Source organism: Equus asinus, chromosome 27 (assembly GCF_041296235.1).
Source record: "Equus asinus isolate D_3611 breed Donkey chromosome 27, EquAss-T2T_v2, whole genome shotgun sequence".
In the NCBI taxonomy this organism is placed as follows: domain Eukaryota; kingdom Metazoa; phylum Chordata; class Mammalia; order Perissodactyla; family Equidae; genus Equus; species Equus asinus.
The window spans coordinates 30,679,895-30,751,983 of NC_091816.1; the positions used below are offsets into that span (position 1 = coordinate 30,679,895).

Sequence of the window (72,089 nt, forward strand, 5' to 3'; positions counted from 1 at the left end):
AGTTGTGTATTTCATTCAAACCTTATCTTAACACAATACTGTCTTATTACTATAGACATATAAGTCCTGATATCAAAATCCTCCAACTTCGCTCATCTTCAAGGGTGACTTACTCATTCTTGGCTCTTTGACTTACCATATAAATTTAAAAATCAACTTATCAAAGAATACTACGTATCAGGATTTTGATTGGGAATACATAGAAGATTAGGAGAGAGCTGATATTTTAAAGTATTGAATCTTCTTAATCATTAAGTTGATCTGGTCCTCCATTTATCTAGATCTTTAAAAATTTCCCTCAGTAATTTTCATAGTTTTCTGTCTAGAGGTCTTCCATATATTTTGTTAGGTTGGTTTTTATGTATTTGGCTTTTTTGATGCTATTGTTAATGGCGTTATTTTATATATTTCATTTTGCTATTATACGTTGCTAATATATAGAAAGAATTGATTTTTATATGTACCTGGTAATAAGCAAACTTGCTAAACTCATTTATTAATTCTTAAGGTTGATTTGTAGATTCATTTGGATTTTTTTTACACAATCATGTCATCTGTGAGTGATGACAATTTTACTTTGCTTCATTATACTCTTTATGCTTTTTAAATTTTCGTTTTGCTTTATTACATTTGATATGTCCTTCAGCAAAATGCTAAATGGAAGGAGGGTAGAGCCCGACCATGTCTTAGTCTGGCTCTCAAGGGGAAGGATTTCAATTTTGTCCCTTTAAGAATCATATTGACTAGGGTTATTTTAAAAGACACTCTTTAATCAGATTAAGGAAGAGTATCTCTATTTCTAGTTTTCTAGAAATTTTTATCATGAATGGGTGTTGAATTTCATTAAATTCTTTTTTTCTGTATCTATTGAAAGAACTGTGTTTTTCTTTTTTATTCTTTTAGTGTGATGTATTATATTGACTTATTTTCAGATGTGAAACCAAATGCATTCCTGGAATTGATTCCATTTTGTCATGATGTGTCATTGTTTTTCTGTATTCCTGGATTTGATTTGCTTATATTGTGTTTAGTTTTGTTTTTATTAAACCAACGTCCATGAATGAGATTGCCTTATACCTTTGTTTCCCTGTAATTGTCAGGTTAGTACAAAGGGGGAGTTTACACACATCTTCTATTTTATGACGAATTTTTGAAGATCAGTGCTGTTCTATCTTTTTGTAAAGATTGGTGTTATTGTTTCCTTTTCTTGAAGCCATTTGAGCCTGACTTGTTCTTTAATTATGGTTTCAATGATTATAGTAAATATAGAACTAGTGAGATGTAATATTTTTTCTTGTCGCAAGTTTTGGTAAAAGTTTCTCAAGAAATTTGACTATGTAATCTAAATTTTCATGATTTTTTATCTTTGTATTTTTTAATAGACTTTATTTTTTTAGAGCAGTTTTTGGTTCATGGCAAAATGGAGCAGAAAGTAAAGAGATTTCCCATGTACCCCTGTCCACACAAATGCACACTTCCCCCACAAGTGACATCCTGCACCACAATGGTACCTTTAGATGATCGATAAACCTACCTTAACACATCATCACCCAAAGTTTGTAGTTTACATTATGGTTCACCCTTGGTGTTGTCATTCTGTAGGTTTCAACAAATGTATAATAACCTCTATTCACCACTCCTCTATCACGCAGAATAGTTTCACTGCCTTGACATCCCCTGTGCTCTGCCTATTCACTCCTCCCTCACCCCTCCAATCTCTGACAATCGCTGACCTTTTTATTGCCTCCACAGTTTTGCCTTTTCCGGAATGTCATATAGTTAGAACCATACAGTATGTAGCCTTTTCAGATTGGCTTCTTTCATTTGGCACCATGCCTTCAAGGCTCCTGCTACTCCTTCATGTATTTTAAACTCTGTTATTAGATGCATCTATGGTTATGCAATGTCTCTTTTTATCTCTGGCTATAATCTTGCCTTAAAGTCTATTTTATCTTATATTAAAATTGCCATTCCGGCTTATTTTTCATGATATATTTTTCTTCCATACATTTATTGTCAATTGATCACTGCCTGTGACTAGCATCACTTCCTTGTTTCCGCTCCCTTCTGCATATAAAAGTCTTTCATTTTGTACAGCCCCTTGGAGCCCTTTTCTATCTGCTAGACTGGATGCTGATTTGAATCAATTTTTGCTCCAACAAATTCTCAGAACTTTTAATATGCCTCAGTTTATCTTTTAGTACCAGATTTGTGGAGGATATGGATGGCAGAAAGTAGGTTGGTACTGCATAAGGAGTTTCTAGTCAGACACTATTTTCAAACAGAAAATAGAATTTTTTTTCATGAGGAGCATGAATTTTGAAGGGAGAATACTAGATTTGTCGGAGGAGGAAATCTAGAGATGCTACTATTTGACAACTCAAAACTCAGAGTGAGGTATATCATTTTCCTATTTGGCATAGAAATTGAAGAGACTAATATAGAAGGGAAGATGTATTTAATATGTCGCATACTTTAGAAAGGAGACTTTTGTTGATATTCTGTTGATATTTTCTATAAACTTAATGACTGGTGGCAAATTAACCAGGATAATGAGACAGGTTTAAGAAATATTTAACAGTTCGTGTCAGTAATTTCTGCTGAAGATAAATTTCTTGGCTAGGCTGCAGCTTTTCTTTCGTCCTATTTTGAAAGGAAAGGAAAATTAACCTAGTGCAAAAAAATAAGGCAATTAACATCAGGACATTTATTCTAAAGGAGATTTAGGAAACAAATCTGCAGTCTTCTTAATTAATGGCAGTTATTACAGATCAATGACCTATTGTCTGTGGACAAGAGGTCACAGAAGGTACCTGGAGAGCAACAGTGCAAGAAAGCAGAGGTGATGGTAATGTTACTATTTATGCCACTATAATTAGATATTAGCCAGCCAGCTCTTCTTCCATTAAACTCATTTATAACAGTGAAAGTAGAGTGGGCTGTTTGCATTTAAAAAAATTATTATGGAGAAGATTGGGGAGTGTTCCCTGTATCTCCCATTATATGGAGGTACAAATTCAGGGATTAGAATGACATTTAAATTGGAAACATAGAAAAGAAGGCAATATGGATGTTAAGATAATAAAACAGTTTCTCAGGCCAGCTCTGGTGGCCTAGTGGTTAAGTTCGGATCATTCCACTTCAGTGGCCCGTGTTCAATTCCTGGACATGGACCCACACCACTCATCTGTCAATGGCCATGCTGTGGCAGCGGCTCACATAACAAAAAAAATAGGAAGATTGGCAGTGGATGTTAGCTCAGTGTGAATCTTCCTCAGCAAATAAATAAATAAAAATGAAACTGTTTATTAGTAAACACATGGTCCAGTCAGTATTTTTTAATTTAGAAAATTGAGTAGAAAAATAGAAGGAAAGCATGCAGAAAAGGAAACACACAATTCATTTCTTCATCTTTAGCAAAAGGTCAAGGGATGTTGTAAGCATAGTAGTAACACTTCCCAATCTCTATTCTCATCAGAACCAAGAAATTTAATTCTCTCCCTTCTAACCAATGCCTTGTTTTCTTCTTGGCCCCTGGAAATGCTTCTGCTTTCCTCATAGATAGGCTGAGGTCAGCCACCAGGCTGGTTACACAATATTCACTATTAAATATGATCCTTTTGTTACATTTGCTCTTGCAAATAATGCCATCAAGAGATACCCACAATCATTTTCCTGAATTTTATCCAAATAAATGAGTTCCAGTTAGTGACCTTTTAAAAATTGAGTACAAAAATAATTATTTAAAGGTATTTTGAGAAAACTCTTGTTTACTAAGCATTTACTATTAGAGAGGTACAACGCGCAGTACTTTGTATCTGATTAGCTGCTCATGGGTCTATTTATAGTAATTGTATGACTTTGCACAAGACTCTCCAAACTCAATTTTCTTATAGATAAAATGGATATAATAAAAATTTGCCTATTTCATACATTCGTTGAAATGATTCATGAAGATAATGAATTTCAATCATTTGCCAAAGTGCCTAGGATATATTATGTACTCAATATTATTTAATAATTGTTAACAATTATATGCTGAAGATGACATGATTCTTTTAATTATTTTAAATATTAAAAAACTCCTAGAATTTTTTCTTTAACTAATATACACTCCATCTAGAAGTATACGAGATGTGTATATTTTCTGCACAATATACCAGTACAGGGTATTAGAACTGAAAAAAATTATTTGTTAAGATCTAAACCAAGTTAGACTTTGAGAATGAATTCACCCTAGCAAAAATGTTCTGTATACCCAAATAGTGGAAATATTTGGAAATTATTAGAATTCTCAGGCTTTAGATTTCCTATACGCTGTGTTATATTAAGTATACATTTTCTTAGTCACTAGCATAGAGAAAAGTGCAATTTACCTTATTTGCTACTCTATCTTTATTTTGGAGATGGCAATAATATATCAGCAACAAACATATAAAAATAGGGGAAAGCACAATGATATAATATTTCACGTATTTTCATTTTAGAACTTTGACTACACTCTAAGATATTCCTGTTATTTCTATCTTTTTTACAACATAAAGTGAAAGGAAAGTTGTAAATATTTTATTGTAAGACTTTGAGCTTCTGGTATTTTGATATTTTGTTTTTCTAGCATTTAAATAGTTTAGCCAACTGAACACTATTTCATTTTTGAGGACCCATCGCAGCTCTTATTTTGGTTAATCATTGTGACAAAAGATGTTGAGCATCTTTCCATATACTAACTAGACATTCATATATCTTTTGTGAAGTGTCTGTCAAATCATTTGCCTGGTTTTAAAAATTAGGTCGTTTGTTTTCTTATTACTGAGTTTTGAAAGTTATTTATATATTCCGGATGCAAATCTTTTCTTAGGTATGCGATTTGCAATTATTTTCTCTCAGACTGCCACTTGGCTTTTCATCCCCTAAACAACGTCTTTTGCAGAGCCAAAGTTTTTTATTTTAATGAAGTCCAATTTAAAAATATTTTCTATATTCCTGCTGAATCTCTGCCAGCCTTTTGTATCAATTACTGAGAAGGAAGTGTTAAAGTCTCCAACTGTAATTGCGGCTATGTCTATTTTTCCTTTAAGTTGGGACAGATTTTGCTTTATGTATTTAGAAGTTCCATTTTTAGATGAAGACACATTTAAAATTGTTACATATTATTGATGGATTGAGCTTTTAATCATTTTAAAAATTCTGGTAATTTTCCTTGTTCTGAAGTCAACATAATTTCATATTACTATAACTATTTTCATTTTCTTTTGGTCAGCGTTTGCGTGGAATGTGATTTTCTATCCTTTTATTTTTTACTTATTTATTTATGTATTTTGAGGAAGATTAGCCCTGAGCTAACACCTGTTGCCAATCCTCCTCTTTTTCCTGAGGAAGACTGGTCCTGAGCTAACATCCGTGCCCATCTTCCTCTACGTTCTATGTGGGACACTGCCACAGCGTGGCTTGACAAGAGGTGCCATGTCTGCACCAGGGATCTGAACTGGTGAACCCTGGGCCCCCAAAGCAGAATGTGCAAAGCTAACCGCTGCACCACTGGGAGGGCCCCTCTATCCTTTTATTTTTAATCTACCATTAAAGAAAACCAGAGCTGGACAGTAGCTAAAGTGGTAAAAACAGATTTTATTGAGGAACTATCACAATAGGGGAAAAGATACCTCAGTCTAGAACTGGGCTAAATTCCAAATACAGCATGGACAAGTGGGGATTTATGGCCAAGGAGCAGGTTAGGGGTCAGTGCATGGAAAATTACTAAGGGGAAACATTGGTGATAAGGGGGATTTTGGCTAAACAGTTGAGATTCTCGCATAAGGCAGGCCAGGGTGATCAGATGTCACCTGAGGGATGGTGGGGGATAAAGAATTTGATCAGATGCTGGGGGTGATCAGATATCAAGGGTGGGGTCCAAAGTCATTTTTCTTCATGTGGTTATCCAGTTTTCCCCAAAATCATTTATTGAGGAGACTATCCTTTCCCCATTGTATATTCTTGGCTCCCATGTCAAACACTAGTTATTCATATACGGGAGGGTTTATTTCTGGGCTCTCTCTTCTGTTCCATTAGTCTATGTGTTTATTTTTGTGCCAGTACCAAACTGTTTTCATTATCATAGCTTTGTAGTATAGTTTGAAATCAGGAGATGTGCTGCCTCCAGCTTTGTTCTTCTTTCTCAGGATTGCTGGGGCTATTCGGGATCTTTTGTGGTTCCAGACAAGCTTTAGGATCCTTTTTCGAGTTCCATGAAAAATGACATTGCAATTTTGATAGGGATTGCATTGAATCAATAGCTGGCTTGGGTAGTATGGTCATTTTAACAATTTTTCTTAGTCTACCTAAAGGTTTGTATATTTTGCTTATCTTTTCAAAAAATTATATCTTAGTTTTGTTGATCTTTCCTATTTTTTTTAGAGTAATTATTGACATGTAAGGACTACATAATTGTTTGCTGGCTGTTTTGAGGTTCCCTTGTTCTCTTCTTCCTCTTTTGCTCTCTTCCTTTGTGAACTGATGATTTTCTGTAGTGGTATGCTTTGATTTCCTTCTCATTATCTTTTGTGAATCTGCTGTGGGCTTTTGTTTTGTGATTACCAAGAGGCTTACATAAACATCCTGTAGATGTAACAGTCTATTTTTTGCTGATAACCACTTAACTTCATTTGCATACAAAAACTCAAGCCTTTTACTCCTCTCCCATTCATGATTTTGATCTTACAATTATCCTTTAAGCTTTAGTACTCTACCATTTTACAGTATAGAGTATATACTTGCCATTACCAGTGTGTTGAGTATTTTCATGTTACTAATTAGCACCCTTTCATTTCAGCTTAAAAAACCCCTTTCAGCATTTCTTGTAAGGCAGCTCTAGTGGTGATGAAAACCCCCAGATTTTGTTTGTCCGGGAAAGTCTTTATCTCTCCTTCTTTTCTGAAGGACAGATTTGTTGGGTAAACCATTTTCGGTTGGCAAGCTTTTTCTTTCAGCACTTTGAATATATCCTCCCACTCTTCCCTGGCCTATAAGGTTTTAGTTACAAGCTTTTTATCTCTTGTTGATTTTAAGATTCTCTCTTTGTCTTTGATTTTTGACAGTTTTATTATGATGTGTCTTGGAGAGGGTCTCTTTTTGTGGATTTTGTTTGGTGATCTATGAGCTTCATGAACTAAGATATCTGAAATGTTCCAGATTTCAGAAGCTCTGAGACATTATTTCTTTAAATAAGCTTTCTGCTCTCTTCTCTCTCTCATATCCTTCCAGAACTCCAAAAATTCATCATGCAATTCTTTTGCTGATATCTCATAGATCATGTATGCTTTCTTCTCTCTTTTCATTCTTTTTTATTTCTAATTCTCTGACTGGATAATTTCAGTGTTGCTGTTTTCAATCTCACAGATTCTTTCTTCTGCTAGTTCAAGTCTGCTGTTTATGTTCTTTATTGAATTTTTCACCTCATTCATTGTATCTTCAGCTCCATAATTTCTGTTTGGTTCTTTTCGATAATTTCTAAGTTTTTATTAAACTTCTCATTTTGTTCATGTATTGTTTTCCTGGTTTTGTTGAACTGTCTTTCTGTGTTTTCTTGAGGCTCATTGGATTTCCTTAAAACAACGTTTTTCATTTCTTTAACTGGGAAATCACAGATCTCCATGTCTTTGTGTTTGGTTACAGGAAGATTATTGTGATAGTTTTCTGGTGTCAAAAATATGGTGATGCTTTTATGGTGTCTTGATTGTTCATGTCCTTTGAAGTTTTGTGTTGGTGTCTTTTCATTTGAAGTAACAATCACTTCCTCAAGTTTTTACTAACTACCATGATGTATCCAAACTCATATTTTTTACTCCAATGAAATGCTGGAACTTCTTTGGGAACCTGCACTTCCACAAGGTCTCTGTCATCCGTGGGTGATTGTCTAAGTCAGGGGCTCCTGGACCACTGCTGAGAAAGCCTGGAGCTGGTTCACAGGACACTGCAGGGTCTGTAGCAAGGACTGAGGTCTGTCTGCCTATTACCTGATACATGGGGCGATGAGACTCCTCCCAGGTTCCTTGGTGCATGGTGCTGGACCCCATAGCTACCTCAAAGGCACTTTTGTCCATGGATGGATGCTGAATTTTTGTTGTTGGGGAAAGGGACAAAATGAGGAATATCTTATGCCTTCATGATGCTAACATAATTCTGCTTTCCTCTCTCTGACAGGAAATATTGAAAGATACCATTGGCCCTCAAATATACAGAAGATAATTGGCCTTCTCACACAACCCCTGTCATCTGTTGACCCCCAAATTTCACTGCCTACCACCAAGCCAACTTTGATTAAATTATTTTAAATATTTTTCAAACTTGAATTTATTTTTATTTTTATTTTAATAAAAGTACTACTAATCAGGGGCCAACCCCTTGGCCTAGTGGTTAAGTTTGGCATGCTCTGCTTTCGTGGCCTGGGTTTGTGGGTTCGGATCCTGGGCACAGACCTATACCACCCATCAGCCATGCTGTGGTGGTGGCCCACATATAAAATGAGGAAGATTGGCATAGATGTTAGCTCAGCGCTAATCTTCATCAGCCAAGAGAAAACAAAAAGTACTGTTATTCAGAATAACAAATCTGGCAGAATCGTTGATATATTGCTAATAATGACATCTGACCTTTCAGTGTCTCTCAATGTCATTTTTCCTCTGGCCTCATATTATCCCCCTGACAGAGTTAATTTCTCCCCCATCTTTCCTCTCAGTAAGCACTGTTCATTGACTTGAAAATACATCTCAATTTATAGTGATTGATTTCATACAAATCTATTTTTTCTGTAATGATTTGGAGACTTCTTTAGGTGACAGCTTTGTCTTATTAAGCTTTGGATATGTAGTAGTACTTAGCCATAGTTATTGTCAAATGGTGTTTATTTACTTATTTATTTCAGGTATTTTTGGATTAGAGCAAAGAAGTAATAAATACACACAGATCATTTTGGAAGACTTAAATGAATCTGAAGAAAGATGTTAACTAATGAAAGCAGAGATGGAGGAAATATTTTGAGATTTAGAACAGAAGTAAAACTGTTAGAAGTTGGCAACCAAACACGGACGGTAAGATGAGGGGAGGAGTTAAATCTGTTCAATGTCCCAACTGCAGGAGAATCAAGTGAAAGATCTAGGACATTGTTTTCCTGGGGAAAAAAATGTGAAGAGTTTGGTACTTGTTTGTGGAAGTAGGTAGAAAAAAACACATTGATTTAAGTGATTCGTCATATCAGTACGTTTTGTTAGGATCTCTCAGATTTCAAGGAACAGAAGTAAACTTGGGTCAGCTTGGACGGTAGGAGTTTATTCTAAGGATGTGATGGGAATTAGGAAAATAGACATGAGAATGTTTTTGTGTAGGTAGTGCCACATTAGCAAGCAGTCTCTCATTTTCTCAACAGCAAGTCTATGCCCTTCCCATCAATGCTGTTCCGCTGTTGTTCCGCTTTTGTGATGACTCAGTTGTTCTCTCTCTGCTTTTACTGCTCTTGCCACTACTGAATTCCTTTCTCCTCTCATATTCATTGTTTCTGCTTAATTTCATGGCGTATGGATACTTGTGGCTTCTGCTATTGATTCTACAATCTCCAGGCACCTTCTTACAGCCTCCACTCTGTGGGTCTTTTGGGTCGGCTCTGGAGCCAATTACGGATTCATTCCTTGATGCTCCATACAACTCTCTAGCCTGCTTTTATTCTGCTGCTATTAAGCCCCAGTAATTTGCTACTGAATTTTATACAAACACATTTTCATGAATAAATATTTTTTATAAATACCTTTAATTATATGGGAGAATATAATATACAATGAATGGCATAAAATGGTGTTACTGAGGAAAAAAGTCACTGCTTTAGCAAATATCCTTTGAGAATCTGCTGCTATGCTAGTGTATAAAATACTGAGACACAAGGAAGAAGAAAATGTGAATTTACAATTGGTTAGACAAGTCAGAAATTTAGGAATTATAATACACTAATCTAAATGATAAATCAACGTGCAAACGAACTTCTCAGGGAGTACAAAAGAAGGACTGATTATGTGTAAAGAGGGAAAAAGAGTGATTACAAAAGTGGTGGTATTTGAATCTCTGAGAGTGAAGAGAAGGGAAGAGGGACATTATAGGCAGAGGCAACATCTGTTCCCATAGATTCAGAGCCATTCTCTTTTGTTACTGGTTTTGCTGATATAAATCCTTACTTCTTTCTGAAACCAATTATCCTTTCACATGATGTGAAAAAGTGAATTATCATGAGGATACGTAATACGAGGACATGACAGGTAGGTGTCAGAACCTTGCATGACGCTATTTAAAATATTCACCCTTAGTTTCCCGAAGAGGCTATAGTTATTTTGGGTGACAAAAATACACAATGTCTCTAGATAGAGGTGTGAATTAAGAATATCATTTTAACGTTCCCTCTAGCAGCGGATAATTTAAGCTGCTTGACCATTTCCTAGTTTTACACCAGCAAATACAAATGAAATAATTGTGTTTCACAGATGTTTCTATTCTAGGATATGTGAATTTATGACTCCGAAAAAGATTCCTATGTTAAAACTCTTTTGAAGCTCCAGATGATCCAGATTTATAAATGTATTATTTTTGGAGTCTACTATTTTCGAAATCTCCTTTTACTAAATTGAAGACTTGTTAGTGATTTGTCTTGTTAAAACTTATTCTAACTGAAAAAAATAGTTAATGAGGGCTTCTTTATGGAGTGGATTTATGTAATGATTAGAATCTTAAGTTCTAGTGGCCGAGCTTAGGTAAGCAATTGTCTGCTAAAAACCAAACCTGATTCAAGAAGGAATTTTCCAAAAAACCTAGAGCCTATTAAAAATAGTCCCATGATGGTACGATGAAGACCTTCACAATTCACCCACGAGCTTCCTGTCTCATCCCTTTCTGAGGCAAGTTTTTCAAACAATCCAGCTGTTCTCCCTACTTTCACAAAAATATCATAAAGATGAGTTCTATTGATGAGAGGAGGCTTATTAGAAACATTTATTGAAGCCTTCACCATATGTGATGTTGCATTGCAAGGAAAAACATCTTTCCTATCTTCTGGGTTCTCAGACTTCCATCTAGATCCTGCATGTTTACCTCTGCTAGAATTTTAGTCTCTGAAAGAAAATTTTTCCTAATTAACGTAGTGGGAACATTCCTGTATTTCTTAAAGTGATGCTAGCTACCCTAATACATGAACTGCAAATTCTCAGTAATTTAAAACAAGAGAAGTATACTTCATGTTGATGGAAAGTCCGGATGGGTATTCATGATGGCAGGCAACTGTCTCCAAGCAGTGATTCTTGGACCCAGACTTCCTTCATCTTGTAGCTCTACAATGCTCAACAGGTGGCTTCCTGGGTGACCAGGCTTGCCTACATCAAGCCAGTGAAGGAGAATGGGCATGGAGAATTGCAAGGAAGCAGTTTTTAAAGGACTAGTTCTGGCAGCAATGCATATCAGTTTCTCCCACGTTCTGTTGGCTGGGACTCAGTAATGTGGTGTCAGTAACAACTATATCCTCAGATAAAAGAGGAAATGGATGTGGTGAGCAGTTTCCCACTATCTTCCATAATTTCCTCCTGGATTCTTTCCTTGGCCAGTGGTCTTAAATATTTTTTCTCATGTACAACCTAAAATTATTTGGGAAATCTCTATATTGTCATGCACTTCTTTCGGCCGTCCTCTAAAGATTTTTTTTTAAATGTCCTTTAGTTTCATTGGAAATAATGATTGGAAGAACTTGAATTTCAGCAGATGTTTTTCTCATTGAGAGTCATTCCACTTCTCAACACCTACCAATATTTAGAGTAAGATTCAGGATGAATGAAAGAGTCACTCATTCACTGATTCAGCAAATCTTTGTTGATCACGATCACGAGTGCCTACTCTGCACCAGGAATTTCCGGGGAATTGAGATACTTTAGTGAATAAAAGAAATACAGACTCCTTCCACGTGGAGCTTACACTTAGCTGGAGGAGATGAAAAATAGATCTAATGAATGAGATAATTATAAGTTATGTAAGTAAAAGATAAGTGAAACGGAAAAAGGAAAAAAAAGTAGAGAAGTGTAAGAGAGAGTCAAGAATGTGATGTTTCAGGGAGGATGGCTGCACTTTTAAAGAGGGTGATTAACTTTATTGAGTATGTGACATTTGAACAGGTACTTAAAGGAGACACTTTCTGGGGAAGAGAGTTCTGAACAGAGAGAACAGCCTATGCAAAGACCCTGAGGTGTGATCATGTCTGACACGTTGGAGAAACAAGAGGGAAAATGTGATGGCTGGAATGAGAAAAACAGGGATAGTAAGAGAAGAGGTCAGAGTCAGTGGTGCAGAGTTCAGAGCATAAACACTTGGAAAGAGGCTGAGAAACTGAAATGCAAGTTGATTTCTTTAAAACTGTGCCTTTCATACTAGTGGAAAAAACTTTATGTACTACAGAGATAATTTGAATGAAATTGAATAGTATTTTTCAACTATATCATCTATATATTCAGGAGGTTTCCCAATATTTTAGTGCATTTTTCAGTTTCTTCTTTTGATAGTTATATGACAGTTACAGGGAAAATGACTAGCATTTACAATCTCTTTGTCCTATTGAGATGAACAGAACTTGGAATCCAAGGTCTCATTCTCCTGTCCTACCATAGACTTCACCGGGGCCCCAGTGTTTTGACCTCAGGGGGGTCTATGAGCTCTCCTGCCCTTCCCTCAGCGGTAGACACCCTCTGCCTAGAACTTAAAGGACTCTAAGTGCCTGTGGAGTTTCTTGATGAGGAGAGTGAATCTCAGAGATTATCCCTATTCATGCTTGTGAGTCACATGCTCATGAATTCACACGCTTATGAATTTGAAGGTATTATCTTCAGAGATCCTCCTCTTGACTCAGATTTGTTTCAATGCTGTCCCTCTCACTGTCAACCACCCTCACTCCTAAATGGAGAAAGAGAGAGGGAGAGAGAGAGAAAGAGAGAGAAGAGGGAAAAGCAAGGTTCAAAAAATGAACTACCTCTCACTCCTCTTGTCTCTCCTGTGCTCACGGCAGTGGTGTTTGCATACAGATGTTTCCAGAATTCTTACAAAGCCCTGCACAGACCAGTAAAAACCTGAACATGGAAGAGCTTGAACCAGAAAATTCTGAAGCTGTATAGTCCTTTAGAAATGACAATTTTGGTTTGGCATGAAGAACCAAAATAGAATTCCTTGTAGATATATTTTGAACCTTAGAATATTTTCCATATGAATAAATAAATTTTTAACACTTGCCTACAAGATGCATGAAAGAGAGTGAACTTGGAATTTGGTCACATGACTCAATATATAGAGAAAAACTATTAATTTGGTGGGGATGGGTGATATAAAGGTCAGGGAAATTATATTAGTTCTTTAATTCCATGTGTTTTTTTCTTCATTAATGAGGTAAGTAGGAACTTGGCAGTTTGAATGTAGAAGCCGATTCCTACTCATCCTCATATTTCCAATATTTGCCTTGAACATAGCAAACTGTTTATGTGAATTTAAATTTCCGGTTAATATCATGCTGTTTAGATTCCAGCTTATTTTGTTTTCTTTGCATTGGGGAGTTTGTAATAGGAAGAATTGATGTGTTTTTATGCAATGAAGCATCATTTTTTTCTTCCATATTGTGTAGATAATTTTTCTCCTGTTTAATTCACCTCTCTTTTTTTGACAGAGGTATATCCATTTTCATAGTAATGATTAACCAAATACATTTCCATGAGGTATTGTGGTCCAATCTGTCTTCATTTATTTTTATTAAGATGGTGTTTGGTTTCCCATTCTTCTGCATTTTTCCTGCATGACTATCTGTTTTTATAGTTCAGTTAACTCTATTCTCATTGTTGAAAGATTTGTACGCATTCAAGTAAGAAATATTTTCAAGGTTTTTTTTTCTTGAATGTAATAATATTTCAGATTAGCCAAATTACTTCCAATTAGCTTCAATTTTTAGGGGCAAAGAAATTTCCAAAGCAATCCTACAGACAATATCTCATTGCAAAAATTTAACATTAATCTCATTTATCTTTACTGACAGGACAGTGGAAAACACTTAAAAGAAATAAACAGCGTTTTGAGATGACTGTTAGAACCTCTCTCTCCAGACCAATGTTGTAGACGTGGTAACGTATGGATACCTGTTCAGTGCACCTGGGCTCGTCCCCCAACAAAGTAGCATTTCAGTGGACTTCTGACTATTAAAAAAAATGATACCATATGAGAAAGGTTAGGGAGCTTTAATTTTTAGGGAATTTGACTTTATCTTTAGTAGAGAATTAAATATAGAACTAACTGGATTTTCTTTCACTAAAGTATAATTGACACACAATATTATATTAGTTTCAGGCATAGAACATAGAATGTTCAAGTAGGTCTATGTAAGTACACTCTATGATGTTCACACAATGACGAAAATCGCCTAACGCTGCATTTCTCAGGATGTATTCCTGCAGTTAAGTGACGCATGACTACACACGCACAACCTGTCCCATGCCCCAGAGCAAAAAGCAGGAGAGACACAAGGAGATCAAGGTAAAGTGCTAAACGCTGTTTGCTGCAGTAATGATTGCGGCCTTAGAACATGTGTGGTCCGGCACAAGATACCCTCAGCCTAGACCGTCTATTCATATAAGGGAAGCTACGGTTTCCAGTTCTTCCATGCAAACTTGGCCACTAGGAATTTTTCCAAGGATTGTATTACTGTGGTCATTATTCCTCAGATCTCAGACATTATCGCTGCCTCATGCTTTGAAGGATGTTTTGTCTTCTGATCGTGGCCTGCAAGAGGGCAGCTGAGTTCAGGCACCCTTGGATCCTGCAGCCCTCCTCGCTTTGTCTCTGAGGATTCACTGCCCTTCGGGACCAGGCCTCTTCCACATTCTTCACAAGGCAAAGACCTCATGCCATTCCCTTGCTGGACAATTTCAGCTTCCTTCTTGCATGGATTCTTTTTGGTGAAAGACTGAAAAATCATTGTTGTATCCCTCCAAGTTTCTATAGCAGCGAGACCAAATTCCAAATTAATAACCCAATCCTTTTGAAAGATTGCTCAGGATTAATTGTTCCCTTGGAATACTGAGTTTTAACAGGTCTTCCACTGTGTGGAGATAGTGCTTCCCTTTAGATTGTGTAGAGTTCATGCTGTAGGAATTATACTTGTGTTTACACATTTGGCAAGGGTTTGGTTCTACCACATCAAGCAGAATCCAAATAAATCTACTGGCAAGGGATTTTCTCTTGAGGCCGTTTTCAGATTTGGAAAATTGGTCAAAATTTATGATAGATAAATTATTAGATCATAGCTAGGGCGAACCTTGGGATGTGTTATTTTTAGAGGTAACATAAAAATGCAACTATGACTGAATTCATTTGTCAGCCATCAATACTTTGTATCTTTTCATGGGTTTATTTAGCCAAGAGAACATCTCTGAATTCTCCTTTCATTACCATTAGGCTGACCGCACCATCTGATATATCACGGATTGTCCTAGTTTATAGCGCTCCCAGTGTAATCATTAATAGGACTCCCTTTCACACTTAAAAAATGTCCTGATTAGGACAATAAATTCTATGGTCACCCAAACCATCATCCTTAATTGTTGAATCCAAAGCCTCTTATTGGAATTTTAAGTTGTGTATGTGTGTGTGCACGCCTGTGTGCACTGTGTATGTGTGACGTGTCCAAGTTGTTTATAAAACAATGTTTGAATGTAACGTGTCTTTGAGAATTTTTCTGAGTTCCATTTGAGCGATGTTCTTTTACTTGCCAGGATTTTTCTGGCTCCCGAAAAGTTTTTATCAAACCAGGAGTCCAGATGGTCAGTTCATCGGTTGCCCAGTGACAGGGGAGTCAAAGCTTGTTTCTGCATGACTACAATCTGTTGAAACTTAACTAGGACAGGAAGCTTTCCCAAAAGATTGCACGAACAGAATGTTACAGATTCTTAAACTCTCCAAAGATTACTCACGAACTAAGAGAGAATCCTGTTCCTTTTAAATCTAATTTTCTCTATAATATCATTGTTCTACTTTGTGTATAGGTCAGAGTTGGTAGTATGGTGAAAAAGCTTAAAAAAGAAATGACCACTTTCAGCCATTCTAAAATATTTATCTCAAGAATAAAAACTATGTTGATTTGTATCTAATCAAGAAAGTTGGCTCCTTATTTAGAGGTATAATTGAAATTTTTCTTAGATATGAATCAAAGTTTGCTACCTAAATTTATTTTTCATGATAAAATGTATCTACATCGTATAGAAAGAGACTAAACAGGAAATTGGTAAATCTGATCAGATGGGGTTTGGAGTAGAGAGAAATGGACTAAAGTCATTTGCTTTGAAATTTCTTAAATCCATTATTCCCTTTTAACTATTAAGAAAAATATTTAACCAATAAAAATCCCGATTGGTTTTATGAATCCAAGAAACATTTATACTGGAATTCTGAAGGAAGGTAAGACAAGGACATTTTGTGGTCCCTAGGCTTAGTGCTTTGTATTTTAGTCAGGATTTAATTGCAAAGGGAAATTTGGGATTTTATTTGAAATGTGGGCATTTTTCACAAATATAAACCTCTCTTTCTCAGAGAGTGACTCCAATCCAAGCTAATTTAGCCTTAGTTTTCTTGATGAAGGAAATACATTTGAGTTGACCACTACATTCCCTTTGAAACTCTGTATTGAAAGAAAGTGTATCATTTAAATTAATTGTGACATAGCAGCCAGCTGGGGTTTCTCATAGTTATAAAATGTTTAGAATCACCTATTTGTCTGGTAGAATTAAATCTATAGAACTATCACACAGGAGAATATTCTAACAAATTCTTTCTCCCAGAAGTACAGATTTCTGTTTTTGGACTTGTCTGATATTAGAACATAAATTATGCTGGATACTATGGATTTTAACTCATGGATGTATTTAGAGAGGGAATTTGATGAACCCAGATAAAATAAAACAGGTTTACCCTATAAGTCTCCTGAACTACTTTGGGGCCTTGGAGAGCTGTCAATTTGCGAGAAATTCTAACATTTAGTTTCTGGAGCAACGATTACATTCTGGGCCATCAGTTTCCGCAGAGAGTATGACAGGGAAGAGTGTCTGTGTTTTAGAGGGACAGGCATGAGGGCAGAGTGCAGATTGAGAAAGATATAGGGAACCTCTAGCCTCTGGCGCTCTCATTACCCTTCTACATAATGCAGTCCTGCTTGCTGAACATCACACGATTTCAAACTGACCTGTCGGGCATTATAGTAATCTCTCCTGCCACTCCGCTAACCACAGAAGTTCACTGCCATTATCTAGAGGCTTCATTTTGCCAATCTTTATAATAGTGCACAGTAAAATTGGGGAATTGGGACAGGCCTGCAGGGATGGAGAATGACGTTTCTCCTTGTCTACGACACAAAGCAGTATTATTTGTATCCCATTGTTCTAGGGGTTAGAAAAGTTACTCATAATTTTTAAATCTCTCTCTCTCTCTGATACATGCTGGCATCCAGAGGGCTAGTTTTCAAGCTGGCTGACATAGCTACAGTAGCAGCTGTGACACACACTCCTGCCCTCCATATAGTTACCTTATTCCTGGGTTAAACTCATAGAGCCTCATTCCTTCTTTAGGATGATGATAATAACTACCAATCATGCTCATTATGCGTCAAGAAATTTTTGAGTAATTTCATGTTAATTAACTCATTTTACTGTCACAATCACTAAGTAGGAACTGATATTACTCTGTTTTTGCAGGTGAGAAAATTGAGATCAAGGAGGATTAAGTCCTTGCCCGAGATCACCAGCTTGTAAGGGACTCAGCCAGGATATAATCTCAGAGAACCACACTGCTCTGCTTCGAATAGACTTCAGGCTACCCATATATCATGTAAACCTATAAGATCACTTTTAATCTCCCTGATCTCCAGCTAGGAATTTTGCAATATAGTTATGGATCATCTAACTCCTACAGGAGTTTTATCTTCTCACGAGGAATATCCAAGTTATCATCATAGTTGTTAACATAATTGATGTAACATAGACTTTAGCAATAGTAAAACTGAATGTTTTATGCAACCACAAAATAATTACTCCTTTTGTTTTTTGCAACTTTAACCTTGTGTCTCAATCTGACATCGAAAGTGCAATTAATTATCCTTATGCAGAATGTTTGCTCAAATTTGTTGATGCCATTAAAATATTTTGAGTACAAGCAGTTACAAGCTATTTCAAGAATTTTATATAATTATTTAAAAATTCCAAGAATGAGTTTCTGTGGTCATTTGATGCTCACGCACTTTTGAAAACATCTGATATCCTACTGCAGGAAAGAAGGCCCTATCTATCTCCATTCAGACCGCCGTAGTCTCCTGCCCTTCCTGCAGATGTATTTGATGGTTATGCTATTATTTGTCCTTTGTTTATTATATATTATAATTAAAAAATATATTTAAAACTCTTTTATTCCAGTTGATTTAAATCATATCTCCCTGCTTCTCCATTCTAGTCATAGCCTTCTAATCTCTTCTCTTCTTCCAAAAATGCCTCCTCTATTCTGCCAGCTGTGCCCTCATTTTGGTAGTTGGTAGTATATACATCCTGTAGCTATACTTTCTTCATGCTTTATCTGTGGGTTGATTTTAAAAGTGGAAAACCAATAAAACAGCATCTAAATGACAGTGGCTTGGTAAACAATGCTCTCTTCAGAGCTGAGTAATATGCCAGGATTACGTTTTCTTCATTTTAAGTCCAACATCATCCCTGCTGGATTGCCTCGAAGAGAGTTTTCCTAGATCAAGGTCAAAATAATGATCTTTTCTTACATTCCTTCAATTACTATTAAAGTTATGCCATGTTTTAATGAACCTTGTATTTGTACCAGGATTTTCTTTTCTTTCTTTTTTTTTTTGAGGAAGAATAGCCCTGAGCTAACTACTGCCAATCCTCCTCTTTTTGCTGAGGAAGACTGGCCCTGAGCTAATATCTATGCCCATCTTCCTCTACTTTATATGTGGGACGCCTACCACAGCATGGCTTTTGCCAAGCAGAGCCATGTCTGCGCCAGGATCTGAACTGGCGAACCCTGGGCCACTGAGAAGCAGAATGCGCAAATTTAACTGCTGCACCACTGGGCTGGCCCCTCCACGATTTTCTTATACGGCTTCTGATTTTCCTGGAGTTTCTAATTGTGCCCTGCTGGGGAAGCCGGGCACTCACACGCCGACCTCCTCTAGCTAAGCTGTACCACCTTGGGGAGAAAGTGATGCTAGGAAACTCCTCTTAGTCTCTCCCGTGCATCCAAACATTTGCTTTTTCTCTCCAGTGGAGTTCTGGAACTTCTCCTCTGAAAGCTGGACTTTTCCAAACTCTCTCTCATCCATGAGTGTCTGCCCAAGTCCGCAGTCTGCCGGAGCTCCCAGACTGCAGCCCTGAGGGGCTGGAGCCGGTTCCACAGTCCATACCAAGGTCTGCATGCCTATTACCCGCCGCACAGGTGGGCAAGACTCCTCCTGGGTTGCTTGGCATATGGTGCAGGATCCCACAACTCCCACAGAGGCAGTTTTGTTCATGGATGGATGACAAATTTGAATGGTTAGAAGGGAGACAAAAACGAGGTGCCTGTCTAATGTTGCCAGATGCTGATGTCACTTGGTGGCCACTATTTTCTAATGAGAAGTGGGGCACTTCTGTCAGACAGTGGAGTTAGGAGCATCTGGAGTTCAAGGTTTGAAACTGCATCTACTAAGATATTCACCTCTCAATTCTCAGGGTCCCAATCCTTCTCTTAGGGATTTGACTGGCATAGGAGACGTGCTGGAGCTTAGTGTTTTTGTAGGATGGAGTTATTTGACAGACGGACTGTGTCAGTTCTTTGCTTAGTTCGGGGGATACCTGGAAGGATAGCAGTGACTCTTGGCCAGATAAGGTGGTAGGCTAACTAATGATTTATAATATGCTGTAAAAGGGGGGAACTTCCTAGTGAGACCTAGGCTGGTTTGTTTATTGACAGCTTGCATCTGGTATAACTGATTATGCAGCCTGATTTGTCTAGGTGACTATAAGGGAATGGAGGATCCTGCTAGAAACTTTTAGGAAGCTCTCCCCAAACCAAGTTTGCACGAATCTTGGAGGCTCAGTCTAGAGACAAAGTACGACCTTGTGAGAATAAGATGACCCCAAGTAGCTACACTTGGAAGTCTCTTAGGCCCTGAGAACTTGCTTACATTCTCTTTCTCCTGCTGAACTATATCTTTTGTCTTTATTAAAAGCCATACATGAATATACTCTGTGGAAAATTGTGAGTCCTTTCACTTATCTGACTTTGCGGTAAATATCGCAGTATTTAATCTTCTCTGAATCTTCTTTACTCTCATGATTTAGCCTGGAGCCCAGTCCTCCATTCTGTCTGCTCTCCATCTGCAGGAGAAAGAGCTTCTTCGCATGCTGGCAAAGAGGACCTTTGGCTTTCAGATGTTGTCCTTAATGGGTGATTAATGATCCTGGGCCTGTCATTATCTCTCTTCACTGAATTGATGGTACTCAGCCACAGCCAAGCAATTCAATAATCTATTCTCTCATACTTCTCAAGGGCAGAAATATTGCACTAGCCAGTGGACTCCCTTCCACCATTGGTCCATCCCAGTTCACTGATGATGACAGTTTTAACAACTGCATTATTACAGCAGTCATGGGCTATCTTTTCTCCATCCACCACTGGTAACAGTGTTTCATGCTAGATTTCTGTTGATTGATTCATATCCCAAGTCTCATTTTAGAACTGGTTTCCTTGTGAGAAACACAGCTGTGGGCCAATCAGCAGTAGATACTCACAGCAGCTTGAAGATGAGTGCTTAGAGGTGAAAAAAGACATGTGTGGATTACCACACATCACTACACTTACTCTTTTTTCTTACTGATTTATACATTTTTAATAGTCAACTTAATATATTTTCAGGAGGGAGGTAAGGCAAATACATGTGTTTATTCTATTATTTAGAAATGGAAGTCAATTTTTTTACCCTTCTTTTAATACTGACTTGTTAAGCCAAACCATTACTCAATATTCTAATTAATTTCTTGATTTATCCATGGAAAGGAATATTTCAGACAAAGTAGGCAACACCACAATCTGATCATACTTTCTCACTCACATTCATTTAAATGGAAATGAATATCACTCATGACCTGAAAACACAAATTGCTAAATAAATAATTCAATATACTTCCTCAAGAATATGATGTTATTCCATATAGTGTAAATGACCTTAAATAGGACTTCAAGCCTTCTTGAGGTCAGGATTTTTTTCCCTTTGTGAAGCACATAAAAAATAGTATTGCCTTATTATTTTTAGTATTAATTTTGAACTAATTATCTTCTTTGTTGAAGAAGCCAGAGGAGTGGTTCACTTCTAAAAGATGAGTATGATTAGGAAGCTTTATAAAATCAGTTTTTCTGGGGTCAGGATAGGCTGAGTTGTAAATAACACCTGGTCAACCTCAGTGGGGCATTTACACAGGGCCACCTTTAGGTGGCAGTTGGTCCTGTTCACGACTGATGAGCAATACACTGTGGAACCTGCTCCCAAGATTCTAAATGATATGTCAGGGCTCTGTGACCCAGCAATTGCAGCTCAATGAACGTATTCTTTGGAAATAATGGGAAATGCATACAAAAATGTGTGATTCATGATCATAGATAGAATACTGAAAATAAAGCAAATCCCAGTGTTGGATGGATAAATAAATTATGGTTCATAATTATGATAGAATGATACGCAAGTATTAAACACATTGTAGAAGAGAAAATGTTTAGCCTACTACTAATTAATAGAAACTTGCTCTGAAAATATTTATTCACACACACCCCTTTGAAATAGTTTCTTTGAAAGATCATATTTAGCCTTAAAATTCAGTTTTCAGTTTCCCTAACTCTTCTTACCAGCATCTCGTGAGAAATTTGCTGTTGTTGTTGTCATATCCATTGCCATTTTGCTTAGCTTTTACTGAAAATATTGTTTTCCAGTCTTTGATAATATCATGAATAGTGCTGGTATACAAAAATGCCTGATAAAGACCCAGTTATCTGAAGTCATTGCTAAACAAATCCAGTCATGTTAATTCAGCTAATTTGAAACATGTGAAAATAAGCAGCCTTTGCCAATGGCAAGGAACAGGGTGAAGAGGGAAGTGCTTTTTGTTTTCAAGATTCTATGAGTATTCTACAGGTCATGGAAAGTGAAGAAAACAATGAAAATTCGCACTTAAAAAAATTCATCTGAATGCTTTCAAAGTTTCACTTCTTCCAAAGTCAAGTAATTGTTAGTTTTCACATTATCTTCCAAATGAGTAACTGTATAGGGAAAGTTATATTTCTTCTTTAATGAAAAATAATGGGAATTTCTTACTTTTAGTAAAATGACAATGTTAACTGTTAGCATTTTGAATACCTGCATGACACTGTCTTATTCTCATGTTTTATATAATTATATATAAAATTATACGTGATCATGTATCTGTAATAGACGGTAATTCCTAATAGTGTTTCCTTCATAGATAATGAAGTCCATAAAAAGTAAGGTAGAAAAATTTTGAGTGTCATTGTCCCTTCCCGTTCTTTCTCAGATTTTAGAGACCTGTATTCTCCTTTACTTGCAGTCTTGAGTTAAAACTTTGATTACAGCTAAAGAAAATTATGTCAGCATTTGTTCTGGGGTCACCTTACCTTAACTATCTTTCTGCATTCGTGTATGGTGTGCAAATTCTTGGCTTATGTAAGAAAAATGGCAAATGAGTCTCAGCGTTCTTTTCAGTGACTGGGTTTATAATACTTGTGTGTTCCACTGGTCATCAGCCAAAAGCTGAAGGTTACAGCAGTGTTAAATCAAGGTAGTTACTCTCTTGGGTCTCTTTACCATGTAGTTTCTATTCCAATTATACAAGTCAGAAGTTTCTAGCTATTAAATTCTTTTCATCATGCAGGATTTTGTTCATATTTCATCTTAGCTATGTGCTGACCTTATTTTAAAAGTCACATGAGTTCTAGCTTTAGAATTAAATCATCAGATGTAATATGTACAAAACATTGTCGTTGTGTTGTTTAGTCTATGAAACATATGGCACAGTGCCTGGAATGCCAACAAATATTTGTCAAATTAATAAATGAAATAAGCAATATACTGAGAAGACATTATTTTTAAACATGTTTTTCAGGAGTTATTGTCTATCTTTTATTTTCTGTAATGATGTAGGGGATTAATAAACTTCTTTTTCTATGTGAGATGGATAATTAGCTTGATTGTAGGACTCATTTCACTGCGTATATGTGTATCAAATCATATATGTGTATCAAATATGTATCTTAAATATATACAATTAAAAATAGTAATACTGAGAAAAGAAAAGAGTGGACAATGATATCACTTAAGAATTAGTGAATGAAAAACAGGATACTTGTTCCTCAATGTTGCCAACAACAAACAGAAGACAAAGAATTTAAACTATGGTTTAAGACTGTAAATGAATGCTTTCTTTAAACCATGGAAATTCACCAAGGGCATTAGAACTTTATAACTGGTAGAGTCACTTACAAGAGTGGCACTGTAAAGAAACCAAAAACATTTTAAAAGGAAGAGCTCACTTCTAACAATTTCTAAGATCACCTTTATTAAATGGAGGTAACAATAGAAGAGCAATTAAAATAATAATAAAAATTATTAGTAAATAATGCCAATACTCTGATGAGAGGCAAAAATAAAGTCCCCTTTCGTATTCTATGGGTTTTCATTTAGTTTTATTAAATTATTACAATAGATGACAAAAAACTTCTTTTTCAATTTAGTTATATTTTGACTTTGCCAGCATTTGTATAATTTGTCTTTATCTGTAAGATCTTAGGAAAATATCATTTTCAAATTTCGTGATTACTGTAGAAGATAGAAACCATTATCTCTTTCAAGCTCAAAGAAATTTATTCATGTATTCAGTCACGTATTCACTCATTCAAGACATATATTATCTACTACATATATGTACTGACTATGTTAGACATTGGGTAAACAATTGTAAATCAGGCAACTACTGACCCTGGCCTCAGGCTATCAATTATGCAAGCAAAACAGGTATAAACGAATCCAGTAAATAAAATACGATATTGGTGGAGTGCAGGTGTTATAGGAATAGGTTGGGGTGGGGGTCCTAATCGTTTTAAGACTTAAGGAAGACTCTTCTGTTTATATGACAGTTAAACTGTGATTGGAGGATGAGTAGTATTTATCATTTGAAGAGGAAAAGAGAAAGGATACATGCTTCAGGGGAAGGTAGCTGATTTGTTATTTTGTGTCAAAAAAGCAAAAATGCTTACCCAATGTACAAGGAGTGCATACTCTAAAAAGAGAGTGGTGAAAGGGGATGAGAGAAGAAAAGCACAATCAAAGAACTAAAGTACATTGGCTTTTGCTAGATTTTTGAATTAGAAGGGAAAGAGATGGCAGAAAAGGCTGAAGAAATACAAAGTGTTTTTCAGACAGTAGAAGATTTTGAAGGCCACATTAAAGGATTTAGATTTCTGTGTGAGGACAAGAGATAGCTATGCAAGGGTCCTACATACGACAGCAACATTTGGCGTCATGGAGAGTAAGACTGGAGGAAGAGAGACCATTTCGAAGGCTGAGGCAGAAATCAAAGTGAGAAATGATGGATGGAAAGAAGTTAAATTGAACAACTGTTTGGATGTGTAAGTAACTAAACTTGGTCAATGATATGTAAGAATAAGCAAGAGGGAGATATGAAGGATGAATATTACATCTTGAGTCTTTGGCAACTGAGTCAATTGTGTTACCTTTATTGACGTAAGTAACATTGACAGTAAAATACGTTTCACAGAACGTATGCTTCCTTTATGACATATTGAAAATATTTTAAGAAATTTGTGATTATAGGGAAGACAGGTGGTAATTATAGAAAATGATGTCAGAGAAACTTCATTTTTTTGAGATAGAGAAGATTTGGGTTTGTTTGAATACATGATGGGAATACAATGATGGGAAGAAATCAGCAGAGTACAAGAAGTTGAAGAGCAGAAGGAAAGGAATATGATTCAGACCAGAGGTAGAAAAATTAATTTCTTTCTTTTTTTTTTTTAACAGAGGCAAGAGATTTAGGAAGTTCCCTCCTGAACTTTTAATATTCTTTATAAAGTGGAAGCAAGATCATCTTGTGAGAGTGAGACGGCAAGGTAGAAGGAAAGATGGAAAGTTTGAGAGGAGAAATTGCAAAATATGATAGTGAAGGATAGAAATATAATGTACTAGGGAAGTATCATAAGACTGTAAGCCCATGTTGAGGTTCCAGTTGATCACAATGACCATGAATATTATAGTGGTATCAATTTTTGTTGTATTGTCATGTATTTTAATAATGCTCAGCAGCTGGGGACAGGAGTGGAGAAGACAGTCAGATGAGCTAATCTGGGGTTGGGACTTTATTGGGCAAATGAAACAAAAAGACGCTTCTTAAGGGCATTTAAACTATTAGTCAAAGGAATTTGAAGTTCTTGACTATCCATTCTTATCTAGATAGAGCTAAAATCAGGAATAGTTTAATAGGGAGAAAGGAAGGGAGTCAACGAACTGATGCCCTGAAATGTTTTAAGAAATAGGTTCACTGAGAATGATAAACCGGTGATATTTAAGGATTGAAGTTAATGATCAGGTAATAGGAAGTTGGAAATCTTCTTTCACAGGTGGTACATTTCCAAATGATCAGTAGTTCCATGATGTATCCCTGAGAAGAGGGGCTAGGGTGGATTGCCTACACAACAACTTTGACAAGTTACAAAGAAACTAGGATGTTAGATGAACTGTCTTCATACATCTCTATATGGTTCACATTTATGGTGCGGCTTGGGGTAGAGGGAGATTCTGAACCACGTATCAGCATTTTCAATACTGAGGGCAAGGGACCAGGAAGCAGGTAGAGGACAGAGACAAATGGAATAGAAAGTGGTATAGTCAGCAAGTAGAAACTGCAAAGAAACAACTGTTTTTATAATGAATGGAGACTTGATCATCTAAAAGTAGCTAGAAACATACTGATCCCATCTCATGTTTGTTGCGAGAGAGGAGGACAAGGGTGGAGAGAAGGAAGGAACATCTTTCTTTTGACAGTGCTGCAGAAGAAATGATGCCTCAAGGAGAAGTTATTTTGCAATTAAGGGAATGTTTACAGAAAAGGATTGTTTTCTTCATTATGGACCATAGTTATAAATGGCAGAGTGAAAAGGGAAGGAAAAAGGAAGAGTTGTGTCAGGAAAGAGTGCTGTATTTTTCCAGTGTTATAAAGTTAGTTCTTATTTCGTAATCTGAAAAGAGGTCATTGGTTTCTAAAGTGGCCAGATAAACTCAACCCAGAACTTTAGACTTTGAGAGGATTGAGCAAAATGATCTTGATTCTTTCAGACTTCAAAAATATTTAAGTTTGAATACGTGGAGTGGAGGTGTATAAAATGCCATTTTCTTTATAACCTCCTAAATGCGGATCTACACACATCATCAAATCAGAATCATGTGGGAAAGGACTAGGCAGAATTGGAATTTTCTCTTTGAACTTCCGAGTTCTGGGAGTGCTACTCTGCCATCCTCCCCCCCCCACCACCCTCCAGGCTTGCTTTACACTTTCATGGAATTGCCGCTAAAAAAAGACATTTAAGAGAGATTTTGATACCCGTATGGTGTACAGCAGTGTGAATGTACGTCAACTGGTAAGTTCGCCTTAGGATATAGCACTGTTTTAATTACTAAAGTAGAATGTGATATTTTGATCTCTGTTAGAACAATTTCCCCTATTATTCTCCTTTGAAAACATTGATAATCAAAAATGAAGTTTGTGTTGACATATTTGTCTTTATTCCTTCCATCATGTTTGTTTCCTATTTTAACTTTTTCCCCCCTTTTCATCTTTTTTCCAGATTTGTTATTTTCTTTTATTTATCTAGGCATTTGAAAGTTCTACAGGATATTTCTGTTCTTATAGTCACCATTATATTTTTACCAAGCTTTTTTAATCTATATTTTCTACCACTGTAAAGAATTATTAAAAGTCTGTGACCTCTTCCCTAAGTAAAATGAGACTCTACAAATTTTTGCTTCATCTTACCCGAATCCCCCTACCCCTAGTGTTTTATATAAGTGTACTCATTAAACTTTCGTTATATGTTCTATATATTTGTAGGTTCCTATATATTTTATATGAGCATAATCATGTCATGAAGATGATGAAAGATGAAAATCTGCTTTCACATTATTTCTTTGTATTGCTATACTGTAGGGGATGGATCCTAAAGTATAATGTTGAATAGAATTGGTGTTAGTGGTCATCCTTTCCTTACGCTAGATCTTAAAGGAATCTTTTCAACGTTTCATGATTAAAGTGTCTACAATTGGGAGTTTTGTAAATATTTTTTACCAGATTAAAAATTTTCTTTTTATTGCTAGTTTTGAAACATTAAAAAAATCATGATTGATTGGATATTTGATTTTATCCAATGCTATTTCTGATTTAATACAATAATAAAACGTATGGGTTTTCTACTTTAATCTGTTGGTGTGACAAATTGCATGCATTCTTTTCTAAAGTTAAAAGCAAAATTGCATTCCTGGGAGTTGTTAGATTTATTTTATTAATATTTAGTTTAAGATGTTTGCTTCTATGTTCATGAGTGAGATTAGGTCAACCTATGATTTTTCTTCTCCCTTTGTCTTGTGAAATTTTGTATCAAGGTTGCCTTTGCCTTATAAAGTGAATGGGAAATTGTTTTTTATTTTTTCTGTATTCTGGAATAGTTTGTGATTCACTGGAATTATATGTTCCTAAATTTTGGTAGAATTTGCCAATCAAATTGTCTGTGCCTGGAGTTTTCATTGTGTGAAGATTTTTAATTGCTGTTTCAAATTCCTTGATAAGGTAAAAATATTATTTCTTTTTTGTTCCTTTTAATAAATTATACAATTTTGGGAGTTTGTCCATTTCATTAATATTTTCAATATTACGGGCAAAAAGCTATTTCATGATACCCTCTTATCATCTATTTAAAGTCCGTAGCATCAATAATTGTGTCCCATTTTCTTAATATTATTTGTGCCTTCTCTCATTTTAAAATTAATCCTTCAAACCAAAGGTTTGTTAATTTAATTTTTCTTTTCAAAGAATCAAGTTTTCTCTTTGTATCCTCCCTGCTGTGTGTTTATTTTCTGTCACCAGTTTCTCCTCTTCTCTTTAGTATTTCCTTGTTTCTACTCTGCTTTGCTTTTGTTCTTATGTCTTTAGATGGATAATTGGTTCATCAATTTTCTTCCTTTCTTCTTTTCTAATATAAACATTATGAAAATGAATTTGCCTATATGTTCTGCTTTACCTGTATTCCACAAGTTTTTATATATTTCATCTTTGTTATTTTTCAGTTCTAGGTAGTTTCTAAATTCTTTCATCACTTTTTCCTTGATCTATATGTTCTTTAGAAATAAACTTCTTAATTTCCAAATATTTAAAGCTTTCCTAGTGATAATTTTTGGTATTGATTTCTAGATTAATTGCACTGTGAGAAAGTGTATGATGCTAATCATTTATAACTTTATGACTCATTTTATATCCCATGTGAAACATATTTAGGGTCACTTTCGGTCTTATTACATGGTCAATTATTGTTAACATCCTGCATGTGTTTGACAAGAATGTGTACATTGTATTCTTTGATTGTTGGGTGCAGTGGCTATAAGTTTTATTGTCCTTTATCTTTTTGATCTTCCTTGTTTTATTGTATCTCGATGCTGTTTTCTTTTTCAATTATTATGATTATCTTCCTCTGGAAGGTTCTAGATTTGCTATCTAGGATCGGCTAGATATTGCTGTAGCTTAACACACACACACAAACTGTTTATTTCTTGCTCATCTGACATGCCCAAAGCAGACCACTGGGGGAGGTTATCTCATTCATCTCTCAGTGGCCCAGATTGAAGAGGCTCCATTTTGACAAAAGCTGAGACAGGAAAAGGGAACGTGATGAATCAGGCACTGCCTGTTAAAGCTTTTCTTCAGAAGCACCTTAAAGCCCCTGCTGTTCACCTTTCACTGGTCACAGGAAAACACACAAACATACTTTACATAGGCTGGAAATGGCAATCCTGCTGTTTGCTTATAAGGAGGGGGTACAGGATATTAGTCAACACCGCTGCTGTAGTTTACTGTTGCTTACTGTTGTCATCCCTGCTGAATACCAGGTATTCTGTTCACTCTTCTTCTCATATGCAAGTCACTTATCCCTTCCTGACAGAGACACAAAAACCCAAGGCATGAGTCAAGTTCCAAGCGCTGGAGCTCTGGGTGATGCACCATGGTCTCTTCACCTCAGCTTCACATCGGGCCCGGATGGAGCTTCTCTTGATCCAATGATATGTGGGTTCAAAAGACAAATGATCTGTATCCTACTCATTCTTCATATGAGCGTGGACCAAGGACAGGATATAGCAGCAACTAATCTGATTCAGAAAGGGAAAAATGGGAATGCTTCTTCCTGTAGGTCAAGCAATTTTATTTGCCCACGTCCTGCTCAGAGATAGTTTGGAACCCAAATATAGTTTCAAGTCTTAAGTAGGTGCAGCAACTATGGAAAATAGTATGAAGATTCCTCGAAAAATTAAGCCTAGAACTACCATATGATCCAGCTATTCCACTTCTGAGTATTCAACCAAATAATATGAAAACACAAAATGGAAAACATTTATGCACTCTATGTTCATTGCAGCATTATTCACTACAGCTTAAACATGGAAACAATCTAAGTGTTCTTCAATGGGTGAATAGATAAAGAAGATGTGGTATATATATATGTAATAGAATACTACTCAGTCATAAAAAAGATGAATCCTTGCCATTTGCAATAACACAGACCTTGAGAGTATGATGCTAAGTAAAATAAGTCAGACGGAGAAAGACAAATACTATCATATGATTTCACTTATATGTGGAAGATAAAACAAAAACAACAACAAACAAACAAACACATGGGTACAGTGAACAGATTGGTGGTTACCAGGGGGAAGGTGGTGAAGGGAGTGAAAAAGGTAAAGGGGGACATTTTCATGGTGACAAACGGAAACTAGACTGTGTGTGGCAAACACGATGTACTGTATACATAAGTAGAATTATAATAACAAATATAATAATATATAATAAATATACATAATGTTATAAACCAGTGTTGCCTCAATTAAAAAAAAGTAATAGTCTCTTTTGGTCTAGGATGGTAGTTATTTTGACAATAAATTATTCTTAAAAACTTTATTGGCTTTTTATATATTTGATATAGTTGATTCTAGCCAGCTCCATGCATCAAAAAGAATACTCAGTTATTTCTAGACATGGTTATTAGATTCACCAGTTCTTTGTTCTCTTGCCCCCATGACTTCTCTTGCTCCAGCTCCACCTCTTTCTCCCTGTATTCAATTGTGGTCTCTTGGAGTCTGTTGGGCTTCAGTGAGAAGTCCACTTGTGGACTCTCTATTCCCTCATCTATTTTATCCTGTTGAGAATATTTACTGGCTACCAAACCTTTATATGGATCTTTACTCTGTAACACCATTACACATTTCTAAGAGGAATATCTTATGAAAGGCTTTACCCTCATCACCGAAGGAACAGATGAATCCTAATGTAGAAGGTAGCATAAAGCAAAATAATGGTCTAGATATTTTTCATCATCCAAGGTAGGCAAATGCAAAAGTTTAATTGAAAAATTATTAAATAATCAACAAATACTTAGCTATTTACTTAAAATTTCCTTTCCAGGGGCCGGCCAAATGGCACAGTGGTTAAGTTCACACATTCTGCTTTGGCAGCGTGGGGTTTGCCAGTTTGGATCCCTGGTTCGGACATGGCACCGCTTGGTAAGCCATGCTGTGGCAGGCATCCCACACACAAAGCAGAGGAAGATGGGCACGGATGTTAGCTCAGGGCCAGTCTTCCTCAGCAAAAAGAGGAAGATTGGTGGCAAATGTTAGCTCAAGGCTAATCTTCCTCAAAAAAAAAAATTCCTTTCCAATAAAATCTCATTTTTAAAAATGTCCATGTTTTACTATTTTTTAAAAAAATTTGGAATATTGAGAAATAATGTAGTTTGTCAATATCACAAAATTGTGAAGCACTTTTTATTTTAATGGAAGAAGTGCTATGAAATTAATTTCATTAAAATTCATGTGAGATGACTTTCATATGTTTTATTTTACAAATAGAGGTTTATTAATAAAACTTTAAAAAGTTTTATTTTCAGTGTCCCATCGTGTATGCTCTATCACTCTCCTAATTGGCACTGATATTTTGATTTACTTCAATCTTAATAGCCTTCCAAATAACTTAGCCCTCTGTGCAGAAAGCCAAATAATATTTCAAAGTTTTCCTCTTCTTGGTGATAGAAAATGAGAAAACACTTGACTTTAGTCAGGCACTTACAGTGTGGAATTAATTAGGAAAGTGTATGAATAACAGTAGGATAAGGATTTTGCTCCGCCCTTTAATGTCACATTTTTCTTTTTGGTGTTGTCTGGGCTATGGAAGTTGTAAAGAAATATACATGCAAACGATCACAAATGATGGGTTAAAAGCTTAAAGTGTGAGATGTCAAACTCCCTAAAAAAAAGCAGCTAGATTTCATACTATCCTGTAGAACTTTAGTCATCAGTAAATAAAAGAGATAAATAGTTATGTTTACCAGAAGGAAATGTTTTTACTAGATTTGAGGAATTTCAAGTAGGAAAACCAGTTCTGTGCAGCTAGGAGTTCATTTCTTGATCATCTCTGGGTTCACTGGAATACTTTTGGCTGTGCATTCTTATAAACATCAATTTCACATCTGGACAGGGAAGCCTGAGTTCCAGCAAGGAAAATGTTCCTCCCATTTGGCAGAAGTTTCTTTAGAAGACCTTAGGAAGATGAACATTAAAGAGATATTCGGAAGCTGTGATGTTTCGGCTGAGTTGAATCTGACCTTTTTATCCTCCTGTTTCTGAGGATGTGGATGAAAAACATATTAGTAGTCACTTGTTTGTGGAAGAAGAGATTATCCTGTCATTTCTCTGCATGTAGAAACAGTTTAGTGGAACATGACCCAGGTTCCAATCACAGCATCATAAACCCATTCCTATCTTTCCCACTTAAATGTTTAGTCTTTTTTTTTGAAACAGAGATCAACAAATATTAAAAAACAAAGCAGGATATTGAATGGAATTTTTTTCATATGTGTACACGTGTGCTTGTGTGTTTCTTGTATATCACAGCCTAGGATCCTTTCTCAGTTATATATTTCAAGTGATTTTGAGATTCATTCATAGAATCATTTTACTAAATATAAAGGCATTGACCTTCTATGATACCACATAATTAGTCTCCAGGTATTTTTATTTCCTGGGATGATTTATGCTCTATGTAGTCCAAACATTGCTGATAAAAATTGTATTTAAGTGAATAGCCCTGTATCGTTATTAGATGTCCAAAGACCACCATAGTTTTCCCATTTGTATACTATAATGATAGGCAGCAGACTATATGCAAACAAGTACTCTACTATCCTAAAATTGAAAATTAAAAATTCAGCTGCTGTCAGTTCAACAATTTAGTGCCATATTATTCACATTTCTGTAGCATCTGAGTCTATTCTAAGTATTCACTTCTTGGTTCTGCATCTCAGCTACATTGGTTTTTCTTTGCTCTCCTTAAGAAATAGAGCCATCAATGTTGAAGACTTCCCTGTTGTTTATTTTGAAGAAAAACAAGCTGATTAAATCTATTTCATTGACTTTAGGTTAATGGAAAGTGCTGGAAAAGGCCATGACCGACCATGTTGATTTATTTTTAAACTCCAGCAAGTGGTTGTTTTGTGTTCCAAAGAGATATCCACGAGGAAAATGAACTCATCCCACTCATTTGTAAAATTCTTGGGCTTGAGGTGAAACTATCTCAGATAAATTAATAGATCCTTTCCTGGGTGTTGTTCTTTATTTCCCTAAAGAAAAACATTGAACATTCCAGAATTGTTAGACAGAAATCTAAAAATGATGCCAGTGAATTCAAGGCCATTGGCTCATTCCCTCTACATATTTTAAAATTTGTTTTCTGTTTCATGACCATGGACTATACCTCAGATCAACTAGCCATCTCAGAAAGGTGACTTTTGCTTCAAAGTTCAGCTAGAAAAAAAAAGTTTAGATAGATAAACACATATTGATATATCACTATTTTTTTCAAGCATTTGAGAGTCCATTATATCAAGGATTGTGTATAGTGATGGGATGGGAGATCGGCAAACTTAGGCTTGATTTATTTGGTTCTGTGCACCAAAGACGTGAGGATATGCTTCAAAAAGTGCCTAATGAGTGGTAAAGGAGAAAACAATTTATTCGGGAATGATCTGCGGCAGTTATACAAATGTTCAGATAGTAGGAACAGAATGGAAAGAGTTTTGTGAAGAAGAAATAAGAGACAGAGTGGTTCAGAGAAGGAGTGAAGATAGGGTTGTGAAGGCAAGAAAGGAAATGATATGTTTAGGAAGATCCTGACCAGAAGAGTTTAATGCAGCACTGAGTGTGTGGAGGGAAGTCTTGCTTAGTAAGATCTGAGGATTTCATTGCCTCCCACATTGTGGAAGATCTAGAATACTGTTTATGCAAGCTGCCATTTTATTCTGATGAAATTTCAGAGACATTTAAGAGTGTTGAATGGGCAATGTGATACGTGAAATAGTATTTAGGAAATTTAGAAGAGTCTGCAAGGTGGATTACAAAGTGATCACACACAATGCACATCAAAACATGTTCCTCTGCCACCAAAAAGCCTTCATTACTTTCCATTTCCATTAGAATCAAGTCTGCACTCCTCACTATAACCCACAAGGCCTGCACAGCTGGTTCTCGCCTGTCTTCAAATTTGTGTCTTGCTCTGCCCATTAGTCACCACGCTCCAGCTCCACTGCCCTCTTTGCATCTCTAGCTAGGCCTTTGTCCTTGTTTTCCCACAGTCAGGAAAGTCCTTCTCCACCGCTGTGCTTGGCTAACTTTGTCCCATCATTCAGGGTTCATCTCAAATTGCATCCTGTTCAGAGAGACTTCCCATGACTACATTATCTAATTTTGTCTGCCCCACCACCAGGCACTCTGCATACCACCCTGTGTGCACTTGTGATGACCTAAGACTTTATATTTATTTACTTGTTTAACTGTTTTTAGCCCATCTCCTCTCCATGGATTGGGAGCTCCATAAGAAATGGGATTTGTGGCTGACTTTGTTGGTGCTTTATACCTAGCACCCAGGACGGGGCCTGGAACACATGTTCACTAAGTACTGGTTAAGTGAATGGATGAATTGGAATAGAATGAGATGTAATTCAAGGCTGAAAAGTTCTCCAAGTTGCGGACAAAGCAGTGCCTAAATTTAGACTTCCAGTGCTGGAAGTTCGCAGAGGCCACACTGATGGTGCCCACAGTACCGTAATAAACTATTTGATGATCTGCATATCTGTGACCAGCTTCATGGCAGGCAAACAAATACAAATTATGGCCTTATTGTTTACAGGCTCCTTGGAGAGAAAATGGGATGGATTCAGAAGGCAGTATCTTTTCTCATAGAAGTCATTGCCATGGAAACACATTTCTATGAACAATTGTATTTAGTTCAAACTGTAAAATAATTGCTCTAGCTGTAATTTGTAAATGGACAACTTGGCTTAAATATGTGCTTTCACTGATTCCCTAAATTAGTTGCAGTCTTTGATTATCTTCTAATAAGATCTCATTTTTATGTCTTAAATATTAATGATCCTAAACTGAGACTTCCTTCACTAAACATTTTGCAAAGAATTTGAAACGCCACTTATGGTTCTCCCAAAACACTAGCATTCCCACATAATCTAAATCAGAAAAAAAAAAAAAAAGCAAAATAAGCTTGCTAACACTGACTGAAATTACATAAACTGAAATCCCACACATTCCTTCAAACTCATTTTAATTTTAACTATATTGGGCCGTGAAGACCAATTGAAAAGCAGCTATAACTAATAAAGGTTTAGCTTTTCAATTTTTAAAGGATTATTCATAAACTTATTTTTAAATATTTGAGGATAGATAACAAACTGTCTTAACAAATATTCCCTACTCTTTATAACATGGGTAACTAAATGTTTACAAAATCAAGGTGTACTTTGGAATATAATGAAAGAATGTAAGTTCTAGAAAAAATTGTGTAAGATTTCAATAAGAAATTGGAATACAGCAAGAATATAACTGGAGTACAATAAGAATACAACTTTCATTGTATTATATTCTTTTGCAATGCTAACATATTCCAATATAGAGACACGTATCTCATCTTCTACTCTATCTGCAAATCCAGCTCAGCAGGCATGTTTTGTTACTGAGTAGCTGAGACTCAGATTGCCAGTGATAACTGATCTTACCAAACATTCCAGAAAAGAGTAGTACAATCTAGACTAGTGGTTTCAAAGTATATGATAAAATCCCTTAAAAACCCTCCAGGTAGGATGGAAACTGATCCAAAATCAAAAGTGAGATAATTTGACTTCTTGTGAGTTTCCCTGGCAGAAAAAAGAGAAGGAGAGTTGTTTATTTTGAGTCACTAACCTCTGGAAACTCACAAATACTGGTTTGTGGGCAGCTGAATGAACATAGAATGTTGTTGTTGCCCAAATGGCAACTTGAACAAGATGTGACACAGGTGAATCCCATCATCTTTTAGCTTCAACCATAGAAGGAAAGGCCACCCGCAAGCACAAGACAGACAGAAAGAGGGAAAGGGAAGAAAAATCCCGGAAAATCTTACCAAAAAAAGGCCACATCTGATACTCTGGCTTTGTCCCTCTCTCTCTCAATACCTGCCAAGAGTGTTCAGCTCAACCTGCAGGGTCTTTCTCATGCTGTAAGCCTAAATGCAAGGATTGAGGGTCCAAAGTGCAGAATCAAATGGCAGACCTCTGGAGCTGTTGTCTATGGAAATACATGGGAGCAGTTGTGGGCAATCATTTTAGTTTTTGATGTAATTCAAATAAAAACTAGGCAAAGCACTGATTTGATGCGTGTTAGTAATTTGTAATATGTCTAAGTCAGGATCAGCACGATACAAGGCAAGACGGTGCTCTCCAGCGAGGCTCTCCCATGGATGAAAGTATGCCAGATAATGATCAGTCATCCTATGAGGAGCTATTGCCTTGGCTCTGACCGTGCAGAGGACAGCATCAGTCAGCGCATCCCATGTGTGTTCCCTGGCGTCCGAGTAAATCAGGGAAGTAACGGGAGTGAGAACCCAGAGAGGCTGGAGATTCTGGCCCACAGTGAAGTTTTTGGCCGGTTGGATTTTGTCTTATCTCCTTTGACTGTCAAAGGAGGGGAAAGGCCCAGGCCTCTCAGTAGGATATTTCAACCAGCTTTTAAATGACTTTGCAAAGGAGGCATTGATCTGCGTAAAGCAGAAGGAGGAGATACCATCAAGCATTCGACAATGTTTCCCCCTTTTCCCTCCCATAGGAGACACAACCTTCCTCATGATTCATTGTTTTAGTTACTGCCACCTGAAGTGTTGGCACATTTAGCATGGCACATTGCCCTCAAAATATTAGTTGGCCTGAAATTAAAAAAAAAAATTCTGCATGAGAACTCAAGTAATTCTGTAAGGGACACCCCGGGAGAGACTTCAGATCGGTCAATGCAGTTCTGGGCATCCTTCAATACTCTTATGGCAAAATACATATAATTCAGAATTTCATCTTGAAATTTCCTCTCTAATAGCATGTTGAATATTTGAGTGAATCCAAAGAAGGAGGGAAAGAAGGAAAACATTATTACGTTATATATAACATTTGCACTGTATGCGATTCCTAGCCCAATTTTGTCACAAATTTCCATAAGTTCAGATAAGAGATACTGAAAATATCAGGATGTCACTAAATGCTTCACCAGCTTCTCAGTCCCACCCAACATTGTAGCTCTGTGTTAGGAAGTAATACCTGGCCAGATCATTAGCTCAATACCAAGTACAGTGAGATTGAAAGCATAGCATGGAGACGGAGGATGTGTGCTCATAGATCCGAACGAATCAGTTCTCTTGAACTGATGTACAAATTTGTGCCGACTGTGCCCTGCACAAGGGCACCAGGCTGAACTGGGGAGCAGGGGCTAACCCAGCCTGGCCTGTGTGGGGCTGCGTTCTTTACAGGAGGAGATGCTTTGTTCTAATACATTCAGCACATTTTGGCCGGTGGTGGTCCTGATTTAGGTTGTGTTGTCAGAATCATTTTTAAGAACCAGTGTTCTTGAAAGTTTAATGAAAAAAATAAAGGTCTCACTTCAAGTTGGCCATAGGGATGATCCAAATTCATCAGTTAATTATAATGATTATGAAGATGTCATTTTAGGTTATAAAAACAACCTCTTTCAAATGATCCAGAAATGACAATTTATCGCCCTACCTGAAGAACCAAACATTCTTGACTTAAATACTCTTAGTTCTTACATTAATCGTCTGTCATGTATTTATAAGTTTACTTTGTGGTCTCCCAATTTCTACTGTCCACCCAAGTCAGTGAGTAGAAAATGTCATGTGTCTTTTTATTCTTATAATGGATGAAAACTCATGTTTTCATGTTGGAAATAGCTCAACAATGAATACTTTGAATTTATTATCATTGGAAGTGCTTCATTCACAGTTTGAATGTGTAACTCATTTGTGTATAACCCATTTATGAAATAGAGAAAACTAAGAAAAAGGCTAGCTTGAAGTTGTAGAATTTTGGGAAGTAGTTTTTTTTTTTTTGACATACAGAGACTCTAAATAAATAAAAGAAGGGTATAGCCATTCTATGACTTAGTAGTTTTAAATGTTCATGCTTTTATTCTTTATATTTATTTCAGAATTACTGAACATCGTTGTGCACTTATAACAATACTTTTGTTGTGACATCATGCAAGATAAAAAATATAAGCTGTGACTGATCATTAAAGAAATGTTTAACAAATCTTTAAATATGGCTTTCAGTTTGGACTTGTAAACTCAGTTTTACATATATAAAATTCTTATATATATAAACCATAATTCCTTTAAACAGTTGTTGAAATTAATTTTGGAGTAGGAAAGTTGTGGATATTTCAAAAGTTACTGATTATCAAAGCAATTATAAAACTATTTTCCAATATGTTAAGTAACTTCCAATTTTCCTAAATTTCAAACAGCATCTATCATGTAGAAGAAAAAGTCTAAAAAAGATGGATAGATTAAAAAAATAAGTGAAAGATATTTTTGTATTAAAAAAGAAATCATGTCATAAAGTTTAACAGCCAGATAAAGCCTTGGCAAGGTTGACTCTAGAATGGCACTGTAGGGAAATTGAACTGACACCACAAATATGTTTGCAGAGTATTGTTTTGCTCCAATGTTATGTAAATTCTGCAAATCTAAAACAGAAAGTTTATGTAACAGATGCCAAGTCAATCTCTGTATGTGCATCATTCCTTGTTACTCGGGAAGTTGTGTGCTTTCTGCTCAGTGATGCTGAAAACCATTCCAAGGACACAAAGCCAAATATGCAGGAGCCCCATTGCATGGGACAATTTGCAAACCATCAGTTATTTCTGTCATATGGCATGAAATTTGTTTAAAGAGCTAGTAGCAGGCACGGAGTGTGACTTGTAGAGTACACTCAAACATTTTAACCCAAGACTACAGTTCTCATCAATGACTTGGAGGTAAGCAGCTTTTTAATGCGCTCAAATTGATATGATTGGTGAAATAAGCACTACTTAGATAGCAAATTCCATAGGAAGTCTTTGATATGGAGATAGCAGGGTGATTTAGCACAATAAACAAGCCGGTGATGTTTCCAGTCTGTGTGCTAGAGACCTTTCAGCACAGACTAAAACATCTTTTCAGCCTAAAACGTACTTGAAGAACTAATTTGCCAACCAATAAATAAAGTAGCAAGTTAGGGATGTTCTTTTAAATTTAATATGTAGCCCTTCCTTCATGAGCATTGATGTAGTCTTTAAATTTCATTTAGGAACATCATTTTTAGCTTAGAGTAGTAAAGTGGATTTCAGATTGTGGCCATCTTAATAACCAATATGCACAAACACTGAGTCAGAAATCACTCAGACGATCACCTGAAGATTTAGGTAGACTTTTTTGAAGGAGTGGTTTTTCTGTTTCCTCCCCAGAAAGATGCAAAATTAGGTTATCCAATAATCCTTTTGGCAATCTAAGCAGCTTCCTGCTGATTTGCCCGTCACTATATAGGTATTGAACATGAAGTTTATGCAAGTAAATTTATTGATTATGCTTCAGGCTGCCTTGGTAGCAGTGTATTTATTTTGCCATCAGCTGTTTTTTTAAGAAGACAGGAAGAACTTTGTTTTGGTGAACCACAGAATGTTGGGTTTAACCTGTGAGGTTTTCATTTCTATTAATACAGTAAATTTGACTACCTATTGTTGTAAAGTGAATATAGTCATCTTTGGGGGGAATCGGAGAGAGAACAGACTAGACATAGACTAGATGGATCAAATTTTAAAAATTTTGAAGCAAAGGAGAAAATATTTCTGCAAAATAAAAAATAGATGGCCAACATATACAAATTTTAGATCTTTCATGCTTAAGCCACTATTAATTACACTCTGTAAGGTATTATATTTATATCTTTCTTGTTTCTATTCACATTTTGTATATGATGACCAAGTAATTAACATATTTACCAATTAGGATGTTGGAATAACCCCAAACTATTTTCTGAGGGAAATATTGACCTTTTCTGCAGGTACTCACATTGTTAAATTCTGTAGGGAATTAAAAAATAATCTGTTCAGATACGAGTCAATTTGTCTTAATTTAAAAAAAATGAACTCATGTCCTTTCAAATCTTACCACCCTTCAAGGTCAGCATCAAGGACAATAGGTCTATCCTTAATTAAAACCATAAAAAAATTGTATTGCAAGCGCTTGCTAGAAAATATAACCCGAAATTTGCTGCTGTCTAAATCTTAACAAATTTTGAGTATTGCTTGAAGGATATATAAAATATCTTACAGAGTATTTCAAAAGCATTAAATTTTATCTTTGGGTAAAACTAATTCACCAGAGAACCAACTAGACTACACTACTTTGACAACTCATGCAATCGTTTTTTACTGGAGAATTTCACATTGGCATCATGCCATACTTAACGATTGTATTTTATTGTGGAGCTGTTTCTGAGGGTATTGACTACTATGTAACATAACTTTGGCTTTGTGAGGTTCTATGAGAGAAATTTCTCTTAAGATAAAGTATTATAAGTACCTACTTTCTTCTAAGGAAAAAAAATCCTAAGAAAAAGTGCTCAACCTTATATATGATATTCTTATTCTTTCTATGAAGCACTTGGAATCTTAGAGGCAAATTTGAATCCTGTCTCGACATATGTATAAATTAATTTTACCTCTTAAATGATCAAATTTTCTATTCTAATTTTACTTGTTACATGATTACCTCTATTTGTTTTCCCCTATAACATGTATTTTTGTAAACCACTTTGAATTGGACTTCCATTTTTCTTCTGGGTTACTAGGAACTCTTCAAGGGTATTGTATATTAGTGAGTGATATGTTCAAGTTAGAATTTTAGAAAAATTATTATCATGACAACAAGAGAAATAAGTTGAGGATAAGGGCACTGGAGAAAAGAAGACATGATTGAAAAGGATAGCAAAATCTGGTGAATTACAAAAGGAATTCAGAAAGTAAGTGGCAGTAGAGATAGAGAGGACAAGACGGAAGTCAGAAATGTTCACAAGACAAAAGTCAAATGGTTTGATCACCAGTTGGATGTGTTTATTTGGGATAAACAAAATGAAGGAGGTGAACTCGTTTCTGCCTTGGAAAATCTGCTGGATGGTAGATTAGGGAATAGAAAGACGAGTAGATGTGGGAGAAACATTTTGAGTTTGGGATGCTCTGGAATATGTTGGTAAATATATTCATTCGGAAGCTGGATATACGGAATGGGAACTTAGGGGAGAGGCATCTTGAAGATATAGAGATATAAATATAAATACAGAAATACCACCTTATGACTAAGAATAGAAGTTATGATAGTAGATGAGATCGTCCAGGGAGAAGAAGTAGAATGAGAAGTAGTAGCGGACCATGCTTTGGTGGAAATTGATATTTACGGGATTGGCAGACAAAGCAAACTTTAAAAAGTCAATTGAAAAAAAGAAGGACCAAAGAAGGAAAGAAAGTCTAGACAAAATAAAGTTTCAAGAAGTAAAGGGTTTTAGAAAATCTCACCTAGTAACGAAAGTTCAAGTAGGAGGAAAGAAGGATGAAGTCTATGTGATAACGAGAAGGTCGTGGATGACCCGGACTGCCATGGTTTCATGGACTGGTGAAGACTGATTACATGAATCTGAAGACGAACTAGGTATTCAGTTCATTTATTTATAGAACCACTGTAAGACAATTACAAAACTGAACAGATATCAACACAAAAAAGAAAACTTCTGACTAGCAAAATATGAAAATAGATGCAAAACTCACCCAACAAGATGTTATTGGATACATTTCAGAAATTAAGAAATTACACTATGACTTATTTAAGATCCTTTAAAAGTATAATCTTAGGGTTCCTATTAATCAAATACTGTATACAGTAGGTCAAAGGAGAAAAATCACAAGCACTTCAATGAGTTTCAAGAAGACATTAGAAAAATTCACCATTTTTCTCTCATAAAAATTCTGAATAAATTGGAATGAACTTAGATTGTAAGGAAAATTTCTTAACACAAAAAGAATAATTCAGTCCAAAAGCCCAATAGTTCAACATCGTATTTAACAGACAAAATAATGTTTCTGATTTTATAATATGAAATCATTGAAATAAAGCAATAAACATTAACATAAAGAAAGGCAAATATAATTCTGCTTCCTGGAGACACTACTGATTTGTCAAATAAAGAAGATTTAATGTTTACTTTCCATGGGGGCTTCATTTGGTTGCCATCTGATCTTGGGATAAACAGCTATGTTCATATTTTCCTGGCTAAATCTTGAAGACTTAATATCACTCATCTATTATCATTCCCGTGTCATGATTCCTTTTTCCAAAGAACTTATTTCAATCAATCAACATGTAAATATTAACTATCTTGGGGAAACTCTTGTACCGTAATTTTCTCTTAAATTATTCAAAATTTTAAGGTCTTATTTTGCCATCTATTTTGTAATATCTTTTCATGGAAGGAATATGTATGTATATGTGTGGGTGAGTGGAGATATTACATAATTTTAATTTCAGAAATAAAGTTGGCACATAGACTACCCCTTTAGTACTCTATTAATTTCCTTGATCTTAGTTCAATAAGAAATTTACCTAAAATTCCCTTTTTGTCTTCAGGTACTAATGCAGTGCACTAAAAATCTACGTAGAGATAATTTTTTCAAATTTTTCTCCTGCTTCCTTACACATATAAGGCTTTTCTGACCTCCAAAAGTAAAGATATGAGCACATAGTACATAATAAATGAATCTATGGAGTTAGGATAGCTTTTACTCATTTTCCTACTTAGGGCCAATATGTAATTTGTAGAATAGATGACGGAATCAATCAGACCTTTATGAATAGAAAACTAATTTTTTTAAAGTTTGTTTACTGATTTAGAAAGTAAAATATATCTATGTTGTGGTGAGAGGGAGTCATTCTGGAAACTTGGACAGGGATGTTGCCAGCGTTACCACTATGTAATCTGATCGGCATTGGTTTACAATTCTGTCATAGTCAATTTAAAGACTTTTGCCCTTTGTATACTACACATTTTTGCTGACTTTAATACAGCAGAATGTGCGAAAGATATAAGAAATGTATGTTTGGGGTCCCCAAGTCCAGGAGTGTTTTGACAAATGCAAATACTTTAATTAGTTAAGATTTTCGCTCACTTTCTCAGTGTTAACATTTTTCTATTTGTAAGCTGTCCTAAAGACCCACAACATGAGGATTTTTGCAAATATGCTGAGGTAGGATGTCAAGTAATTCTGCTGCTAGGATGGCGGTGGAGCCATTGCTGAGCTGCAGTAGTAAACCAATTGTGAGCCTCGTGGTCACAGATGTGTGGGTTCTGGTGTCAGATTCCATTAGCTGCAAAGGGTGTGAGCTTGAGAAAGTTCATTAAAGGCTCTATGTCTCAATTTCTTCATCCATGAAATGGGATGATAGTATCTATGTTTTAGATTTGTTGTGAAGATTAAATGAGATATATATATATATATATAAATTGATATATATATATATGAGTGGTATTTATCAATCAATTGATATATATAAGATTAATTTACATATAAATGTTTACATAGCTTTGGAGTCTTATAATAAGCACTAATAAATGATCTACTTTAAATGTTGTTGATTCAGTCTAAGTTCAGATCTTTGATAGTGATGGAAATGAATGGGTGAGTACAAGGTTGGGTGATCTAAAAGGATAACCAATCCTTTGCTAATTTCCCCAGGCGTTGCTTCTTTGGTGCCTACGGTTGTCCCACGGTAGATTTCTCGCAAAGGGCTTCTGATACAGTGCTCTTCCTTCAGCTTGGAGTGCTTAAAACTGTTTTACTACATATTGATAGATGCGTGACTGCTTGGCTGCATATAAAATATTAGCAACGTATTCTTTCCTTGAGTTTCTTTAAATGTTTGTCTTCTGTTTTATTGCTTTGTAAGCTACTCCTAAAATAATACCATCTTGGCTTTCTGTCCCTTCCAAATGACTTCGTTGAGACCTTAAAGCCTAAAGGATTTTTATTTTGACTACATATTTTAAAATCCAATCATTTTATTAAGATCAGTCTTGGAATTAACCCTTCCACGGAAATTTTTTCCAAGTGCATATTATGCCCTTTTAGCATGCATAGTCTGGCCTTTATTTTCTAGAAATCATCTTGGATTCTAGGTATAAAAGTATTCCCTCATTCTGAAAGTTCCCTTGGGCCCCTTTGCAGGAAATTTCTCCTCCTATTCCCAGACATAGGAAACTATTGTCACTACATTTCTGCCTTTTCTAGAATTTAGTGTAAATGGAATTATAAAGCATTTGGTATTTTGTATTTGACTTATTTCATTTAATATAAATGTTTTTGAGATTCATTGATTATAGATAATAAAAGAATGAAATAAAATGGACAAGATAATTTCAAGTAATGTTAAAGGTTATAAAGAAAATAAAACAAGTTGAAAATTAGAGAATATCTCTCTTACTATAGGGAAGATTTGAAACAGTTAGGAAACTATTGAAATTGAAATTGCCAAGGCAGAACTGATGGTGATTTGGACTGGGATGGTAGTGTATTTTGAAGGTAGAGTGGACAGTACTTTCTGATGTAAATATATTTCTTCTAACTGTGAGGCAGGTCTTACGCTTACTTTCATAATGCATCCTAAGGTATGTACTTTTCCTACCAGGTACCTGCAGAACATCAACAGCATGAAAATGCCAATTACTTAGTAGTTCTCACTTTATTGACAAAAAGTTGGAGGTTATTAAAGGAAAAATTGACCAAAAAAATTAGTCTTCATCACTTGAGTGAATTTTCCATTATGCATGCTACTTTGTTATAACAGCTCTGTGTTAGAAGTATAAGGTGCATACATTGGCTGTCTGAGCCTTATTCCAGTTCCAACAGGCTAGTTTCAAGACAACTCAAGAAAGTAACTATCTGAAGTTTTTTCAGTTTCTACAGTGGGTGTGGTCTCTCACAGACCAAGAATCATAAGATGCAAAAATATGTCCTTCAGAGTTGTGGGTGACGCTAACATCTCCTTTATCTTTCTGGAATATTCATGACAGTATAGAATTGTCTTAGATAATTTGATGATGGGTGCTGCTAAAACAAAACAAATAACAACAACACAAACAAAAGTAACCAAAAATTATTCCTTTTAAGCTATCTCCATTGTAATGAGATGTAAGTTCTGCATTCATTAGCATGATAGCCTTAAAAAGTTAGGCTTAAAATTTACTCTAATAGAGGGAACCTTCCTCAACTTGATAAAGAACAGCTACAAAAAACTTACAGATAATGTTATACTTAATGATGAGAAACTGGATGCTTTCCCACTAAGATTAGGAACAAGGTAAGGAGGTCCCCTCTCACCATTCTCTTCAACATTGTACTAGCCAATGAAATAAGACAAGAAAGGAAATAAAAGACAGCTTAGGAAGGAAGAAAATATCTTTGTTCACAGATGACATGACTGTCTACACAGGAAAATCCCAAACAATTAACAACAACAAAAGCCATAAAACTAATAAGTGATTATAGCAAGGTTGCAGGATACAGGTTTAATATACAAAAGTCAGTTGCTTTTCCATATAACAGCAATGAACAGTTGGAGTTCAAAATTAAAAACACAATATCATTATATTGGCACCAAAAGAATGAAATACTTAGGCATAAATCTGACAAAATATGTACAAGATTTATATAAGGAAAACTGTAAAAGTCTCATGAAATCAAAGACTATCTAAATAAATGGAGAGATATTTCATGTTCATAGACAGAAAGACTCAATATTTCCAGGATGTCAGCTTTCTCAACTTGATGTATAGATTCAACACAATCCCTATCGAAATCTCAGCAAGTTATTTTGTGGATTTCAACAAACTAATTCTAGCTTGTATGAAAGAGCAAAAGAATGACGATAGCCAACAACAATACTGAAGAGAAAAGAACAAAGTCAGAAGAACGAAAGTACCTGACTTCTAGACATACTACAAAGTGCAATAATTAAGACAGTGTGCTATTAAGGAAATAGATTAGATCAGAGCAATAGATTTTGTATTTCTTTTGACACTATATTTTCTGATATATATTTTACTATTACCTCAAAATAACTAAAGTTGTTGTTATTCTTACAATTAAAAAAGTTAGTCTTCAAAGAATCACCACATAGAATTGGGGTTCCATGTGAAAATGAAGGGCTAATGTGATTTTTTTAATGAAGAAAGAAAAACAAAATCAAAATCTTCCAAGTTTAAAATGCAGAGAGTTAAGAAAAGTTCTCATCATAACCACAATGTTGCATTCTTTAACAAGTTGAGTCTATAAAATTAGACTTTATAGTGCATTAAGAAACAATGTCAACTATGCATTAAAAGAAATTGCTGAACTTGAGTCCTTCACTGTAGTTTATCAAGTATCATTTTTTTCACCTAACTATCTATTCACTGGTCTACGATCAATGAATAAAAAATTATTTTAATAATCTGTTTGCACTCTATCCCAGCGCACTCTCTACCAGAGCATTTTGAACAGTGTTTAGCTTTCACCAATTATATAAAGTATCATCTATTTTCTATTTCATCTGGTAGACAAGCAATATAAATAATAGAGGGTTCAATCAGGCGTAAATATATTAAAGAATAATAGTTCTTTCAGGTTTGAAGTCTAGGTTCAAATTTTCCTTTGCTTATTAACCTACAAAAACTTAGACACTGAATTTCAGAAAACACTTAATTATATAAAGTAATAATAATAGTACAAACTAATTAGGCACATCTCAAACCTTTGGTTTTCGTACCTCCTTACACTCCTAAAAATTATTGGGAATCCCAAAAAGTTTCTTTTTAATTGGTTTTATGGTATTTACCATATGAGAATTTAAAGGAGAGAATATTAAAAATTAGTCATAAATTTATTTAAAAATAGTGATAGATTCATTTCTTATTTATATAAATAACTACATTTTCCCAAACAAAACTATTTAAAGAGAAGAGAGGCACTGTTGCACATTTTGCAAGTCTCTTTGTTTGGCTAAATAGAAGAGAGCCGGATTCTTATATCTGCTTCTACATTCAACCTATCACAAACTCACACCTCTAATAGCCATGAAAAACTCGCTGCACACTCATGTGAGAAGTGCGAAAAAGGCAAACAATGTCCTTGTATATTTATGAATTTATTTTTGACTTCTCAGACCCCTGAAAAATGGACAGACGGTATTCTCGGAGCAAACCATGTGAATCGCTGAAGTAATCTTTATCGAATACTTCCAGCGTGTTAGATAGATGTGCTTACCGTGAATGACCTCATTTAAACGTGAAGATGGAAAAAGTGTCTGAGAAAGAGAAAGAGATCTTTGCAAGAGCTAAATTCAAAGGATATGCCCGATAATCCACTCTGGTCACTGCCTCATTTCCTTCTTCTTATTCAGGTACAAACTTTATGAAAAAGTTTTCTCTATGTACTATTTTTACCTCCTCAGTTCCTACTCACCTTGGAACGCATTGCGTATGAATTCTATCTTCCACCACCACAAAATTAACACTAAATTTTATGCTAAGTGTAATACTTCCAAGCTTCCCAGGCAAAGTTACACTGATAATTTTTCTGGGTTATTCATTTAAAAAAATATGCACCTATGTTATTTAAGCAAATACTTTAAAACTCTGCCATAATGCAAATAAGTGGGGCCATGATTTCCATAGTGTAAAATATGGGGCCAAGGCATGAGGTTAAATGAAATACTTTCAGTTAGTTTGAACTATGACCAAAAACAAAAATAATGATAGTAACCCTCAAGTGTAGGTGTAAAAAAGAAGTAATATGAAAATTGGAAATGAAAAAACACTGAGGGCTTCAATGGTTATAGTAATCCATTATGTTTTATCCCACCACGATGTCACATCCCATCTCGCCCTTGATTGTTTTCTTATACTTGCAGTCTTTGCCTGATTACACTCTTACCCAAAAGGTTTATAATGAGTTGAGAGGAATAATAAGAATTTTTCATAAAGAATAGTAATTTCTGAGAGAACCTAATGAGGACATTTGGGAAACTGAATCTGCGACTTGAGACAAAGAGGAGAGTATCATCATACGTGTATGAGCAGCATGCACACGTAAAGATGCTTTCTTGGAGGTCGTATAGTTTGCGCACAAGAATGTTGGGACATAATCCAGATCTTTGACTCCTACCCCAATAAATTATCTATCTGCTAATGTCTATTTCTACTTTTTGCAACATTCCCTTTCCTATTATGGTCATTGTTGGGTATTTCTATCTCTCTCTGTCTCTGTCTCTCGATGTATGATGCATGACTCTGGGAAACTTATAGGAAAGAAACCTTACTTATTGGAAAATGATGTTCCAACCTTTCTCAGATTTACAGGGCATGGAACAAATCAGGAAAAAGGTCATTTTCTTATCACATAAATATAGTCCTAGTGTTCCACACATTCTGAATACAGCTTGAATTAAAAGCAAGTTTGGCAGGCTTCCAAAGTTTGAGAATGTCGTTTGTTTGGTAAGTTGCCATACGTTTATTTTCCTACTCAATAAATAAAAATCTAAGATAACATTGTCATTTTAATGCAACAATGACAGCATAAAAATAGAGGAATCAAGAAAGAAATATCTTTGTGGCATGATTTTAGGAGGTCTAATAGGAAAGATATTTTGAATCTTCTGGTCAAATGAATTTTTTTTTTTACAAATGAGAAAACTGAGGAAAAATAAAATGCGTAAGTCAAAGAGCAATAATGGATACAAACGTGACTTTTTATGACTATGGATATATGACTGTATGATAACGCATTTAGATTCCATGCAAATATTCTGTGAAATAATTCTGTCCACCTACTGTTTATTATACCTTTGACAAGTAACAAGCACCAGTATCTATTTAAAGAGAAACTCACCTTTTAATTTCATAACCAATTATATGATACATTGTTATTTATAATTAACAAGGGTATTTTTGAATTCACTTTTAGAGCACCCCCTTGTATACCTCAGTTCTAAGAATTCATGACGTCAAATTTCATTGTGTGTAGATAATGATTCAGTTAGTACTGACTGTTAGTGTTTACTCTGGAAATTAATTATTTGGCAAGATAGAAAATTGTGAGGTCAGTTAGACACCACTGGAAGTTTTTATACAAACAAAGTTTATAGGACATTGGAGGCAGCAGTGATGTCTTCAATAAATATTTAGTATCTTGGCCCCTGAGATTAGTCATAACATGAGCACATTTCTACATGAGCGATTGAAGTTCTTGACTCACAGAATTTAGCCAAAACGATGTACTACTTGACTAGCATTGGTTCTGCTTCACTAGTCTTGGTTGACCTAATGTACAGCATGTTATAATGTTCAATTCAGATCTTAACTATCCAAATGATGAAATAGGTATTTGCCTAATTTACACCTGCCCTTTGTTACCACGTGCCAAAACAAAATCCAAATAATTTCAGATAAAGAATAACCCAAATTTTCTTTATCCAGAGCACCTATTGTTGGTGCATGAATTCTTTTGAAAAATTTAGGTGACTTGTGTTACTCAATTTTCTACCTTTCTTTAGTTATAGGATTTGGCTGAATGAAAATTTAATATAGAGACGTATGAAATAGTATATATTGTGGTAAAGTGCATACTCAGTATTTTATTTTAATGCTACTTCCTTATTTTCTTCTGCAAGGATATGATTGTTGTCCCTGACTCAAAAATAAAAAGCATATTGGCACGTTTTTGTATTAAAAATAATTGTGACTGGTCTACAATCCTCTGTAACGTACAGGGAATAGATCATACCTAGTCATAACATTATACTGATGTGAAATGCATAGAGAATTTCAAAGCAGTAAAAGAAGCCAAATAATCTATTTACTGAAGATAGTAGTTTGATTCATTCTTTTTTTATTGGCCAAAGGTTTGAAAATAATAGCAATGTTGAATTCTGACTTTGTATTACTTTTCATTCTCTCCTCTAGGAATTACTTACAAAATACTGATATTAATAGTAATGTAATATATATTCATGATTCAAAGATTGAAAAATGCATTTCTGGATACTCTGGTATGTATTTATATTGTTACCAGAATAAAGAGTACATTTTTTGTTCTATTACAAAATACCAAGTAACCCATAACTCCCAGGTTTTGTTCACTATGCTGCTTTGTTAATGATGATATAAAGCTGTGTTTTCACTCTGGCTGGGTGAAGTTCCACGGTATATTAATCTATTCATAAATAACAGTACCCCTCTCACTTTATCCTAACTTATAGCTATAAAATCATGCCTACTGCACTCATTGCATCCATGCCCAAATGTGTAGATGGGTCATAATTGAATTACCTATATCAAGCACGTCTGACAAATTAGGCATCATTGTCCACTTAAAAAAAGTAGCAGAACCAATGACAGGCCTGCAAAGACAAGGTGCATAGGGCGACAGGCTGCTGACTTCCTTTATGTTAAAATCTTTTTCTCTTATGTTTTCTTCTTTTACATCTTCTTTATATTTTACACCGTTCTTTTACATCTTCTTCAACACCAGGATTCTGTGATCCCATTAATTCTCTGAAAACATGTTAAGAAACCAGACTTTATACCTAGAGCCAAACTTCTCAGTCTGTTTATCAAAAACCTATATGATTAGAATAGGAGAGACATTTTATGCCAGAGGGCGATTGAATGATCAAATGTAAATATTCAAAATAATAAATGTGGCATAGTCATCCTTGCCTTTCATTTGGGTTTTGTGACCAGTCTGGTGGGTTCACACTACAATAGTATAGGCACTGGAAAAGCACAGTTTAATTTTCTATTCTTAAGAGAAAATATTTTTGTTGGTGGTCCAGAAGTATCACTTCATGAATTAATTGAGGTAGCTGCTTTTTCTTTAAGTATCCAGGTTGTTTAATATACACATTGGAATGGATAACTATTTGCTTGACCTGTTGAATGATCATGTAATGATAGCCATGTGTGTTTGTTTTCTGTACACCAATAGTTATCAGCTGGGTGACTATTAGTGTTGTCATCATATCCTAGTAACTAATAGCTACTTACTACTTGGAGGTATCTCTTTCAAAATTTAAATTCACACTCAAATTTTTTTTTTTTTTGCTGAGGAAGATTTGCCCTGAGCTAACATTCATACCAATCTTCCTCTATTTTTTAGTACGTGGGCTGCCAGCACAGCATGGCTGCTAACAGAGTGGTGTAGGTCCACACCAGGAGCCAGACCCAGGCTGCTGAAGAGGAACATGCTGAGCTTAACCATTAGCTGAACTTAACCACTAAGTAACCAGGGCTGGCCCAATCCCTGCTCAAATTTAATCATCAGTTGGGAAAAAGCCAAATTTAACTCGTGAAGATAAAAGACATGAACCATAGTTTAGTCAAAAGCCCCTGACATCTCTCCTCTCAATTTACCACCTCTGAACATGCCAGTACGCTGGCCACTGACCACGATCACAGGACTGGCCATCAGAACTAACAGGAAATTGAAAAGAAAAAGTCAATGCTATTTACAGAAATGAGTGTTGAGGACTCAGGAACAACCAATGACTAGTTTTGGTCCAACAGGTGAAGAGAAAGATTAGCATTTCCAGAACTGAAAATGTAATCAGCCATTCCAGCCTTAACTGCTGTTTCCAAAAACTAATACGTAAGAGCTTAGGCAGACGGCTGTGCATATGTTAACTTTTAAGAACACTTTTAATTGAAGTATAACATCCTGATAGAAAATACATGAATCATAAATATATAGCATGAAGAATTTCAGCAAAAATGCACTGATGGTCTTAGCATCCAGGTCAACAAACACGACATTACCATCACTCCAGAAACTACCTGTGTCTCTCTCACTGTCACCCATCCACTAAGGGAACCATAATCCTGATTTCTAAGATCATAGATTAGTTCGTTTCATGCATGCATTATTTCTAAATGTAAGGATATTTGGTGGGGAGCTCATTTTATTTAATGTTAATATGTATTAACTAATTTACGCTTAACGAGTGTGACTAGTGGAGAGACTGAGAGATATCCTACCGCTTCAGAAAACTGTGAACTTTAGAAAAGTCTTTTAACCACAATTTATGATTCCATTGATGTGTATATATTAGAAACACATTTTTAGGAACATAATTGGAGGAAAGAAAATCTGCCCATCTTCCTTGCAGTCAAGTCAAGATATTAACACTGTACATACTGAATTAATTAAGAACTAGTATTGTCAAGTCAGACATGACTTCTACATTGACTCTGTCACTTGCTAGGTGTTTGATCTTGAACAAATAAACCTTCCCAACCCTTATATTCTTCTTCTGTAAAAGAGATTATAATAGAACTTAATTCACAATGTTTTACAGAAAATAAAGGAGATAATGTCAAAAAGCAGTTAGCGCTGATCCTGGCATATGGTACATTCCCAATAAATTACAAACTAATCTATACTCTTTGATTGGAGTGTGTCATTTCAAGGAAGCCATCCTAATGATATAAAATACAGGAAAGCTATTTGCACAAAACCTTCTTAGTAATGATACTTCTAATAAGAAAAAGTAGATACATTAGATAGGTTTATTCATGATTAAAAAGAAAAGGGACTAGAGAAACACACTCTACATTTGTAAAGCATCTTATGAAAACATTGTTAGATAAAAATGGTTTGAATATTTGAATAGAATTTTGTTCTTCCCTAGGATATTGTAACATCGAGGAAGCAATGAAAGATATATACTTTCCTGATTGGCACTGATGGTCCTTCTGACTTTTTAATTGCCCACTATTTTTTTTTTTTTTTTTAAAGATTTTATTTTTTCCTTTTTCTCCCCAAAGCCCCCCAGTACATAGTTGTGCATTCTTCGTTGTGGGTTCTTCTAGTTGTGGCATGTGGGACGCTGCCTCAGCGTGGTCTGACGAGCAGTGCCATGTCCGCGCCCAGGATTCGAACCAACGAAACACTGGGCCGCCTGCAGCGGAGCGCGCGAACTTAACCACTCGGCCACGGGGCCAGCCCCAATTGCCCACTATTTTTAAAAAGTATTTTGAAATAAACAAAACTCACCAGTATTTTTAAATGATTGAGACCATTGGTCTTTTGGGCAAAACCAATAAGTAACTTGAATGAAATGTGGAGTACTAAGAATGTTAATTTAATCTTGATCAGGGTAACCGTAGCAATTGAGTTTTCAACTCTATGCTCTATCAGTCTCACAAGTATGAAGAGAAGTTTCCGAACTAATGAAGATAATTTGTTTTTAATGAGAATTTTACTAAAGATCTTTAGATGATCTTAAGCATTTTATTAGCTGTCTACTTTTGCCCACAGTCAGAAACAGTAATGTGTATACACACACACACAAATGAAGTGGAGTGCAAAGGAAGTTTAAATACTGTCAGTAGTTTTTTAAATTAAATGAGCACTCATGTTAATATAGCATGACAATAGTTTTATTGTATATTTCAGTTACTTTCTGACATACTCAGCTAAAATAAATTGGTGATTCTATTCTAAAAAAAAAAATTAAATGAGTCCAGGAAGCAGGAAATTAGAAAAGGGAAGGATAGAAGAAAGATTTTAGTTGTGATAAAATCTTAGATGAGTTTTTAGATGAGTAAAACTTTTCAATTTTTTATTTATAAATAAGCATTGTTTAGAGCACTACTTATTATTACCAAGTTGGCATGATCTTAGAGATTTTGATGTAGATTTCTAACTTCATGCTCATTTTTACAAAACAACAGAATGCAAAATTTTCAGTTGGCTCACATTTTTTTAGTGTGTAAAGGATTTTAGTTTTTTATATCTTCCTTTATATCCTTCACACTATTTCATCTCCTTTGCAACCCTGACAATCCTGTAGTCTAATAGAAAGCGGTTTGTGTGTTACCAAACTGGACTTTGAGAATTATACTGAGTAATTCTTTGTTGTGTATTTTGGCCAAGCACAAAATTCAAATGTTCGTAATTAAAACAGGAGCAAACTACGATTTTTGTTTTTACCAGTGATTCATTCATTCTTCCAGCAAACACTGAATGACCATCACATAATACAAGGTCCTGGGCTACAGGAATTGATAAGAGCTAAGAAAATCGACATTCTGCCTTGGCTAGCTGAGCCTTGGGCTGTTTTTATATAGGATACATAAAACCACTGCTTAGTGATTTAATGAGGCAGAGCCTAAATTACTGCCTAGACGTGAAGGCCTGCCTTCACAGTTGACTAGAAGGCCGTTTGGAGGTCAATCTAGCTATTTTGGGTGTATTAATGAACAACTTAGATACAATTCATTGCTTAGCCACTGCATGTTATGGCAAAAATAAAATTTAAGAATCTCAAAGGTTGACTCAAAGTTATGTGTTAGCTTCTCATGAAAATACTTTATTTCATGTCAGTCTTGGTGGGTGGCTGCCACTTATGCCTTACATAATGCATAATTTTCCTTTCTCTTCCCCCAAATCCTTGAAACTAAAATAAAATGTATTCTTAGAAAATTTATTATATGAAATTTTAAGATAATATTTGTACTAAACACTTTTTCTAAGGATTTCATGACATCAACAACAACAAAAGAATATAATAGCAGACCACTTTTTCAAACAAAAGGGAAAATAATGTTCTGTGTTGGTTTGATAAATATATTCACATATTTCAAAGACTTCTGTGTCATTTTAATCAGACGAATTGTAACTAAAAGTGATATCTAGATACCCTCCTTTTTTTAGCAATAAAGAGAGAGAATGTTTTTAAATTGTCACATGTCGGTAGGTAATTCAAGAGAGAATGGGTAACATGATTAGAAATGATATAAAGGAGCTTAGGCTTAGGAGAATCAGCTAATTAGATTGACTATATAAATTCTTAGTTTTTTCCAAAATTGATATTCCATGTATCTAATCATTCAAAGCAATATATATACATATTTTTTTCACAACATATAAAAAGTGTATAAACTTCACAAAAATCAAATGAGCAAAATACTCTGTTAAAAACTTAGAACCCTAGGGGCCAGGCCCCCGTGGCAGAGTGGTTAAAGTTCCGTGCGTTCTGCTTTGGTGGCCTGGAGTTCGTGGGTTTGGTTTCTGGTTGCGGACCTACTCCACTCATCAGCCATGCTGTGGAGGCCTCCCACATACAAAGTAGAGGAAGATTGACACAGATGTTAGATCAGGGCTAATCTTCCTCACTAAACAAAACAAAACAAACTTAGAATACTAAACATGGAGAAGAAATACCTGTCAAGAGCCAAAGTCGATCCTTATATAATTTGAGAGAAGTAGCAATAACATTGTGTCAAATTTTTCAAGAATCAATAGCATTTATGAATGTTAGAATAATTTTTTCCTTTTAATGATTTTATAGTAAGGTTGCAAGTCTGACATCTACAGTACATTGATAATGTAGCTTAATATGAATATTTGAAATAAATAAATTCCATAAGTGTGGTAAGTTTTAAAACGGCAACTCTGAGTGACCGTGCCCTTCCCATGCATTTGCATCTGCACCCCCAAATTGCACCCCCTCTGTCCTTATCCTCACTGGGTCTCACTGTATGCCTCAGCTAGGTTGGGTCAAGAGCTATTGTGCCATTTTGGAGAGCTAGGTTTTCAAGAGCAACCATGTTGAACTCAGGCAATCCATGGAGCAAAGTGGCAACACTGGATTTTGCTTGGTTCAGGTAACAATGTAATTACTGACTACCGCTTGTGTGAACCACCTGACCCCCGGGGCATGGGCTAGCACAAAGGGTATTTTGATATCCCTGTGTGAGGCCCATAGGCAGTTTCTATACATGTGTTTCCTCCCCAGGGGTAAAGTCTAGAACTGAGATGCACAGTCTTCCATCATACTGCTGGTGATATAGTTGGAACCAAGACGGGACTCATAGTCACTTTTTTCATCAAAGGCATTAACAGTTGTTAATGAATCCAGGAGTTTTAATAAATCTTACATACATCAAGTAGGAATTTATATCTCATGTTTTAATCCTTTTTCAAAATTTTTGTTAATGTAGGTATTTCAAGATTTGATGTCAGTCTAACGTAATAACCTAAAAACTAACAGTGCTATCTCTACAGAGTGGCATGTATTTGGGAAGGATGGAGAAAGGGGATAACTTTTCACTCTATGTGCTGTTTTTTTCACATGGGTAGTTTCTTATCTTAAAATGCAAGATTGAAGACTTGAAAGGATTTTGAACAATAGAAATGCCAGTCATTGAACCTTTTAGAGTTTAGATATCCTTTCTCTTCCCATTTTTTATTGTGATTTCCTGGTCTTTTGTTCAGTTCAGCACATAGAACTGTCTCATTTTCCATCTTTGAAGATTGCTGTCTGATCATGGGCATAACCTTCTGTCTGTGAATATCAGCATTGATATAATCTAGTAATGATGATGGAATATTTGACATGGTTCCTTTTCCCTCTTAGATTATCTCCTACTGCTATATACATCACAATTTCCTTTTAATTAAAATCATGAATTATATATAAAAAAGATTATTATTTGATGGCAATCACGCACACATTTACATGGAATTAAATATTTAAGACAAATTACAGGGCTGAAAAACAAGAAAGATGGACAGAAATCACTGTCAGATAATGCAAGCTGAGGAACTGGATGCTGAAAAGATCATTATTTGTTGACAGCTATTCATCTATTGGCTGAATAATAACAGAATATGTAACTTTCCAAGCAGTTAAATATTTGCAGTTGGCAGAAAGGAAGAGAGTAACTTGTGCCTAGAATTTGGTAAGAGCAACACTTGAAAGTTGACACTCTCCATTTAATCTCTTTAGAATGAAAACCAGAAGGAAGCATGGGCCCACTGCGAGGGCGTGTTTTACTGGAATTAGTGAGGAGAGATGGATTTGCCACTATACTGTAGAAGAATGAGTAAGAGGGATAGGTATGAGGGCAGAGAATTAAGGGGCCTCATGTGATATAGAAATATTAAGGTAAATACCAAAAGAAACTGCACACACACAAAAATCTTATGTAGCTATTAGGAAGTATTAGAATCTGTACGTGCAGAATCTAACGTGGAGACAGGAACTTGAGAAAGACAAGTCCCTGGGAGCACTTCACACGTCATTTATGATACAGAGCAACCAGAAAAGCATTTATGCCAAGAAGGAGTCTGGGATATAACAAATACATAATGTTCATTTATTAATGAGAATCAGTATTTGGCTCAAAAACCTTGAAATAAATCTACATGGGGGCCAAATTTGATGACTTACCAATGAAAGAAAAGCTAATAGCTATGAATTGGAAAGTCCAGTTTCTATGTGTAAATAAATACAGAATGATTTCAAGTTGACGTTTGCAAATGAAATAAAAACTTCTAACATTCATCCATGTTTTGCCCTCTCCCTCATGATATATGGAAGAATTACTTTTCTCAGCCATCTCTGCAGGTGGGGCAGAATATATAATTAGTTCAGAGCAATGGTCCATGGGCAGAAGTGAAATATGCTGTGTCCAGGCTGTAGTGTTGAATCACCTCCTATGTTACTTTTTCCCTGACACCATGATCAGAGAAACTTATCAAGATGGAGCCTCTGTCATCATGTGTTATTAAGTGCCCATAAGCTGATTTCTTCTGATGCCCCATGATGGACATGTATCATGAGAAATAAAAGTAAACCTTTGCTTCTTTTAATCTACTAAGATTTTGGGGTTGCTTGTTAATGCAGCAAAACCTGACTTGTTGTGACTGATCCAAATTGTGTGGAGTCCTATTAATTCTAAATTGTCACTATGAATACTTTCCAGAAAGAAGATTAAAAATTCTTATCCTCTACAAAATATTCTGCTATAATCTTGAATGACTGAAAGTAGGCAAATAATATAGATCTAAATGCCTAATAGCAGAATCAAACCACAGACACTGAGGAGTTACTACTAAATTAATAATTTAATGTTAAATATTCCCTTATTTACTATTGGTAAGACTATAATATTACTTTCCCTTCTTCCTGTCGTTTGATAGCATTGACATTTGTAAATAAGTAATTGAAATGGACTCTTCAGATGAAACTGTCAAACATATCGTCACTGGCCTCTAGAGAGCAGAATGTTAAGTACCATCGCAGAAGTAACACAATTGAGAAAATAAAGATTGAAGAAAGCAATGTAGATACTCTAGATAACATATTACTACTAAAGCTCGTAAAATAGAGAACCCCATAGAATTCATCATTTTCAAGTTTATTGTATAAGGATTTTACGGAAGTTTTATTTTTTAAGACTGTTGAATTTATTAATTTGTATGCTTTTTAAACTGCAAAACACAAAGTACTATGCCAACTTGAGGACTACATTCTACATATTTCAAAGGTTTTGAATTTAAGCAAGAGTGTTTATTGAAAAATAAATATTCTTTTCTGTTTGGGTTGAAATGTGAAATAATTATCTGTAAGACCAACAAAGTCCAAGAGAACTGACTCAGCATGACACGTCCCTTATTTAATGCTGTCTATATTTTAAGCCCCTGTTGATGGTTATTTTCCAACAGCCCATTAGTATCCGAGAAAAGAATTACAAATGGATTTTATGATTTAGGCCTATGTTTCAGAAATGGACTATTTAATGGAGAAATGAAGTGTTTAAGATTGCTACATGAACTATATACTGTTTGTCCTCCAGATTATTGAATGTTCGGAGTTTTCATTTAGTGGTAGACTCTGGTATTTACAAGAAGGCATTCTTTTTCTGTTTGGGTACTAGTTAAATAATATAGCTTTGTTCAAATGGAAAAATAAACCAGAAAACTCTGATATATTATTCATTACTCCTCCTTTACATACCACAGAACAAACAATCATCCATTGGTGGATTCATTCATTCTTTCATCTATTAATTCAAAAAGCAAGTATTGACTATGTGTAAAATGACAAATGATATAACAGATACAAGTGATACAGAAATTAAAAATGCAATTCTCCTAAAGGAACTCACTCTCTGAGGAATTTGAATATCGAACAGCAAATATCAAGGTAGATGAGAGCCAGGACTTTTCAACCACATCAACACGACTGCGTTCAAATCCCTCTCTGATTTGTCAATTACCAGTTATATGACTCTGGGTAAAAATGTCCTTGTCAATGAAACGTAGATTACACTATAGGCTGTCGTTTGGATTGAATTAGATAATATAATGATATATATATATCTCTAATATATAATGATGTATATAATATATCATTATATATATATCAGAATTATCACACACTTGAATTTGATATATGGTTACTATTGTAGTGATATATTTTTTTAGCAGTGAGAATTGTTACAAAAGAAAGGCTGATCAGAGGTGCTTTATTTAGCCTGAAGCTGTGGGAATGGGGTTGGCAAGGTGCGTATAGAAACCAACAGCTGGGTCAACACTTGAAACACAAGGAGTGTTGAGATAGGTAAGCCATGGATGGAAGTCAGAGGGCATGACATGTGCAAAAAGAAGGTAACTTGTGGAGTGTTTAATGAGCTGAAAGCATTTAGTATAGAGGGTGTTCTTGGGAAATTAGCGGGAGACGAGGCTGGAGACATGGAAAGCGATTAGGGTTTCCTTCTGAGTGATTTGTAATTTATCCTGAAGATGGTAGCCATTCAGCTAACATTCCCGAAATAATCAGACGTCCTTGTGTCACACTACTAGCAGAATCATGCCTCTTAGTGGTTCAGAGGTGTTGAAATGAATTAGAACACAATTTACACTTCAATATCAGGGACTGTGTCCACACGCAGAGACTTTATGTAAGTAAGTGCACAATTAAGGATACGTTTTTCACTGTAGGCAATAATAGGGGAGTCTATAAAACAAGTAAAATATGTAATATTTATTCAGCCTATATTTATCAAGGATTACTCTGTAACAGGTATGATGCTAGAGTTTTCAGTGATAAATGCAAAAGACTGTGCCCTTTTTTAAAAAGTGAAATAGCCAAGAAAGCAACAGCATTTCCTGTTACGCCTGCTCTAACAAAGTTTATGAAGGGAATTATCTGCATGGGAAAAGAGTGACCAAAATCTCTTAGGAACCCAGCCTCAGGAGGACCAGCAAGGCTATTGCAATGGTTCGAGTTAGATTATGATGGCTTGAACCACAACAATGGCAGGTCAATGGGGACAGGGACAGATACAAGGTATATTCGGGGGTAGATCTGATGACTCCCTGCATGTGAGAGCAGAAGGAGGACTCCAGGATTCGTTGTAGGACCCTAGTGTGGGCAATCAGAAATCAGTATTCAAAAGCAAAAGAGCTAACCAGAAGAATCAAGTATTTTAAATAATTTAGATTCTGAAGTTACTTGGCATCATATCCACCACCGAGCCCTCCTTTCTCACCATTCCATCCTGTCCCAGCTTCACTTTGGAATATCTACTCGTATGGGTCTTAAGACCACGCTTCCCACAAGGGATGAGAATATACCAGGTGTTTCGAATCTGTGCTCTTTAACTTTTCTTTGTCATTTGTAAAATATTTCCTTACTATGGGAGTCCATGTTTGAAGTAAAACAAAATATCAAGTTTATCTGTGAAAGCAGTGTTACACACACATGGAAAAGGACTACAAAGAAATCAAAGTACTTTGGGAGTTGAAGGGTAGAGTGTGAGAGACCCTGGAAGGCTGTCTCTCACAAATTCGGAAGTGCCCTCAGGTGGACATTCTCCACTGGAGATTGCGACGGCTCTGTCTGTCACCAGAGTTACCTTTGCTGCTGCCAAACAGTCACTTTATATAATGATTTCTTTTCTCCACGTGGAACGTTTATTCCACTCAAAGGCAAATGGGCAATGACATCTCTTCCCAACTGGAAGTGTCTAAGCTCAGTGTGAACAGCTGTTGGAACAATTGTGGGGGAAATTTTGCTCTATAGAAAACAACCTTCATGAGCGTACATGGTCACATTGCTTTCAGGACTAATGCCCATCTGTTGGGCTGGCTGAGTGCCTGGGCACTTGTTGGTCAGACTTTAGGACATTCAATGCCTCAGTGAGTGGGTTCCGGTTGCTCTCCTGCTGCAGCACTGCCCCCTGCATGTGAGATGCTCTTTTCCCACAGATACGCTGCAAATGGTTGCATCAGATTGAAAATCCTCTTCTCACTAGCTCATCGAAAAGAAAAATCAAAATTTTATGGAAGGTGTATATTGAAGGTCAGAGTATATTAAGTCTGTTATTGGCTTGTATTTTTTCCATTTATTCTATTCCCTCCAAAGATGAGAGAGGGTCAGCATAGCATGCTATGCTCACATATATGAGTCACTGTATGTTCATACCTATTTGGTTTTCATAAAGACTAGTTTCCTTACAGATTCTCCTTCTGCACAAAGAAAATAAAATAAAATACAGCAAAGCAGTATGAAAACAGTTTTCCTGATTTTAATTCCTTTTATTTTTTATTTTCTTACTATTTTTTATTTTTCATTTCCATGTTCCTTTATTTCTCTTTCTTTCTTTTCAGCCTTTTTTGACTCTCTGCTTTGCTTTTTTCATAATGTTATGATTCCATTTTACTTTTCCCCATTCATTCTACTGGATTCAATCATTTTTTTTCGGACTTTGACCTTTTTTAGTTTCCCCTCAAGTCTGAAATCTCTCCAAAGAGTGTATTCCTCTAATTAGTTCCTTCTTTCTTAGTTCAGCCTTTCAGTTTGCCCTGTCACTGATCCCTGTTCATCTTCCAGAAGTTTGAATTCTTCACATTCTTGGCCCTTTTGCCAGCAGTCTCTTCAGTTGATCACTTTTGTACTAGCTCTGAGAGGAACCATGCTGTGTTATCTTATAATTCTTTTCTTCCACTCTTCTGATTAACTGCTTTCCATTCGATACTCAGACAGCAGGAGAAAGAGCTCAAAGGGAATGTAACTCTACACATGTAAATGTCTCTGCAGGATGTAGAAACACATTTGTGTCCTTTTCATAAACCTGTGTAGCTGAGAGGCCGGTCTATGCAAATCACAGTCATTTGGGGACTCTGAACAATCACAGGAAGCTCGGGCCAGAGATGCTCAGGTTTAAGAGATTTATACCCTGCAGGAGGAAGTGTGACCGTAGGTGAACTGGTCACCTTACTGTCCTTCTCTTCTCTCTTGCTGTGTTTCCTCTTTCTCTTCCAGGCCAGAACCAGGCAAAATCAAGAGTGGAGGACAATGCTAGGGGACAGTGAATGTGAATATGGAACAAAATATGCCCCCCGCCAACCTTGCGCAAGCAGGAGGTGTTTAATCACCCTCAGTCCATAGAAATTTACGTAGATTGTGTTTTTTTGTTTTGTTCTTTAATCAAAGAAATAAGTAGCAAATACTTACTATATTGTATTCATTGTTTCAATAAATGTTTACTAAGCGGAAATACTTGTGAGAGAGAATATTCTAGCCACTGTGCAGTGAATGAAATGTTAGAGTGTATGTGTCAGAAAATGCAGTTAAAGTTCTATCCCTGTATAACCAAGGTATTAGGTTTAATCAATCCCTTAATACCAAATGTTGAAAATGTCTTATATTTAGAAATAGTTAAACCCTACTAAGAATAAAAATACTTAATTTTCATAATTAATTTCTTTTTAATTGAGTTATAATTGACATAAAACGTGTAAGTTTAAGGTGTATGCTGTGTTGATTTGACGCGCGCATATATGGCAATGTTGTTACCACAGTGCCTTTAGCTAACATCTCTATCACGTCGCATAATTGTTTCTTTTTTGTGGTGAGAAAATTTAAGACCAGTTTCTTAGCAACTTTGAAGTCTATGATACAGTATTGTTGACTGCAATCACTAATCTGTGCATTGGGTCTCTAGAACTTATTCATCTTCTAACCGCTAGTTTGTACTCTTTGACCAACATCTTTCTAATTCCCCCAGCTCCCAGCCCCTGGTAACCGCCATTCTACTGTCTGTGTCTGCGGGTTCAGCCTTTATTTTATCACTTATCTCATTAAGCATAAGGCTCTCAAGGACCACACATGTCATCACAAATGTCAGGATTTCCTTCCTTCCCATGGCTGAATAATATTCCATTGTATATATGTACCACAATTTATCCTTCTGTCTGTTGATGGACACTTAGATTGTTTCCATATCTTGGCTACTGTGAATAATGCTGCAACGAACATGGGGTGCAGATGTCTCTTCCATAACCTGTTTTCACTTCCTTTGAGTATATACCCAGAAGTGGGATTGCTGGATCATATGGTAGTCATATTAAAAATGCTTAATATTTTTGAGGGCAAACTATTGGTGCTAGGCTCAGAATAAGACAGTGAGGTAGGTTGCTATTTAAAATACCATTTTTAAGGAAACTGGAACTCAGGAAAGTTAAAAGGCTTGCCTATAGCTAGTAAGTGGCAGAGATGCGATTGAGAAAGCAGTCGACATTTGCAGCCACATAACCTCTATACTGTTGCTTCGGTAATATAAGGGAATTTTTTAAATGTAATTTTGGTCACTATGGGTACAGAAAAATCTGAACATGTGTAAACGTGATTATTAAAGTTAAATTTAAATCGTTGTCAGTATAATGTGAACTGGTCCCTTGAATTCATTCTATAAACATTAGACTGCTTTCTAAATTTTTAAAAAAAATTTTGTTATTTCTTATAACATTGTGTACTTTTTTTTTACTTTTTTGATTATAACATGGTGTAAATTTCAGGTGTACATTGTAATATTTCAGTTTCTGTATAGACTGCATCATGTTCTCCACCAATAGTCTAGTTTTTATCAGTCACCATACACATGGGCCCCTTTATTGCTTTTGCCCTCTTCCCACCTCCTTCCCCTCTGGTAACCATCAGTCTGTTCTCCTTATCCATTTGTTTTTTTGTTTATCTTTCACATATGAGTGAAATCATATGTTGTTTGCCTTTCTCTGTCTGATTCTTTTCGCTTCGCATAATACCCTCAAGGTCCATCCATATTGTCGAAAATGGCATGATTTTGTCTTTTTTTTAATGGCTGAATAGTATTCCATTATATATTTATACCACATCTTCTTTATCCATTCATCTGTTGACAGGCATTTGAGTTGCTTCCACATCTTGGCTATTGTGTATAATGCTGTAATGAACATAAGGATGCATAAATCTCTTTGAATTGTTGATTTCATGTTATTTGGATAAATACCCAGTAGTAAGATAGCTAGATCATATGGTATTTCTATTTTTAATTTTTTGAGAAATCTCTGTACTGTTTTCCATAGTGGCTGCACCAGTTTGCATTCCCACCAGCAGTGTATGAGTGTTCCCTTTTCTCCATATCTCAACACTTGTTATTTCTTGTCTTGTTAATTATAGCCTTTCTGATGGGTGTGATGTGATATCTCATTGTAGTTTTGATTTGCATTTCTCTAATAATTAGTGATGTTAAACATCTTTTCATGCACCTGTTTGCCCTCATACATCTTCTTTGGAAAAATGTCTGTTCATATACTCTGCCCATTTTTTAAATTCGGTTATTTGGGGGTTTTTTTGTAGAGTTGTATGAGTCCTTTATATATTTTGAATATTGACTCCTTATTGGATATGTGATTTGCAAATATCTTCTCCCAATTGTTAGGTTGTCTTTTCATTTTGTTGATGGTTTATTTTGCCGTGCAGAAACTGTTTAGTTTGATGTAGTCCTATTTGTTTGTTTTTTTCTCTTGTTTCCCTTGCCTGAGAGTACATAATATTCAAAAAGATACTGCTAAGGCCCATGCCAAAGTGTACTGCCTATGTTTTCTTCTAGGAGTTTTACAGTTTCAGGTCTTACATTCAAGTCATTAACCCATGTTGAGTAAATTTTTGTGCACCATGTAAGATAATGGTCTACTTTCATTCTTTTGCATGTGGCTGTCCAGTTTTCCCAACACCATTTATTAAAGAGACTTTCCTTTTTCCATTGTATGTTCTTGGCTCCTTTGTCAAAGACTAGCTGTCTATAGATGTGTGGTTTTATTTCTGGAGTCTCAGTTCTGCTCCATTGATCTATATGTCTGTTTTTCTGCCAGTACCATGCTGTTTTGATTACTATAGCTTTGTAGCATAATTTGAACTCAAGGAATGTGATACCTCCAATTTTGTTCTTTTTTCTCAGGATTGTTTTGGCTATTCCAGGTCTTTTGTTGACCCATATAAATTTTAGGATTCTTTGTTCAATTTCTGTGGAGAATGTCATTGGGATTCTGATTGAGACTGCTTGAATCTGTAGGTTGCTTTAGGTAATATGGATATTTTAACTATATTTATTCTTCTAATCCATGAGGATGGAATATCTTTCTATTTCTTTATGTCTTCTTCAATTTCTTTCAATAATGTCTTATAGCTTTCAGTGTATAGGTTTTTTACCTCCTTGGTTAGATTTATTCTTAGGTATTTCATTCTTTTTGTTGCAATCATAAATTGGATTGTATCCTTTTTTTTTTTTTTGAGGAAGATTAGCCCTGAGCTAATGTCTGCTGCCAACCCTCCTCTTTTTGCTGAGGAAAACTGGCCCTGAGCTAACGTCTGTGCCCATCTTCCTCTACTTTATATGTGGGATGCCTACCACAGCATAGCTTGCCAAGCAGTGCCATGTCTGCACCCAGGATCTGAACCAGTGAACCCTGGGCCGTGGAAGTGGAAAATGTGAACTTAACCACTGGGCTACTGGATGGACCCCAAATTCATTTGTATTCCTGACTTCACTTTCTGCTAGTTTGTTATTAGTGTATAGAAATGCAATTGCTTTTTGAATGTTGATTTTGAGTCCTGCAATTTTACCATATTTGTTGATTATTTCTAGTAGCTTTTTTGTGGAATCTTTAGGGTTTTCTATATATAGAATCATGTCATCTGCAAATAGTGAGAGTTTCACCTCTTCCTTACCAATTTGGATCCCCTTTTTTTTTCTTTTTCTTGCCTAATTGCTCTAGTTAAAACTTCCAGGACTACGTTAAATAAGACTGCTAAGAGTGGGCATCTTTGTCTTGTTCCTGTTCTCAGAGTAATGTCTTGCAGTTTTTCTCCATTGAGTATGATGTTGGCTGTGGATTAGTCATATATGGCATTTATTATGTTGAGGTGCTTTCTTTCTGTACCCATTTTATTGAGAGATTTTATCATTAATCAGTGTTGGATCTTGTCAACTGCTTTCTCTGCATTTACTGAGATGATCATGTGATTTTTATTCTTTGCTTTGTTAGTGAGATGTATCACGTGGACTGATTTGCAGAAAAATGTTGACTGCTTTAATATTTAATTTGGGAATTGCCACAGAGATCTTTCTTCCCATTTCAAGTGTTCTTTTTGCAAAAATGTGCTACATGTCCCATCAGCATTCCAAGTGTCATAACAAAGTCAGGGGCATTTTAAACATATTTTAGTGAAAAGAAGAATTTCTTTAAGAAGACCTGAACTGAGAGTTAGTTCAGATAGAGAACTGAACCCTATGACAACTAATAAAATGGCATTGAATGCTAGATTCTGAGATATTCTATCTCTTTTTCAGAATGTGCTGGTGTAAGTTTCTTCTCCATTCTCATTCATGCTGTCCCATATCTAGCCTAATGAACTCACAGCTTTGTCTTGCTTAAAAGCAATCAGTAGCTATCAATTGCCAAAGCAAAATTCTGTTTAAAATCCCCAAGATTTTTGCTTTACAGTGGGATTTAAGATATGTCAAACACCCAAATTTGATATATGTTAACATTTTCTATTTGGCACTATTTTAGTTTATTTTATTGACAGTGAGCATACCAACTAGATCAAAGCAAAAATATTAGAGCTGGCCCAGTGTTGTGGTGGTTAAGTTCAGATACTCCACTTTGGCAGCCCAAGGTTTGCAGGTTTGGATCCTGGGCATGGACCTATGCACTGCTTATCAAGCCATGCTGTGGTGGCGTCCTATATACAAAGTAGAGGAGGACTGGCACAGATGTTAGCTCAGGGACCATCTTCCTCAAGCAAAAAGAGGAAGATTAGCAACAGATGTTAGCTCAGGGCCAATTTTCCTCACACATACACAAATTTAGATAGCATCACTATTTTGGTCTACATTATACAAAATATTTTGTCCTTTGTGAAAATATTTGACAGAATTTTACTGTATAGATTCTGATCACAACCATTATTTAGCCCATTTCAATCTAATTTTAAATTAGTACAGAAGATTTATATTTATTTTCATCAAATCTTGATGTCCTGAATACTTGGAGTTATATTCTGTTCATTTGGTCCTTATCACATATACTCAAATGCAAGTAAATAACATGAAGGGACAATGGTGTTGAGGACAGTGGGTAGTGTCTGGAATTACAGACTACGCTGAGAGGACTACTAAGGAGAATCTGAGATATAGCATGTTGATCTACAAGGCCCAATCTGCATATAACATTTCATTGATTCTTTGTTCACAACAGTCATATCATTTTTTCACCAACTATTTTGCAGAACAAGGTAAAACACAAATATGCAGTTATTAAATTATGTCAACGTACAGAAAAGACTGAACTTCCGTATTTTTGGGAAGTTAGTGTCAAACAGAGAGCCCATGTCTAAATATTTTTCCAGATTGAGAACAGTAACACCACATCTGAAATGCACAGCCTAACTCACTTTATATAACTTGCACTCAAATTTCATACAGAACAACATCTTTTGCTTCTATTATGAAGATCTCAAAGAATTGTTATATATAATCAGACACATGATACATAAATCTTCAACATAATTATATGCATAAATATAATATTTGTGCAATAGATGCATGTGCAATATACAATAATATACGTGCATGTAAAATATATGTGCAATAGCTATGAAATTACGGTATTTTCATAATATTTGTCAATGTTGCTGTGAATTTATTGGTCTTTGATAAATTCTAAAAGTTATAGTTGTGAAAGCTATTTTCATAATATTTATACGTGTAAAGTAGTGTAAAATTTAATATATGATCTCTGCAGAGATCTAATGATTTAAATGATATCACAGTAGGCTTTAAATGAAGTAAAACTTTCAAAACAGGATTTTTTAAATTTATGACTCCCATCCCTTCAAACTTAAAATATTTATAAAGTATTTTCTGTGCATTTGATAAATTAGAGAAAGAAATTATTTGGTGTGCTGTAACATATACCAAACAAAATATGACTATCCTCATATTTTCAGCCTAAGAAATGTTGGACAGTAGCTTGTAAAAAGAACAAAATTAGTTTGAAAGAAAGGGTCATTTTGAGAATGTGAGGTCATTAAGAAGCCCATCTGAAAAGGGTAAGTGATGGATTATATTGTTGTTACATAGGTGACAAATGTTGGAAGTTGATAATGTGAAGATGAGAAGAAGTAAGATGAAGGCAAGAGGTAACACTGTTTATTTAAAATGTAACATTGGAAACTCTAAACTGATAGATAAATCAATGTGAAAACATTCTTCCCAAGAATATAAAGTTAGAACAAGAGGCTTTTCTGAGAGGAAATGCCAATAGTTCTGCCAGATAATAAAACCTTCTGTTAAATTTCACTCCATTTACACACACTTATATCTGAGGTTTCTAGACAAAGCACATTTATAAAAAAATTCATAAAATAATTATTTTCTATAAAAAACAGGTAGATTGGTAAGATATTGGATATTTAAAACCTTTGAAGTAAAATTCAACTTCATCCGTTAAGTTGTCTATTTCCAAGAAGCTGAAAGCAAAAAAAACATTATCCAGAGCAGTATTCTTCCCATATCTCTATGAGGGAGTGAAATACTGTGTTTAATCTATGCATAAGCTCAGTAAGTTACAAAATTACTTTGTAAAATGTATCAACATCTGCCCTAATACTGTAGAGATTACCTCACTCAGCCACTAAACCATTTGTTTTAAATATGCGATAGTCGCTTCAGGAAGTCCATAGGATTTCTATTGTATTTTATCTATGAGAAAAATTCAGCTTGCAGGGCATTAATGAATAGCTTGTGTATGCTTCTTAACAATTGTTATAATACCAGCCTATTTCCTCCTGTTAGGTGTTGTCTCTTGTCTATTTCATTTGCTTTATAGTTATAAGCAGGAGAGATTGGTAGAAGCCAATATTCCTTGCAAATCTGGATAATACATGCAAATTGCTTGAGGAACACTATTTTAAACCAAGCTGGGCCTGCTTAATCAAGTGAGTAGTAAAGAGCTGGTAACTAGCTGGAAAACAGCCTGTAAATGAGTCAAATTAAATTATTCACATTGTCCTTTTCATATTGCTTCCATAATTCGACTAGCAGTGTGGTGCTGAGCGAAATGTGAGGGTTTTAGATTTAGAAAATCTTGAGCTTAAAAGTAGGCAAATTAGCCTTTATGAGCCTCAATGTTTTCAACTGTGAAATGGGGATGCGAAGACCTTGTTCACGGCTGGTTTCAAGCAGATTCAGTGAGCTCTCGGGTGTACAGTGCTTGGCACACCAAATGTGCTTGCACACCAGCAGTGGACATTACTATCTTTTTAATCTGGATCATTCAAGATAAAGCTGAGGCACGAGATTTTGGTTGTATATCTCTGCCTGTCTTTGTAATCCTGGAAGCTAAGCATCTTCATAAAATACTAACTATCCCCAAAACCTAGGCCATAAAATGTGGATTTATTTTATGTAGGATTCCTTTCTTTTTTATGTAGTCAACCATGAAAGTGAAAAGTGCTTTGATGACCTTTTCCCATTTAATTCCTCAGATGTGGAAACCAAAAAGATTCACAACCATATTATGCTAATGATCACAGTTTCAAAATGTCCTCGAACCTCAATAAATAACCTATGATGTCCATAACCATTTTGTGACTCATCGTTCATAACCAAAGGTCTTTCCTGACATTTATATACTATGTTAAACCACCCATATCTGTGCAAAAAGAAAAAAAAGGCATCAGCCGGTATGTTTTAAACTAATCAGAGCAAGGCCCTTCAAGCTTATGACCCAAAGCATGTCAGAAGACTCAGTTCTTAGCACAGGCTGTTATTCAGTTATGGAGAAGCCAGCCTATTATTGCACATTAATTAAGTGTAAAATTATGAACTGTCTCTATATAGCTGTATTCTGACACTGCAAGTGATATTAGTTGAAGTATTATTTTTATATGCTTTAACAACATAATATATTTAAGGGTGGCATAAACGTCTCGACTATCTTTTATTCTGAGAGACACTGTCATGTAATTGCACTCGGTGGTTTATGAGCTCTAATCACCTGACACTTTCACCTTCTTATCAGTCTCGCAGTGTAAGCATCCATGAGGAGAAAGTGCACCCTCGGCCCCCACGGAGGCTGGAGAGGGCACAACCTCCATGTGAGCCCTCTGTCACGAGAGAGGAGAGGCAGCTGTGCAGGGCAGGCGCTGGAAGGGCAGGAATTGCATTCCAACGTGATGGTTTTAGGCTTTTAGTTCTTAAAGTTACGTGATCTTTTGAATTCATTATTAAAATACAAATAGCTGGGAGAAGGCTAACACCTTAATCCATTATCAGACCATAACTGGAGTTGTCATTTGAGCACCAGGCTGATCAGAAATATGCACTGCCAAAAAGAGTGGGGCATTATTGGAGAAAAGCGAGAGTAAGCCAGAAATATTCCAACAACTTCTCGAGCTGGTTTCTATTCAAATTTGTTCCAATGCTACCCTTGTGAAATAACAGAAAATGAAATAATTCAGTGTATGGGTGATGACTGTATGGCCTTTTTCCTCCCTAAGAAACTTAAAAAGTTGAATGAAAATAATGTTGACCTTGTGATATTATAAAAACTATGACTAATTTTAAATATATCTCAAATGTTGGGAAGTATTATAGAATCAGTAACACGTAGAAGTGTTGTATATTAGCCAACCTAAATTTGACTAGAATCCTATCCTCTTAAAGTCCTTGGGATAAATCTCAATCATTTGATAATGATAACTTACCTCTTAGAGAAGTATTTCTAAAGAAGTAAGAAATATTTTAAACTAAAAACAGTGGACTACCCCTCCATCTGATAATGGCAAGTTGAAATAAAAGGCTAATGTTGGAGTAAAAAAGATATGAATGTTAACATTATAGGAGGATAAAACAAATGCCTGTTTAAGGGACAAAATATAGTGACGACAGGACACTGCTGGCTCACACCAGAAGGAAGGAAGTGATGCCTGGAGAAGTTGTTTGAAATTGTAGCACGAAGCTAAGGTTTTCATAGGGCCTGTGCTTCTTTGTTTCTTTCCATGGGGATAAGCCAGTTTAAATGCAATTTATAAAATAAAATCTGTATCTTCACTTAGCATCATGGCCATAAGAGAACTTCAAAATGGTAAACTAAGTTTCCAGGTATTATGACATGTTCACATATATTGACACCTTTAAATTTGGCCTTAATTAAGCTTCTACAATATGCAGGGACAGGAGGAAGCTGAGGTAATGTGGATAAGGCAGTCCAGAAGAACCTATCCTCAAATCAGCAACCACCGAACTCTAGCGTCTACTAAAGCACCAGCCCCCTAGCAGGAATATCAGCCTGGCTGCCTGCTAATAATCACCGAGAGAGTTTGTTCACAAAAAAGTCTTATTCGACCAGTCTAATGAGGGCTCACATAAGCTGCTTCTTTGAAAAGTTCCCCAGGAGGTTCTGATCCATAGAGGAATTGAAACCACTAAATTAGTCTTTGCAGAAATAACTGGCCAACGCCAGCATTAGCGTCATTAAGTCTCTGCAGTTCTCTGGCTGGTTTTCCAGACTTCCGGTCGGTGACTCTTGTTAATGTAGAAGGGACTGAAAAGCACAAATTCAAAGACCCCCTCAAATTTGTCCCAGTGCCTCATCCATTACAAACAGCAGAGAACGTGTCCCTGATCCACTATCTTCTCTTTCCTGATCCCTGAAGACGTAATTTTGCTTTTCGTAATTTGTTCACATATTCGAAGGCTCTCTGCTCCTACTTATGGTTGCATAACATTCCCTGGTTGAGAAAAGAAGAAAAAGATCAAAGGAAGAGATTTATTCCCAGACATGTTCCAGGGTTTAATTAAAGTAGAATGATGATTATGAATAAAAGGAGAGCCTAGAACTCTTTGTTCTTGGCAATACAATATGACAGTAATCATGGCCTTTCTCTGCAGTGCATTGTGTGACCAAAGAAATGCACGGGTAAGGCATCCACGCTGCAAGTGGTCTCAATGTTGATAACTCTTAAATAGCTGATTTAAGAAACACGCATGTACCATTTAACCACGTA

The 72,089-nt window shown here is 35.6% G+C and overlaps 1 long non-coding RNA gene across 1 annotated transcript; it reads left to right on the forward strand.

Annotated features, from left to right (window-relative positions):
* The first annotated feature begins 26,508 nt into the window (after positions 1-26,508).
* LOC139042305 (uncharacterized) lies at positions 26,509-50,885 on the forward strand. The gene is made up of 4 exons (XR_011498874.1): positions 26,509-26,787; positions 47,070-47,306; positions 48,257-48,399; positions 49,867-50,885. It is a non-coding gene; the product is annotated as an uncharacterized lncRNA (long non-coding RNA).
* Positions 50,886-72,089: the final 21,204 nt, after the last annotated feature.